General features: G+C 39.0%; 12 protein-coding genes across 16 annotated transcripts in view; 8 read left to right on the top strand and 4 right to left on the bottom strand.

Moving 5' to 3' along the window:
* The window catches only part of LOC133727063 (thioredoxin-like 2, chloroplastic), a 2618-nt gene extending 360 nt beyond the window's left edge, over nucleotides 1–2258 (top strand). The window contains exons 2-4 of the mRNA XM_062154690.1: nucleotides 696–875; nucleotides 1344–1508; nucleotides 1884–2258. Coding sequence (XP_062010674.1) covers nucleotides 696–875; nucleotides 1344–1508; nucleotides 1884–2021 — 483 coding nt within the window. The 3' untranslated portion in view covers nucleotides 2022–2258. The remainder of the gene's footprint in view (nucleotides 1–695; nucleotides 876–1343; nucleotides 1509–1883) is intronic.
* A 671-nt stretch (nucleotides 2259–2929) lies between these two features.
* Nucleotides 2930–5808, top strand: LOC133733009 (sucrose synthase-like). Its single transcript, XM_062160645.1, has 6 exons — nucleotides 2930–3279; nucleotides 3382–3913; nucleotides 4021–4116; nucleotides 4204–4377; nucleotides 4472–5544; nucleotides 5643–5808. The coding sequence occupies exons 1-6, from the start codon at nucleotides 2930–2932 to the stop codon at nucleotides 5806–5808; spliced, it is 2391 nt and encodes a 796-aa protein (XP_062016629.1).
* Nucleotides 5809–10049: 4241 nt separating this feature from the next.
* On the top strand, nucleotides 10050–13584 carry LOC133712985 (uncharacterized protein At4g29660). 4 transcript variants are annotated; one of them, XM_062139105.1, is made up of 5 exons: nucleotides 10050–10265; nucleotides 11054–11154; nucleotides 11287–11351; nucleotides 12296–12579; nucleotides 13300–13584. In XM_062139105.1, exons 4-5 carry the CDS (start codon nucleotides 12397–12399, stop codon nucleotides 13414–13416), a joined length of 300 nt encoding a protein of 99 aa, XP_061995089.1. In that variant the 5' UTR covers nucleotides 10050–10265; nucleotides 11054–11154; nucleotides 11287–11351; nucleotides 12296–12396; the 3' UTR covers nucleotides 13417–13584. The 4 variants fall into 4 exon arrangements, with proteins under 4 accessions (XP_061995089.1, XP_061995097.1, XP_061995106.1 ...); XM_062139113.1 differs by lacking the exon at nucleotides 11054–11154; XM_062139122.1 differs by lacking the exon at nucleotides 11287–11351.
* On the top strand, nucleotides 13410–14535 carry LOC133712978 (PRA1 family protein F3). Its single transcript, XM_062139092.1, has 2 exons — nucleotides 13410–13550; nucleotides 13678–14535. Exon 2 carries the CDS (start codon nucleotides 13788–13790, stop codon nucleotides 14385–14387), a length of 600 nt encoding a protein of 199 aa, XP_061995076.1. The 5' UTR covers nucleotides 13410–13550; nucleotides 13678–13787; the 3' UTR covers nucleotides 14388–14535.
* Nucleotides 14536–16172: 1637 nt separating this feature from the next.
* On the bottom strand, nucleotides 16173–17324 carry LOC133712968 (cytidine deaminase 1-like). Its single transcript, XM_062139084.1, has one exon. The coding sequence runs from the start codon at nucleotides 17214–17216 to the stop codon at nucleotides 16347–16349; it is 870 nt and encodes a 289-aa protein (XP_061995068.1). The 5' UTR covers nucleotides 17217–17324; the 3' UTR covers nucleotides 16173–16346.
* Nucleotides 17325–29087: 11763 nt separating this feature from the next.
* Nucleotides 29088–32317, top strand: LOC133712957 (aspartic proteinase 36-like). The gene is made up of 9 exons (XM_062139077.1): nucleotides 29088–29571; nucleotides 30002–30385; nucleotides 30515–30751; nucleotides 30863–31049; nucleotides 31142–31218; nucleotides 31328–31418; nucleotides 31524–31587; nucleotides 31682–31753; nucleotides 31846–32317. The coding sequence occupies exons 1-9, from the start codon at nucleotides 29327–29329 to the stop codon at nucleotides 32004–32006; spliced, it is 1518 nt and encodes a 505-aa protein (XP_061995061.1). The 5' UTR covers nucleotides 29088–29326; the 3' UTR covers nucleotides 32007–32317.
* Nucleotides 32318–39582: 7265 nt separating this feature from the next.
* Nucleotides 39583–42444, top strand: LOC133712938 (uncharacterized). 2 transcript variants are annotated; one of them, XM_062139051.1, is made up of 8 exons: nucleotides 39588–40072; nucleotides 40397–40464; nucleotides 40563–40710; nucleotides 40806–40886; nucleotides 41271–41357; nucleotides 41487–41572; nucleotides 41772–41892; nucleotides 42042–42444. In XM_062139051.1, the coding sequence occupies exons 1-8, from the start codon at nucleotides 39788–39790 to the stop codon at nucleotides 42117–42119; spliced, it is 954 nt and encodes a 317-aa protein (XP_061995035.1). In that variant the 5' UTR covers nucleotides 39588–39787; the 3' UTR covers nucleotides 42120–42444. The 2 variants fall into 2 exon arrangements, with proteins under 2 accessions (XP_061995043.1, XP_061995035.1); XM_062139059.1 differs by lacking the exon at nucleotides 40806–40886 and having other exon boundaries at nucleotides 39583–40072.
* Nucleotides 42445–42927: 483 nt separating this feature from the next.
* Nucleotides 42928–44980, bottom strand: LOC133712951 (tetraspanin-2). Its single transcript, XM_062139070.1, has 2 exons — nucleotides 44310–44980; nucleotides 42928–43468 (listed from the first exon to the last, which is right to left on the bottom strand). Exons 1-2 carry the CDS (start codon nucleotides 44805–44807, stop codon nucleotides 43157–43159), a joined length of 810 nt encoding a protein of 269 aa, XP_061995054.1. The 5' UTR covers nucleotides 44808–44980; the 3' UTR covers nucleotides 42928–43156.
* Nucleotides 44981–45629: 649 nt separating this feature from the next.
* LOC133712920 (uncharacterized) lies at nucleotides 45630–47572 on the top strand. The gene is made up of 2 exons (XM_062139033.1): nucleotides 45630–46099; nucleotides 46175–47572. The coding sequence occupies exons 1-2, from the start codon at nucleotides 45903–45905 to the stop codon at nucleotides 47454–47456; spliced, it is 1479 nt and encodes a 492-aa protein (XP_061995017.1). The 5' UTR covers nucleotides 45630–45902; the 3' UTR covers nucleotides 47457–47572.
* A 96-nt stretch (nucleotides 47573–47668) lies between these two features.
* Nucleotides 47669–49044, bottom strand: LOC133712928 (1-aminocyclopropane-1-carboxylate oxidase 1). Its single transcript, XM_062139042.1, has 3 exons — nucleotides 48890–49044; nucleotides 48578–48798; nucleotides 47669–48476 (listed from the first exon to the last, which is right to left on the bottom strand). Exons 1-3 carry the CDS (start codon nucleotides 48998–49000, stop codon nucleotides 47882–47884), a joined length of 927 nt encoding a protein of 308 aa, XP_061995026.1. The 5' UTR covers nucleotides 49001–49044; the 3' UTR covers nucleotides 47669–47881.
* A 1975-nt stretch (nucleotides 49045–51019) lies between these two features.
* On the top strand, nucleotides 51020–57408 carry LOC133712913 (K(+) efflux antiporter 4-like). The gene is made up of 20 exons (XM_062139027.1): nucleotides 51020–51575; nucleotides 51840–51883; nucleotides 52058–52116; nucleotides 52246–52324; nucleotides 52518–52579; nucleotides 52672–52747; nucleotides 52938–53012; nucleotides 53465–53536; nucleotides 53633–53716; nucleotides 53940–54008; nucleotides 54310–54387; nucleotides 54517–54605; nucleotides 54784–54880; nucleotides 54962–55015; nucleotides 55293–55388; nucleotides 55806–55994; nucleotides 56086–56163; nucleotides 56301–56345; nucleotides 56578–56667; nucleotides 56793–57408. Exons 1-20 carry the CDS (start codon nucleotides 51359–51361, stop codon nucleotides 56871–56873), a joined length of 1734 nt encoding a protein of 577 aa, XP_061995011.1. The 5' UTR covers nucleotides 51020–51358; the 3' UTR covers nucleotides 56874–57408.
* Nucleotides 57409–64660: 7252 nt separating this feature from the next.
* Nucleotides 64661–67013, bottom strand: LOC133712905 (transcription factor MYBS3). Its single transcript, XM_062139019.1, has 3 exons — nucleotides 66396–67013; nucleotides 66019–66215; nucleotides 64661–65479 (listed from the first exon to the last, which is right to left on the bottom strand). The coding sequence occupies exons 1-3, from the start codon at nucleotides 66748–66750 to the stop codon at nucleotides 64985–64987; spliced, it is 1047 nt and encodes a 348-aa protein (XP_061995003.1). The 5' UTR covers nucleotides 66751–67013; the 3' UTR covers nucleotides 64661–64984.
* Nucleotides 67014–67899: the final 886 nt, after the last annotated feature.

Raw genomic sequence — 67899 nt, 5'->3', positions numbered from 1 at the left:
TGACTTGTTCGTGAAAAGTTCAATACTTTGTTATCTGTTTGATGTTTGCTTCAATTTTATGAGGACCCTTTTGGTTAAATGTTATGTTTTAGCCGTGTATTTGTAGCCTTTTGGGAAAATTGTGGTGAAATGACCATGTTTTCTGCACATTATGAGCATGATAGGGAAACCTATCTGTTGAAGGTGTTTAATTGAATTGAAATTTCAGACCTAGTTGAAATTTGGATTGACACTTATTTGTGGGAGAGAATTAGGCGGAAAAAGATCGAAAATTTGATGATTTTACACTTTGGATTATCTTTGGTTTTGATGACTTCAATGCTGGCTCTTTTGCTTAAATACTATAATGATAGAATTGATTTAATCTTAGATATTGATTTTATATCTGTCTTATGGACCAATTACTGTATTCGAGGGGTTGTATGGGATTACCTTCACTTATATGGTTTGGATGGTACAGTTTTCGTAAAGGTCAAAGAAAAAACACCCCGCTTCGTTGCATTGAGTGATTTAGGTTTCAGTTCTTCTGTACTGTTATATGATTTACATTAATAAAGCTTGGGATGGCAGTTTCACGAGATGAAGAAACCCTTTGGAAATGATATTTTGTTAGTTCTGCTTAACTGTTAAAGTATGCTTATAGTTACCAAATGGTCTTATGGCTTCTGTGTATTTCGTTACATGCTGTACTTCAGGTACAGGCCGCTGTCACTGAAACAGACCAGCCAAAATGGTGGGAAAGAAGTGTTCCGAATATGATTGACATACATTCTACTCAAGAATTCTTGAGTGCTTTAGGTCAAGCTGGAGATAGATTAGTTATTGTAGAATTCTACGGCACTTGGTGTGGTTCTTGCCGTGCATTATTTCCTAAGGTAACAATTGATTAAGTGATCCAGATAGAAATTCATTCTGTCAACATAAGTCTTGCCGTGCATAGAATTTGGTTTTGGTTTTCTATTTAGCTTAACATCTAAAAAGACTTTTCTTTATACAAGGACATTAGTAAAGTAATTGATCAATTATTCTATGGTACCCTTTGGTATAAAACTTATCAACCATCGTTAATGCCGAGCATGACTTGGTAACTTCAATTTTTTGTTGGACATCTAACTATCTAAGTGTTATGTTTTCTGAAGGTATCATTGTTTGTAAAAGCTATTTAGTTATAAAAATAAAGCCTTAAATTGTAACTAATATCTGGAAATGTGATGGCACTCTCTTAACTCTCAGCTTTAAAGAGCAGTGTAATGTGCAAAATAAACGTATAGTTGTGAAAATTTTCCTGCATAGTTAGATATTATCACTATTTCAAATTCACTTTCGTGTAATGCATGTGTCAGCTCTGCAGAACAGCTGAGGATCACCCTGAGATTCTATTCCTGAAAGTGAATTTTGATGAGAATAAGCCAATGTGCAAGAGTATGAACGTGAAGGTCCTTCCCTATTTCCACTTTTACCGTGGATCTGAGGGACAGCTGGAATCCTTTTCATGTTCACTTGCTAAGGTAATTCTAAAGTTTCATTCTTTTATCAATCATGTTACAAAGAGCTTCCTTCTGTCCTAACTTTGTTCGGTTAAGATGGGAAACAAAATGTTGTATCTCTCTTTTCTTTATCCATGATGTAAAACAGTTTCCCGTGAAGTACCCAACTATGAACCATCACTGATTGAAACATACCCTGATTGGTTTGGCTGACTAGGATTGTGCATAATGCTTGCTACAGCGTATCTTGTTGAAACAATCCCCTCCAATATATTATTCGTCTAGACTATATGTCGTGCAGATAATGTGGATGATGAAGTTTTAGTTTTTCTTTTAGGAAGTCTTCACATTCTACCGTATCTGAATTCATCTCATCGTTTTCATAATCTTCTGCAGTTCCAGAAAATAAAGGATGCTATTGAATTACACAACACTGCTCGCTGCAGCATCGGCCCTCCAAAGGGTGTTGGAGATCTTAAACTTGAACCTTCCTTGGTTCAGAAGGACAAATCCTCAGAATCTGCTTCAGCATAGATCTTCTTCAACTCAAGTGATTGTATTAAGGGGCGTCAGTCCATATCATCAACCCCAGCATAGTCAAGACAGCACTCTACTTGTATTCTGTATATTTCCTTCTATGTAAAAGAATCCCATATGTTGCCAGTCAGCCACATTCTTTGCCATTCTTGTTCTGAAAGCCATGTATGTATTTGAAAATTCAGTGTACAAGCAATTCCAGGTTCTTAATATAAAGAGTAATTTATTCTGTCACCAAGATTTGCAACAACTGGTTTTACAGGTCCAGTTTTCCTATCACGCATGTCTAACAGATTTGTTAATAATTTAGTCAGATTATCCAACATTTTTATTTCGGAAAACATAAATAAGAACCCTAAATCCTTAACATATTCTAATTTAAACAAGTGGCAATGTTTGAGTGGATTAATTTATAATTTGATAGAAATCTTAATCCGCATAAAATCCTATCGATTAATTTCTCTTGAAGACCAAGGCCTCTGAAATGGGCAAATCCTTGAAGATCATTAGATATTTTTCCATATATGGCACTATGGCAGTGAATAACATAGGATTGCAATCCCAATTTATACTGGATACTGTGACTCCAATTGGATAACACATTTTGCACATTACTAATCTGCCCTTGACCGCTAATCTCTTTTGGATAGTTTGCATTAGTTATGGAAACATATAAGAAGAGGATTAATGGATAAAAAAGATTTTCGGACTCCCCCATTGAAGTTTCGGATTTTACCTCCTTGTCAAGTCTTTGAACTTACCATTTAGTTTCTTGCTCCAACCATATAAATCACCTCCCAATTCTTCAGAGAAAACCATCGTCTACTTCTTTGTTTCCTTTGCATTTTGCTCACTAGTTTGTTCTTTGCTTAGTTTTCAAGGTTTTCTAGCTAGGTTTTCTAGAAATGGCTGATCCTTCTTCATGTGCTCATTGCAGCATCTATGAGAGGTTGGACTGGACTGAGTCTGTTCACCGTGATGAGATCTTGGCTGTGCTTTCGAGGGTCGAAAGCAACGGCAAAGGGTTTGTCCAACCCCAGCAACTTGTTGCTGAGTTTGAAGCAATCCCTGAAGCATTTGGAGAAGTTTCAAAGAACATTCAGGAAGCTGTTGTTCTATCTCCATACCTAGCCCTCGCTCTTCGTCCAAGGCCCGGTGTTTGGGAACACATCCTAATCAACATGAAGACACTCGAGGTTGAGGAGTTGCCTGTGGCTGAGTACTTGAAGATGAAGGAGGAACTCGTCGATGGAAGGTAGATTTACCTTTGGTTTTACTTCAACTTTTGTTGCTTGTTTATGTTAAATATTAACAATATGATAATGCTTACAATGTTTTTGTGTGTATCAAATTGCAGTGCCAATGGAGGCTTTGTGCTAGAGTTGGACTTTGAGCCATTCAATGCTTCAGTTCCCAAACCAACTCTTTCCAAGTCCATTGGAAATGGCCTTGAGTACCTCAACCGCCACCTCTCTGCAAAGCTATTCACTGAGCGGGAGAGCATGCATCCAGTGTTGCTCGAGTTTCTCCGCCTTCACACCCATGACGGCAAGAACCTGATGCTGAATGACAACATTGAGGATGTGGAAGAACTCCAAGATGTTCTCAAGGAGGTGGAGGAGTATCTCTCTTCACTAGCCCTCGGAACTCCATATGAAGCTTTCGAGCATAAGTTGCAAGATCTGGGCTTGGAGAGAGGTTGGGGAAACAATGCTGAGCTTGTGCTTGAAACGATCCGGCTGCTCTTGGACCTTCTTGAGGCACCAGATGCTTGCAATCTCGAGAAATTCATCAGCAAGATCCCCTTGGTCTTTAATGTTGTGATCATGTCTCCCCATGGTTATTTTGCACAAGACAATGTCTTGGGATATCCTGACACTGGTGGCCAGGTTAGTCGCAATAAATGTTTCATGTATAGGGTTTATAGTTTTAGATTTAGCATCATTTGTTAATTCCGATCATTGAGTTTGATAATTTATTTGGTTGCTTTTGCTAGGTTGTTTATATCTTGGATCAAGTGCGTGCTTTGGAGAATGAGATGCTTAAGCGTATCAAGGAACAAGGGCTTGATATCACCCCTCGCATTCTTATTGTAAGTTCTGTGAATAAGAGCTCCTAGTTCATGTAGTTCATTGATTTTGTACCACAATCTAATGTACACATTGTTTCTTATATCCAGGTTACAAGGCTCCTTCCTGATGCTGTCGGGACTACTTGCGGTCAGCGTCTTGAGAGGGTGTATGGAACTGAATATTCAGATATTATCCGTGTTCCTTTCAGAACAGAGAAGGGAATTGTCCGTAGATGGATCTCAAGATTTGAAGTCTGGCCATATCTAGAGACTTACACTGAGGTGAGGTTTTGAATAATCACAATCACATGTCATCATTTTCGCCTTGTATTTCATTCCAAGACTAACCAGTAGTTTTTTTTCTTCTTGTTATTAGGATGTTGCAACAGAACTTCTCAAGGAGTTCCAGGGCAAGCCTGATCTTATCATCGGAAACTACAGTGATGGAAACATTGTGGCCTCATTGTTGGCACACAAATTTGATGTTACTCAGTGCACCATTGCTCATGCCTTGGAGAAGACAAAGTACCCTGATTCTGACTTGTACTGGAAGAAACTTGAGGACAAGTACCACTTCTCTTGCCAGTTCACAGCTGATCTCATTGCCATGAACCAGACCGATTTCATTATCACAAGTACCTTCCAAGAGATTGCTGGAAGCAAAGACACTGTTGGTCAATATGAGACTCACATTGCCTTCACAATGCCTGGCCTCTACCGCGTTGTCAATGGTATAGATTGCTTTGATCCCAAGTTCAACATTGTTTCCCCAGGAGCTGACATGGACATTTACTTCCCGTACACTGAGAAGGAAAGACGGTTGACATCATTCCACCCCGAAATCGAAGAGCTCATCTACAGCCAAGTTGAGAATAAGGAACACTTGTGTGTCTTGAATGACAGGAACAAGCCTATCATCTTCACAATGGCAAGGCTTGACCGTGTGAAGAACATCACCGGGCTTGTGGAATGGTATGGCAAGAATGCCAAGCTTAGGGAGTTGGTTAACCTTGTGGTTGTGGCTGGGGATCGGCGAAAGGAGTCCAAGGACAACGAGGAGAAGGCTGAGATGAAGAAGATGTACGAGCTCATTGACACCTACAAGTTGAATGGACAGTTCAGATGGATTTCTTCTCAGATGAACCGCGTGAGGAACGGTGAGCTCTACCGCTATATTGCTGACACTAAAGGAGCTTTTGTGCAACCTGCTGTCTATGAAGCCTTTGGCTTGACTGTTGTGGAGGCCATGACTTGTGGATTGCCTACCTTTGCTACTTGCAAAGGCGGCCCGGCTGAGATTATTGTGAATGGAAAATCCGGCTACCACATTGATCCATATCATGGTGACAAAGCTGCTGAGATCCTTGTTGACTTCTTTCAGAAGTGCAAGGTTGATCCTTCTCACTGGGACAAGATCTCCCAAGGAGGCTTGAAGCGTATCGAAGAGAAGTAAGCAATGCCTTCCCTAAACCCTAATTTGCTTTCACTAACTTGTGCTAGAAGTAATTATATATGTACGTGCTTACATGTTTGTCTTGTTTATGTAGGTATACTTGGCAGATTTACTCTGAGAGGCTGCTGACCCTGACCGGAGTTTATGGCTTCTGGAAGCATGTTTCTAACCTTGACGAGAAGCGTCGCTACATAGAAATGTTGTATGCCCTCGGGTATAAGAAATCGGTTGAGTCTGTTCCTCTTGCTGAAGAAGAGTGAAGCAGAGGTGGAAGAGTGAATAAAAGAGCCAGAAGCAAAGCAATTTGGTTGGCTGGCTCAGAGTCATGAAGTTTTGTTAGGAATTTTGTCTAGGAATTTTGACTAGGCAGAATTATTTGTTTTAGTCATTTATTTTTTATTTTCATTTTCCATTTTGGTTGGAATGTTTGAACTTTGGGTTTTTTTACCCATTAATATCAATTGAGTCAAATTCATATCTGTTCTCCAGCTGTTATGGTGTAATTATTTTCCATCTTTCCATATTCTGGTTCCAATGGTTTGAGCTTATCAATTGCAGTCAGCTTTGCTACAGTTAAGGGAAATCACGAGTACTAATTTGATATGTGATCGTTTTTTGAGAATGCAATCTTTTAAAGTAGAATCCAATATTTCCATTATGGTTGGAGATTATGGTTTTCACCACTATCTTGTTTTTTTTTTTTTTTTTTTTTTTTTCAGAAAATATTTGAGCATAAAATCTTAGATTATCTTTGTATAATATCCAATAAGATAATGGTGAAAAATGGCGATTTAAAAATATAACAAATTACATTTAAGTTATTGACAAAATATGACTTTACAAATAAATCATCTAAAGATTGAATTAAACATATAAGGACTAAATCTTACAAATAAGGACAATGTGCTCTCCACTTGCCACATGTCATAAGTTAATTTACTTTTTTATCCTTAACTACTTCTTTTAACTTCTAATCATTTTATAAAGATCAAATCTTACAAATAAGGACAATCTGCTCTCCACTTGCCACATGCCATGAGTTAATTTACTTTTTTACCCTTAACTACTTCTTTTGACTTCTAATTCCCTTATGTTACTTTTTTTTTTTTTTTCTGAGAATAATTCTTTATGTTACTTTTTTTTTCCTTGAGAATAATCCATTTATGTTACTTCACAAAATCTCACTCTCCTACTACTCTCATCTCATCATCTAATCCTGCTACTGTACTCGTCCAATCCTGCTACTGCACTCATACTCGTCCAGTTCTGCTACTGCACTCGTCATCGCCCAATCCTGCTACTGTACTTGTCCAATCCTGCTACTGCACTCATACTCGTCCAGTTCTGCTACTGCACTCGTCATCGCCCAATCCTGCTACTGCACTCGTACTCGTCCAGTTTTGCTACTGCCCTCGCTGCACTCATACTTGTTCAGTTCTACTACTACACTTGTACTCGTGTTCTGCTACTGCACTCGTCATCACCTAATCCTGCTACTGCACTCATACTCGTCCAGTTCTGCTACTGCACTTGTCCAATCCTGCTACTGCCCTCGCTGCACTCATACTCATCCAGTTCTGCTACTACACAGTAGCACATAACAACAATAAACTGCAGAAATAAACTTCAATTAAACACAGTAGCACATAACAACAATAAACTGCAGAAAGAAACTTCAATTAAACACAGTAGCACATAACAATAATAAACTGCATAAAGAAACTTCAAATAAACTGCACACAAATAAACATCAAATAAACTGCACACAGTAGCACATAATAAACTGCACACAGTAGCACATAACAACAATAAACTGCAGAAAGAAACTTCAATTAAACATAGTAGCACATAACAATAATAAACTACACAAATAAACTTCAAATAAACTGCACACAAATAAACATCAAATAAACTGCACACAGTAGCACATAACAATAATAAACTGCAGAACGAAACTTCAAATAAATTGCACACAGTAGCACATAACAATAATAAACTGCACACAGTAGCACATAACAACAATAAACTTAACACAGTAGCACATAACAACAATAAACTGCATAAAGAAACTTCAATTGAACACAGTAGCACATAACAACAATAACATAGTAGCACATAACAAATACAACAATAACACAACAGCACAAATACAAGAATAACACAGTAGCACATAACAACAATAAACTGCAGAAAGAAACTTCAATTGAACACAGTAGCACATAACAACAATAACACAATAGCACAGTAGCACATAACAAATACAACAATAACACAGTAGCACAGTAGCACAAATACAAGAATAACACAGTAGCACATAACAATAGTATGTAAGTTGAACAGTAGCACATAACAATAGTATGTAAGTTGAAAACTGCACACATAGTACTGCTACTGCTACCACCAGTACCCTAGTTCTGTAAAAGAAGTCTGTAATGTGCATAGAGCATAAGAGTTATCACTCGTACAATTTGGCGAAATTATATGTAGCATCCTACCAAACCTCCACATTAAGCATGATACTGCTACCACCATAAATTCAGTGCCTAATCCAAGATAGCATTATCAATACCTTTCTTTCTTTGCTTTTTGACTTCATCTCATTCTAAAAAGCATTCTATACAAAAGAAATGCCAGTTCAGGTACGATTATCATGGCTTCAACTTTTTTTGACCTAGCACATTACGCATGCTACTTCTACGACCAGTACCCTAGTTCTGTAAAAGAAGTCTGTAATGCAGAACCCATATCATAGCCTTTGATAACCATAACAACATCCACAACATTTCATAAGCATGCTACTGCTACCAGTACTTAAACCAACTTAATAACATCCAAATTATTCAAACTACTCTTCCAAAAAAAAAAAAAAATTTATCCAAACCAAAATATATTTAACGAAAATTTTAGTTTATCAAGAGATTGAAAAGAAGTGCCTCATTGAACCTCCACATTAAGCATGCTACTGCTACCACAAGTACCCTAGTTTCGTGATCAATTTCATTGGTACTAATCAAATGAGGAAATAACAGCTAATCAACCACTCGATTCCCAATTAGATCCAACACAAAATGCAACACAAAATTGAAAAAACAGTCGACGCAAGTGAGAAGCATCAATCCAACAGTATCAGAAGTCAAAATCTTCCTCATTCCAGCATTTGATTTTTCCGACAAAATGTGAGAAAGCTATAGCAGAGACTATGGAATTAGAAATGGATGCGAAGCTGAGAGCAAAGACGAACCTCCGAATAAGAAGAAGGATTGAAGGATCGAAGGAGATTGGGGCCTCGGGATCGGCGGAGTTAAGAGGAGGAGGAGGAGGAGTAGCTGGAGGTGGAGAGAACGTGAGATCGACCACCGGCATCGGAGCTGCGGGTTGGACTCGCCGACATCTGACTTGAGATCGACGATCGGCACCGGAGCTGCGGCAGTGTCCTGAGTCGGACGAGGCGACGTTGACGAGTCGAGGTCTTGAGTTGCTAGAGGGAGCTGATGAGAGAAGAGAAAAGTTTGGGTCTGAACGGAGGGAGTTGAGAGAAAAAAATCATAATCTTTTGATAATGGCATTGCAGTAATTTTAATGAAAAATTGTATTGATTCGTAATTACGCATGAAATCTCAGAGATTAGGTCTACTCCATTCTCTTTGGGCTTGGGCTTTGTGTCCTTATTTGTATAAATCTTATACAAGATGGGTTTTCTGTTTTTGTAAATTTGGTCAGTTACTTATATGTAATTTTCTATTAAAAATATTCAGCACGACTCATATCAACATGTAAGATTTAGGGTACATAAGATTGAGGAGGAGTGTTAAAGAAGTTATTCACGCTTCTATCTATTGTTAAGAAGTAATTTTTATCAGTGATTATTGGCTACATCTTTGTTTTTTGTTGCCGTGTTGTCTATGTTATTCAGTACGTAAGATTTAAAATGATGTTTTTTTTTTTTTTTGATCTAATCATCATCCAAACAGAATGAAATTTACAAGCAGGGATGCAATGTAGTACAACCTACTTCTAACTCAAGTCCGATCATCTGATCTGATATGAACATACCTTCCAAATTCTAAAAACAAAAAATGGAGTTAAACACTCCGGAACACCAGTAAGGCTACAAATGACCAAAATCCAGCAAACGGGTCACAGCATGGTTCGAGCCAGCACCGGCATACCAACTGACCCAAGAAAGAAAAGTGAGCACCAGTTATCTTTGCGTGGTCGGCTAGTGAATACACGTGATAGAAACTGTTTTGAGGATCAACATCAATACACGTGATTTAAAATGAATATCAACATGTTGGATGAGTCGTGATATACCAATTAAGAAAGATTTAAACAAACAAATATTTGAGTTTGAGTTTGAACAAGGTCTTCTTTCTTAATATACTAAAGCTGGGTTGGCACTGTACACTGTTCATCTTGGCCTCGAAATGGAGTGACGATTTTGCCCTTGCTGCTTGCCTCAACTACAGTTTTGCCATTGATTTACGGATAAGGCCGATGGAGGCTTCGAGCGAGAAAATAATAGAGGTCTGGGTTTGTTTTGGAAGAGATCCGGTTTCTTGCAGTATAGAGAGATTGAGAGAGAGAAGCACTGAGAGCGAAGTAGAGGTCCATAGCAAGATTTGGATCGGGTTTGTTTCGTTTTGTTTTGTATCCAGAGAGATTGGCGCAGAGGCTTCGCTGCAGAGATAGAGAGATCTTTGCATAATTGAACAAGGTAATGGTTGAGTTTTATTAGTTTGAATTTTGAACGATAAAAGGATGAATTGATTTGGGTTTGTGCGTCTTTTTTTATGGGTTTGGTTTTGAACTGATTGGGGTTTTAATTTTTTAGGAGTTTTGTTTGTGTCAGAGTTTCAGATTTTAGTGACCGATTGGCCTGGTTGATTTTTGGTTAGTTTTTGTGGTAAAGTTATAGTCTTCATTGATTCTGTAGCTCTAAAGAACTTATTGAGGTATTGTTCGGTTTTGATTTGGGGAGGAAGAGAACAATTTATAGAAATGTCAGCTTAATCAAGTGTAGAGCCTTTCAAGGTTTAGGTTTAGGATGTATAAAGTGTATATTTGAATTGTTCTTTCAAGTTTAGTTTTCTTTGTTTTGGAGGGATATAATATGTTAGTGATTTGATTGTAATATTTTAGTGGTAGGTTTTGAGTGTGCCACTAATATTAGAAACATGAAATCGTATAGACATCCTACAAACTAGAGCCATGCCACTGATATACTTATTTTTCATTTGTGGTCTTCTTTTTCTCGGTTTGAAGTAGTAAAGTTCCTCTGTTCTTGAATGTTATCCCTAAACCCTAAACCCATTAGTTTTGAATGTTAGACTGGAAGCATTCTTCTATTCACGTCATAATTCATTACTGTTTTGTTCGCATACTCATAATGACAGTAATTTTGTCTCTAACCAGCTTAGAATACGAGCTTTCATTCTAATAGGTTTTTACCCCCATTTTCATTTTACAATCTTCCATTACAATCTTCCTGCTATGCTATCTCAGCTGAAATACCCACCTAGGGATTTGGAACATCTGCTGCCACAACCACAATTAGCTTCAAATCATAGTCATACTCAACCCGATAAGCATCCATTTTCTATAAGGTGATTATTTGATTTCCAATTTTTGTTTTCCGATTCTATCTTATAATTTTCTTAAGATAAAGTTGGGTTTGATTTTGTAGTTTTTTTATCCCTGCTACAAGGGCCTAACATTGCGAGTTCTTTTCTTTGCAGTGTCGAGGACTAGACTAAACATAATCCTCGCTTGCAACATTCCTAATAATAATCCCATGATTGAGGTTTGTGCCCTTTCTATCTCACACACATTCAGAAACACATTTGAGAATTTTGCATCTATTTGTGTTGTTTGTGTCAATTCCAGGTTTGATATTTTGGAGTTAATGGTTTTACATTGTAATTGATGTCATTAACTTATGTAAATTATTAGAGTACCATTTCTTTTGATATTATTACACAGATATCCATGAGGGGACTTTTTTCATACAAAAAACCTTGCATATTTTTTTCGCAGTTCACTTATACCAGCAACATAGCCTTTTCATATTAAATTCAAGCCTACCAAGTCATATTGCCATGTTGGTTTTAGTTTAATAGTACTTCTTTAGATGAGTTCTCCAATTGCGATAATATGATCTTTAAACCGACTCCAACATGTTTTGTACTTACCATTATCACTTTCCTCTTGCTTAGTGCTATATCTTAGACATGCTGTTCCTTTTGCATGTAACTAGCATTTCACAACTACAATTGGAGCAACCACTTTTTTACACCTACTCCAGTAACAACTTTTGCTATGCTGGCTTAGAAGTAAACCTTTTGTAAAGCTACAACTAAAGCAGCTAAACCTGTTCTACAATAGCATTGCTGAACCAATTCCAGTAGCTAAACCATTTTTTTTCAATCAACTTTGTCAGGTTAACCTTTTTCTATAAAAAAAAAATTTCACTCTTTCAATAAAATGCAATAATTTTTCTTTTGTATTTTATCGTTATTATTTATTTTTATCGTTAGCATTTATTTACAAACACAATTCCGCAGCAAAGCGCGGGTATAATTTCTAGTCCTAAACCATTTGCAACCCCAAAACTCTAAAAGACACCTTTATACTATTTGGCAAAACTGTAAAAGTAAACCAGTAAAACCTTCTAGTATATGTGGATCTCTTCCCTTTCTTCTTCACTCTACCGTTTTGGTCGATTCTGTCTCAAATCCTTGTTCGCAGACAAAACTCAGCAGAAGAAACGAAAACCCTAAATTGCATACCCCTTTCTTCTGCAACTACCCAAATCCCCAATTGGAGCTCAGCGATTAAACCCAGTTGAAATGGCGAGTTATATGTGGAGGAAATACGCAGACTATGTGTACACAAAATGGGAAAGAATGATTCTTTGGAACATGGTGGAGCCCTACACCAGGCCCAAATCGTTTACGCCTCTCGTCACTATCTACGTCGCCGCTTTCTACACTGGAGTCGTCGCCTCTGCCATCACTGAACAGCTCTACAAGGTAATCCCACTTTGTTACTGTGTGTAATTCATACTGTTTTCATTTTTCTGGGTTTATTTGGTTTAGTGTTGAGGAAGAGAAAGTTGGGTTCTTTGCTTTGCCCTTTTTCCAAATTGAACCTGTTTGATTAGGTAAAGTTGGTTATATGAACAAGTAAAGCAAAATCTTACAATCTCTAGTGTGCTGTGAACTTGTTGAATCAGCTTGAAGGTATAAATTGTGAGTAGTGTTGGACCTGTTAGTGTTTCAAACACTTTGTCGATTGGATCAAATAGGTCCAATCCAGTTCATTGTCGATTAGGTTTTGTTGTTTGCATCTGTGCTTTGGTTATAGAGCTGCAATCTGAATAGAAATGAAAATGCTTTGATATCTGAAATTAATCGAGGAGAATTGGGGAGCAGGGTTGGGAGATGTGTTTTATGGTTTTGATCAACCATGGTTGGCGTTTCTTTTAATTTGAATCTATTGAGTGATTGGTGAAGAATTGAAAGTCTCAATTTGGCTATATGTCAGCTTATTGTATGCTGCAAACTTGTAAGCTCATTTATAATGGTCTGCAGTAAGATGTTCATAACCTTGCAAATGTTTTGCCCTTCTCATAGTTTTCATCAAAGCGTAGATTCCAACTCTTATAAGGAAAATTGTACTGTGTAGCTTTGCATATCTTTCTCTTATTCAAATGTCTATGCAGATAAAACATAACTTTTGTTATTCTGCAGGAAAAATACTGGGAAGATCATCCTGGCCATGCAGTCCCACTTATGAAGCCCAAGTTTTATGGAGGACCTTGGAAGGTAGAGAGAGGAGAGGTTCCGGCCGCTCTCCCACCCCCATAGACAAGTTTGAGAAATTGTCCAAGAGTTTCTACTATCATTTGCAATCTTCTGTTATTGAATGTCAAGGGCTTATTGTGCCAAGAAGAAAGAAAATGAGAAAAACAATATGATTGGTGTACTGTTTGGTACTTCTGGTAATTATCCCAACTTGATCTATTTTAAGTCTTTTATCTTTTGAAACTCCAGTCAAAAATAACTTGAAGGAACATTCACCTAACACGTACTGACATATCGTCTCTTCTGTTACAAACCATCTACCAGAAACTGGTGCGACCAAATTACATTTCACAATCCTTCCCCCTAAATTAGAAATCCAAGCTCCATGTTCTGCATGATCATCCTTCTCTCCGTCTCTGTCACCGTTCCAGACGATGACGACCTACGGAACCATCCCGACAGAACGTTTGCCATCCTCGAACCTAGATATCGTTTCACAAGCAAAAGGACAGATTGAATTATGCCTTGGCATACAAAGACCATGGCTGGAGATGATTCAGCTCCAAGATCTCAAACCTCCCTCCTCCTTCAACCAATCAATCCAAAGAATCAGGACAAACGTAGCCTTCTTCCGCATGAACTACGCCATTATCATATTGACCATTCTCTTCATAAGCCTTCTATGGCACCCCATCTCATTGATGATCTTCATCGTCACGATGGCTGCATGGTTGTTTCTATATTATTTACACGACAAACCCTTGGTGGTTGTAGGCTATGAAATCGATCAACGATTCCTAATGGCAGCTTTGTTCTTGGTCACAGCCCTGATACTTTTCCTTACCAATGTGAAATATAACATTATAATGGCACTCTCTATTGGCCTTGCTTTTGTTTTGGTTCATGGAGCCTTAAGGGAGCCAGAGGATGTCTTGACTGTGGATGATGAAGAAGGGCTTGCATCAGGTGGTGGCCCTGTTCTAAAAGTCCCTCTAAAAAATGCTGCCTCTTCTTCTTATTCTCTGTCCCAATAGTGGATTTGTCATGTTTCCAAAATTTCCGTGGTTCTTTTTCTTTTTCTTTACTTTAGACGTTTGTAAATTGATGGTAAATTCTGGGTTTGGTGACGTGTGTAATACAAAGGACGGTGAATGAGTCTCAGATCTGTAAATTTGTATATAATTGATCTAATGCAATTGGAGATGAAGGTGCAAAGAAACTAGCAGAGTGATTAAATATCCTCGGGCAGCTCAACTTTTCTTAGAATACATAAGACAGGGACTAATGAGTTTGATAAGAATGTTCATTTTCGCAGAGAAGTACAAAAAAGATGACAAAGACTAGTGCAAAGAGAAAGACAAGACATAAGCAACATGGCAATATGACTGACTGGTTTTGATAATTAAGTTGCTTCATCAGTTCATCAGCTAGATTGTGTAAATGATTTTAGGACTACTTGTTAGAGTATAGATTGAGCTGTAAATCTTTCAGTCAATATTTCCGATTCTTAAGAAGAAACATAAGCAATATGTCATATATAGTTGTATGATGAGAGTGACTGCAGGTTGCGCTAAATTGCATTTTCAGCTTGATTTGTGCATGATCTTAGGACTAGTTAGATTATAGTTTGAGATGTAAATTTTCGGTTTATGTTTTCAGATTCTTTTCCTGTGGATTCAACATGTACCAACATTTCAACCCATTGCTAGCCTCGGAAGGATCAGATACTAGAATTGGATGCTCAGCTTGCTACACCTTGTAATATTTTGTTAAAAACTCTATCCGCAAGACTGCAACCTGCAATTTTGGCATCTAAACTAATTTGATTCCAAACATGGTTCCAAACTATCCCAAGGGTTTGTCATCATTTTCTAAGCTAAATTTCTAGGTAACAGAAATTAGGGTTATAGACTTGTAGTAGAGCTTGAAAACTCCACTTTGCAGGTTTCAGTCACTATCTCTATACATTGCTGGTTTCAGTCACTATCTCTATACATTGCTGGCAATGTAGAGCAACCCAATCGAAGAAAAGACCAGTTTGTAGTTCACATAATATCCCAAGCATGCATTGAATCAAGATAAGGTGCTAATTTGTAGTGACCAAAACTATACGTCGATTCCATACAGAGCCAACTTGGAAAACTTCGATCTGATCTTTCTTGCTTACACGACTCTTAAAAGCCAAGCTTGCCCTTCTTTGTTAACTCCAAATGGCTAAAATCCACAATTGCTTGCTGATGATTCATTAACTTAATGAAAAGTGACACTTTTTGTATTCAACAATTTATAGGGTATGCTCCCTATGTTGAAAGTCCACCTCAGTACATAAGCCAATCAATTTGCTATTGTTTGTGGGCCAACACAATTGGAATACTGCTATTTATATCTACACCATCCATATATGAGATAGAGGAATGATGCTTTGGTTTTGGCTGACTGTACTAACAGAAAAAAAACAAGCGCTTTCGAAAAAAGTTGGAAGCCACTACATGGCAGCCTCAAGGCCATGACAGCAACATAAAGCAGCAAAAAGGGTCAGATTAGCAAAGCATGGCAAAACTAACCATGAATTGCTAGAGCAGAAGCAAAAGCTAATTTATTTACCACGAATCTGTTATGTCAGAAACTCAAAACCAACCAAATAGGTTTTCCCAGAGAACCAAGTACATCAAATAGATCACATTCTCATCAAGAAACTTGCAATGGATTAGCCGAAATTGCTCCAGGAGCAACCTTGCTGTGTGAACTCTTGTTTTACGGGTTGATTAGAGTAATTTGTACACAGCACAAACAGAGACAACAGAAACAGAGAAAACAAAGAGGATCAAATTGCATGGCACAATGCAGCCAAAGCATGCTTCTTTTCTTATATCATACACATTAATCTGATTAAACTCATAGCATACAGCTACAAATCATCTTCCATTCCATTCATTCATGCATTGGTGTTTTCTCAATAACCACAATCGAATCGAAACACACTACATTTCTCATCACTTGCAATGCAAAACCCGAAATTCGACCTTAGGAGAAATGGTCTGCAACAGCAACCTAGCAGCCTGCTCCTGCTTCACCAAAGCACCCTCCTTTTCCACCAGAACCGCCGCCACTATTTCCTCATACCCGCCGCCGCCGCCGACAATGTAATCCACCAGAGCCGCCTGGACCGGACCCATGCTCGGATTATACGCCGCCGATTCCACATACCACCCTTTGTAAATCTTCCCCTTACCGTCCAGAATCGCCACCCCAGACGGGCACAGGCTGTACGGCGCGTGGGACCTATTCGCCGCCTCGAGCGCGTGGTTCATCAAATCGTCGCTAAAAGTTGGCGATTTGTTGCTGCTAAAAGATAGGCCATTGTTGTGCTTCTCGAGGACTAAAGGCACGTCCTCGTCGAGGAGGTCTTCGGGGCCGAACCGGTGGGGGAGGAGGTGGCGGAGGGGGCTGAATTGGCCGCACGACGTGTCGTCTCCGGCCTCGGCGGAGGTGATGAGGATCTTGATGTCCTGGGCGCGGCGGATTTCCTGAAAGAATTGTCGGCAATGGCCGCAGGGGGCGGCGGAGACGGCGACGTATTCGAGGCGGGGCTCCGACTGGATCGAGAGATTGGTGACGAGGAACTGCTCGGCGTGGACGGAGTAGTGGAGGGGGAGGCCCGGGAACTCGAGGTTGACCCCGTAGAAGACCCGACCCGAGGACCCGTACCCGACGGCTCCGACGGGGAATTTGGAGATGGGGACCCGGGCGAGGGCCTTGGCGGACTCGACGAAGGACGGGAGGAGCTGGACGACGGTGAGGCCGTTCTGCTTGGCCGTTGACTCCGCCTTCGAGGCTTCGATTACGAATCTGGGTCGGTCCATTTTCGAGGAGAGGTTGGTGTTTCGGGTCAACCCGGGTTTTGGGAGTGGGGGATTGGTGTTATTGGGATCAGAGTGAGGATCCGAGAGATGAGGAGGAAGAGCGAAGGGAGGGAATGCGAGCAAAATTTATAGACGTTTGTTTTTAGGCAAATTACTCTCTTACCCCGTGATTTTTTTATCTCACACTTGTATATGTATGAAAAGAAAATTTTGGCATCGAATTGGAAAGAAACATACTCTTTGCTTTGAATTGGAAAGAAACTAAAAGAAACATACTCTTTGCTTTGAATTGGAAAGAAACTAAAAGAAACATCCTTTTAATCTAATTATGGTATTCTCATATTCAAAGGGCGTATGTATACGTATCAATTGATGCTATATATGTTAAGTACATTTAGAATCAGTCCTGATCACCTGGTCAGCAACTGACCAGGGATCATTTGCTCAATCACCGTCCGATTTCAATCGGACGGTTCACAACTCTCTTCTCCTCTCTCATCACTTAGCTGTGAACCGTCCGATTTCAATCAAACGGTGATTGAGCAAAAATTCCATGGTCAGCAGCTTTGAGCAAAAATTCCATGGTCAGCAGCTGACCATTGGAACGGGATCGTTTAGAGAATAGGTATCAAAGAATAAGCACAAATGAAAGCGATCCTTAATACAATAGAAACAATTTTAGAAGGGGTTGGATGACTTTTGTGGTAGAAGTCAGCTTCCTGCATGTGATGAAGTGCAATCCAACCAAATAAGGGTATCGATCATACGCCTTTTCTTGCATAATATTTTACGTCTTCTCACTTTTGTTGGACTGGCATGGAGAATATATACATATTCAATTCAGAAGATAAGATAAGACGGTGTGATTGAATGGTTTTCTTTGCTTTGATGCGAATATATGTCTGATTACAGCAGAAGTTGAGATATATTTCATAGGTTGGATGAATAAAATATTTAAAAAATGAGAAAAAGTGTTTATGATACGATTATTTACTTGTAAAAAAATTCTTAGATCAGAGACAAGTTCAATTGATGAGAAAATATAGTATACGAAAGTCTCATTCTCATATAATTAATAAAACCTAATACTTAACTTTTGCTTGGATATTTAACTTTGATTTATCATTCTTGATTTATATGCGTTTTTGAATTCGATTCTCATATTGATTTTTTTGAATAAAGGATACTTCCATTGATAATAGCGCATGCCAAGAAGGCCATTACATACCCATCCGCTGACACATAACAATGGCCAGACAAGACTTCGTGGAGGAGCCACAGTGATACATAGGATAGACCAACTATATTTGAACTTATCGCTCGCAAGAAAGCGAGCCTATAAGCTATGGAAAAACATAGCAAATAGACAAGCCTAAACAAACACTCGTTTGGGTCCTAAAAAACAGGGAACATAGAGTAATTAGACAAAAGCTAAAAACATAGGGTTGGGCCAAAGGCCTAAACCCTAGCCCAAATTTAGAAGTTATTGGACTAGGGTAGAAACCCGAGCCCAACAAACTGAAGCCCAATATGGTAGTCAGCCAAGAAGATCACCCACAGCCCATCAACCCGGTTTGGGCCCAGTCCTCCATCTGCTCCCATCCCTCAGCATGCGTCACTTTCCGGCCTAGTTTGGTCTGATCCCGGCCGCCAACACGCCTCGTCGCGATCCACACCACCATGGCAGCGATCAAAACCGCCTCGAGCACATCGCCGACCTGCATCATTACCAAACAAACACAGTCCCTGATCCGGTTCCTCATAGCCTCGCACCGCCATGGATCGAAAACCCCGTCGGCGTCGTCGGTCCAAGAAGACCTTCACGGGGATTGGCAACCAGCCTGTAACGACACAGCCCACCGCCGCCGCCTCCAACCCAGCCAAACCAAAACTGACAGAGCCAAGAACAAACCTCTCCGACAGAGTCCCAAGGGCAGTAGCTATCGATCTCCCGTCCGGCAGCACATCCCAAGACGGTAGTGAGGCCAGGAGGCCACCCCGACGCCCGGGCGCCGCCGGACGAGACTGATGTTGCAACAAACGGCGAACCTCGGCCTTAGGGTTAAAGAATATTCAATTATTTTGTTTATTTTACATTCTCATATTGATTTGTGTTGATAAATGTATTATAATCAGAATAATTTCCAATAAAAAATGTACTTTCTGTGAAGCTCTCGAAGGTACTCATGGCAAGTTCCTCAACTTGGCTTTTGTAATTTTGTATTATAATACCACTTGACATGAATCACATGATTAACTCATGAATATATAGAATAAGAAGCTCTTTTCACGCATGAGATAGATGATGAATGTTGGATCATATGCTTTTCCCATCTAATTAAACATGAGATTCATACTCATCACCTTCTTGGAGTTTTCAGCTCCCAGCTAGCAATTGCATTAATTGTTTACAACACATAATATATATTGCTCAAGTACGTACTACACTGTCTAGTCAGAGAGCGCTGTCAATGATTTTAAAGCTTCCTTGTCCTAAACTATATATTAGATGATATAATGATATCCAGCTTTTCTTGTGTCCGCTTCCTTACCTACCAATCTATACCAACACCACATTTTGTCTTCTTCCAAGTTGGAGTAGCTAGATCTAAGTAAATCTTGAGCTCATATCTGTATTCTGTACTTGTTTATAAGGCTTGGTATGTGTACATGCATGCACCTTTTGCAGTCTGGTAGCTCTCATATATAGATTTGGTGCATGCAACTGGACTTCTAGGGATGTAAGAGCTACTTACCTCTGCATTATGCAATTGAGAAATGTGATATGTTACACTGAGAATTGAGAACCATACAGATAGATTATGTATACATATTATGAGATTAATTATGTATGTTTGAGTATACAATGGCTATGAATTTGTGCTTCACTTACGTCTATACTGTATTTCGAGACTGCAGGAGAGCATGCAGGATCAACCTCTTCCACCCCAAATCACTGATCATTTGTCCTTTGAAATTTTTGGACAGATATTATATCTCATTTTCCCTGGAGTCCACAACAATTAGCGACCCTCGCCTCCATTTTAAGTATTTACCATCACCAACTATGTTCTTTGAAGTCTCCATCAACCCATGCAGTTCTTCAGCAACATATATGCACTATTTACTGATGAGCGAGTCTAAACCTTAATTGTCCTTGTGTTCTGTTTATTGGTAGAAATAAACTCAAAGTGCATGAAGTGTAGTACTAGACAGTGAGTGGATCAGTGGATGACATCTTGCAATTTCACTTATGGATCAGTGGATTTATACTAGCACTACTGCACCTCATGCACGCCCCTTTGGCCCTCTTATATATAGAGACGGGATCGAAACTATTCCTAAATCCAAACGGGGGAATAGGAAATGTACGTAGTGGAAATTGTCGTTCCCCAGTAATTACTAATTAACTAACGTACGTGCCAAGAAAAAAGAAACCCAGAGATCCAAACAGGGAATATGAAATGTAGTGGAAATTGTCCTGCTTCAGGGTTTCCCAGTAATTCTGCACGCGCCACACGGCGGTAGGCTTCTGGATTGTCGGGTCACGGGTCAGCGATCAGCCGTGATCAGCAGCTTTAAGGATTGGCCCTGGGCATAGGCTTGGATTTAGGTTTTTCTTTTTTTCGTTCTGTTTTTATGTTTGTGTTTGGAGAAAGGGAGATTCTAGTTGGACCTCCAAATCTGCTTTTTGGACCTCCATCTTTTTTTAGTTTTTCTTTGGCTTTGTCAACTTATATGAAAAGACAAATAAGGACAAATAAATAGAGAAAAAGAAAAAAAAAATTTCTTACTTCCACGTTAAAATCAATGAACCCTAAAATCAATGCCTATCTTCTTTAACGTTAAACTATGAGATAACATTCAAATTCAAAACCCTAAAAAAACATTCTACGTTAAACCCTATGGAAGAAAGTGAAGATGCAGTAGTGGAGAGTCAAATTATCATGACTGAGCCTCAGGAATCATAGGGTTTGGAGGTGAGTATATGATGAATTTTCAAATTATCAACGCCAATACTCTCTTTCACTAACCTATTGAGTATTGATGTTGTCATCAAAGTACCTCAACCCCGTAAGCAATCCGGCAGATATGATATAAATATGAAAAACATAAATACATATATAGCCAAAACGTAAAGTTAATCGGATTTTTGTTTTTTGATCAAAACAAATTATAGATGTAAGAATATACACATAATACATATCAATATGTGTCATTGGAACATGAGAACAACACATGCCAGACTACCACAATCACAATATATAAAAGTTAAATGCACCTGACAAAACATATTGCATTTCAACATATACACTGGAAACCTCTTCTTGCTGTAACATTGTGTATCTTAATGCAGCTCTCATTTCAGAAATTACACAAAATGATATCAATACTTGTGCCCAACCTCTGGTTCCCGACGCAATAGCTAGGCCTTACTTGCAACCTGATTTAATTTATTGGTTTTCTCATATATGGCTCGAATTGTAGGAATTAGGATGCGCTCAGCTCACCATTGAGAGACTGAAATGCAGAGATTCTAACTCTGGATATTGATTGTAACACCAAGATAAAGTTCATTGCATACTCAAGGTACCCAGAACATGTATTCAAAAGAACCCAATCTTAATTGAAATCGATTGCTAAAATTCAAAATTCCAATTCGAAATTCAAAATTGGGAGATAGATGGAAACCTGTATTCCTTGTAGCGATCAAAGGAGTCGCCAACCCAGCCCTGAGTTTTATTAGCGGCCATAACCGAGAACAAAATCAAGCACGGCAACAACTCGATACCCTGAAATCCTAGCGCCGCCGTCTTCACCACAAGGTCCCTCCTTAGGGGCTGCCTTGCCATCCTCCATCTCTCAACCCAAACCTTGGACATCCTACGCTAAACGCGAAGAACCCAAACCCTGGACATCCTACGATAAACGCGAAGATACTATCTGATGTTCAAGGACATTTTGGTAAAAATAAGGAGGTCTACTTAGCTTTTCTAGTATTTTAAAAAGTAGATTGGAGGTGTACTAAGTAGCTGAGGTCCAAGCAAATTTGTTGTTTTTGTTTTCTCAGTAATAAGTTTTTTTTTTTTCTTCTGAAAAGTAAAATTAATTAGATATTAAAGCTTCTGAGACAACCGGAGTTTACATTATCAAATAACAACGCCCTTGAGACATCCAAAGCAACCTATTGGTCCAAGAAATATCGTGAGAGAAATTGTGACCTAATTCGCTACTACATCAGCTACGAAATTTATCTCTCTGAAAACATGTTTAAAGGAGATCGAATGGAAATAAGTAGCAAGATTCTTTACGTCCTTGATGAGTGTGATAAGCCTCCAAGGTGGTGTGATAATTCCTCTAACTGCGTCAATTACAAGCTTTGAGTCTTCCTCCACCTCAATCCTCCTATAGTCTTTTGCTTTTGCATACTCCAGACCATTGCAAAGGGCAACATCTTTAGCAATCGGTATTGTAGTCTTCCCAACTTGTCGAGTGGCTGCAAACAGAGGTCTTCCAAAGGAGTCTCTGATTACAAAGCTTCTTGCAGCAGAATCTTGAAAAATAGAACCATTAAAGTTAATTTTGACAGAATTTTCTTGGTAATAAGTTGTTGCCAATCCTTTGTGATCGTTTTTGTTGTGCTTCAATCTCAAAACACCGCTGATGAGTGATGCCAAAATTTTGCTGAAATTATCACGTGTATTCACTTAGCAGGAGACGGAGTTGATTTGAGCACACATACATCATTAACGCGTTGGTATGCCGACGCTATTCTACCAACGGAGTTGGCACTTTGTCTGTTTTAGAGTCTCCATGGTCGGTGTGACCACTTTTCCAGTCTCATGGCGTACTGTAGAATTCGTAGCTCCCTTATTATCATTTCGGATATCAGAAGATAAGTTTAGGCCCTATGATCTAGTGTTATGTTATCAGTAGGTCTATTAGTGGCTCTTGATTTTATTGTTAAATAATGCGGCTATATAATTAATAGTTATTGCTTAGAATTGTAACCGAGAATTAGACAATACAAACGGAGTTGCTACTTCTCTAAATCACTCTCAATTACTTCTTTTCCTTCCTTACCTTCTGCATTTGCCAACATTAACGGAACATCTAAAATATGTTTACTGTTGTAGAGAAACTAAAATTGAGAGGAATTTTCTGTGTATTCTCATTGATAATAGGGGCCTCTTTATATAGAGGATTACAATGCATAGAATCTCAATCATACAAGGAAAGTAATCGTACATTGAATAGGAATCTAGATCCTTCTATTTTAACCTTATTACTACTAGGTCAAGTAACCTAGAGTTTGGGCCAGACACATAATTAGGATTTCCTTGAACACTCCCCCTTGTGTCGCCCAAACGTGGTGCTTCTCTCGTTGCCTCATTAAAAACCTTGCCGAGTAACAAAAACTCAGTGGGACAAAAATAACCTCGGTCGAAGGGGAAAAAGAGCACAACACACCCTTCACGTTTTGAGACTATACATGTAGACATCTCCCCCTGATGTCTGCATCTCCCCCTGATGACTACGGTCATGGGAGTTCGGGTAACTTCCGCAAATGATGCTACTAACATGTCTCTCGAAAGTGGAATTTAGGCAATGACTTAGTGAGCAAGTCTGTCACACTGTCCGTCTGTCCCCAGATCGAACATAGTTCACTTTGATCTTGAGGAGAGACTGTTGTTGCTGATTATGCTTGGTGTTGTCGCTTTTGATGTAGCCTTGCCTCATTTGTTCAAAACAAGCAGCATTATCCTAAATGCTTGTAGGCTCATCTGTGGTAGACTTCAAACCACAATTGTTCGAACATGCGTAATTATGGATCCAATCCATATACATTCACGAACTACTTCGTGAAGAGCAATGATCTCTGCATTGTTCAAAGATATAGCGACTAAGGTCTATTCTGTAGACCTCCAAGATATCACGGTCTTTTCCCATGGTGAACACTTAACCAAATTGGGAATGACCTTTGTGTAGGTCAGAGAGATACCCAATATCAGCAAACCTTCCAAAACACTTATGTCGTTTTGGGGTGGGGATAGAGAACGCTATTAAAAGTTGAATATATCTGACAGTCTGGAATATTTCAATAGTGGTAACCTGTATCTACTTTTTTTTTTTTTTTTTTTTTAAGATTCCCAATTACATATAAAAAAAAAAATTTAGATAATGTGACAACGAATTGCTGTCAAAGTGGTAAAACTTTATGTATATGTTGTAAATGAGATGCGAGTCCTTACTTGTGTATTAAAGTTCTATATTTTGTAATTTAATACTTTTCTTGTGTAAATCTCATCATCCATGAGATAATTACTCGTTTGACAATGCATTTTACTATAAATTACAACAATTGAGGTATAACGTTGCAATTATGGTTGTTTTTATGATAATTACTTGAAATGTAATTCTATTTACAAAAAAAAAAGGATCATTTTACCACTACTACAACAAATGTTTTGTTTATATGGTAAATAATCATATTAGACCTAAAACTTTTCAAGTCTTTATTCTTGTAATCAAGCTGTTCTTTTTATAACTAGAGTCCTTTCTTTTGTAAATTATATCATCAATGAGACATTTTACAACAAACAACCACATTTGACGTATTTAGTGATAATTATAGTTGTAATCAAAGTAATTACTACATTTACTATCTTCATTACAAGTTTTTGAACGATTTACATATAAAACAATAAATGAGTACTTAGTATGGTAATTTTTTTTTTTTTTAGGGTCCTTGACCCAAAGCACCAAAATTGGTTAAACTTAACCCATTTACCCCAGCAACAAATTTTTATTCTCACTAACCCAATTTAAAGTGAAATGATAATTTTGCCCTTAACCTAATTAATAAACTACTATCATGCCACTCTCCCTATATCTCAATAATCTCATCCCTTCGGCCTCTCTCTCTCTCTCTCTCTCTCTCTCTCTCTCTCTCTCTCTCTCTCTCTTATCCCTCCGATCCGTATGCCGGAGCCTGTTTCGCTCACCGATTTCTCTCTCGTCGGAGCACTGGAGTCCGAGTCGCGGCGGTGGAGACTTCGTTGCAGAAGTCTATGTGGCCCGGTGAGTCGATGAAGGTGACGGAGTGGCCACGGTGGTTGATGGAGGAGCTCTCCATGGTGATGGACCGGCGCTGCTACTCGAGGAGAGAATCCATGAAGCGGAGGCGGGGTGAGGTGAGCTTGGGGTGGATGATGCCGCTGACGGAGCCGGAGATAAGGTGGTCGTAGAGCATTCTCACCATTAATTCGTGGCCTGTGCTGGGTTGTGGCACTTGTGAGATAATGGTCATGATCGATTCAATTTTTGTTTGATAGGATAAAGATAAGGCTATGGTTTCATGGAATGCTATGACTACTGGTTATTCTCAGATTGTTAGATTTGAGAATGCTATTGGTTTATTTGAAAAGATAAGGTTAAATGTTGTCAACTGGAGAATGATGGCTTTGCATGGATGTGTTTTGGTAAATGATGGATTGTGGCTCAGAGCCACATGTTGTTAATAATGACATTTGTTTTAGTCTGCACTAGCTCTGCATTTTTTTTTTTTTTTTATAAGAAGCTCTGCACATCAATCTTAAAATAAAGCTATAGCTTCTTCCAATTCCAATTCCAATTCCAATATTGGGGGGCAATAGACGTCTATTGCGGGGCAATAGATATTTTAAATTAATGTAATCTCCTCTTTTTTTTCTTTAATTAAAGTTATATTTGTGTAATTTTGGAAAAATTAGTTCTCATTTCGGTAATCGAAACGTCTATTGGGGGGCAATAGACGTCTATTGGGAGGCAATAGACATTTTAAAATTGATATAATTTCTTCGTTTTTTTCTTTAATCAAAGTTTTATCTGTTAAATTTTAGGAAGATTAGTTCCTATTTCGGCTACCGAAAGTTCTATTGGGGGGCAATAGACGTCTATTGGGGGACAATACATGGCTGATAGTCGTCTATTGGGGGGCAATAGACGTCTATTAGGGGGCAATAGACTATCGGGGCAATAGACGTCTATTGGAGGGCAATAGGAGGCAATAGAGGTCTATTGGGGGGCAATAGATGTCTATTGGGGGCCAAAAAATCTTTCCGGTGAGATTTTCAACAAATTCCGGTGACCAGAATCCGGCGGCCGGTGACCGGAATCCGGCGAAAGTTGGCCGGAATCCAGCGGCCGGTGACCGGAATCCGGCGACCGGTGACCGGATTCCGGCGACCGGTGACGGGCTCCGGCGAAGTCTCCTATGGTTTCTCTCTCTTCTATTTTCTCTCTCTCTCTCTAAGTAAATAAGGGGTGAGGGGTAAAATGGTATTAAAAAAAATTAAAAACAAAAAAAAAATCTTAATGGGGTATTAGGGAAGACTCCCTTAGAGTGTATTGGGTAAGAGGGAATTAAAAAAAGGGGTTTTGTCCATTTACCCCATTTGTAGGGATTTTTTTCCCCCTTACCCCATTAAGTTTTTTTAATTCCCTCTTACCCAATGCACTCTAAGGGAGTCTTCCCTAATACCCCATTAAGATTTTTTTTTTGTTTTTAATTTTTTTTTAATACCATTTTACCCCTCACCCCTTTGTTACTTAGAGAGAGAGAGAGAAAATGGAAGAGAGAGAAACCATAGGAGACTTCGCCGGAGCCCGTCACCGGCCGCCGGAATCCGGTCATCGGTCGCCGGAATCCGGTTACCGGTCACTGGATTCCGGCCAACTTTCACCGGATTCCGGCCAACTTTCGCAGGATTCCGGCCACCGGAATTTGCTGAAAATCTCACCGGAAAATTTTGTTGCCCCCAATAGACGTCTATTGCCCCCCAATAGACGACTATCAGCCATGTATTGCCCCCCAATAGACGTTTAGATTAACAAAATGGTAATTAATCTTCCTAAAACTACACAAATAAAACTTTGATTAAAGAAAAAAAACGAGGAGATTACATCAATTGAAAACGTCTATTGCCCTCCAATAGACGTATATTGCCCCTCAATAAACGTTTCGGTTACCGAAATGAAAACTAATCTTCCTAAAATTACACAAATAAAACTTTGATTAAAGAAAAAAATCAGAGATTGTATCAATTTAAAGCGTCTATTGCCTCCCAATAGACATGTATTGCCCTCCAATAGACTTTTATCGGACGTCTATTGGGGGGCAATACACGTCTATTGCCCACCAATAAAACTTTTTTTTTCTTTTTTCTTTCCTTCTGGGCCTTTTGCCATCATGAAACTGGCCTCCATCTCATCAACTCTCTTCCCAAGGACCCCTTGTGCAGCTATTTCCACTGTCCCATTACTTAAAAAAAAAAAAAAAAAAAAAAAAAAAAATTTCGGCACCTAGAAACTACTCTGGGCACCCAGTCTTCTTTCTTCTCCCTTCTTCCACAATTGCAGACCGGAATCCTAACTTCTTCCTTCGCATCAAGGCCCGAGTTGGCCTCTGGCGAGGTAGCTAGGACCGGAGCTTCTTTGCCTTCTTCATGGAGTTCAACCAGTGACCTGAACGACGACGACACCGCCGATCTTCCCAATCTCGGCATTCGTCTGCAGGTTGGAATTAGAGGCTTTGAACTGCGATTCGAGGAGTCTCCGATTCGGAATCCGTCTGGGAGCCTCGGACGTGGAGCTGGCTGGAATCCGAATCGAGTTCGCAATCGAGGCGGGGATAGTGACAGTGGTCCACGTCACACAGCAACTGGAGTGAGCTAAGCTTCGGCGATGTCGCGAAAGCCGATCCGGCATAGATTTGGAGCCGCCGGTGGAAGGTTTTGGGCAGACCGAAGATGACCGCGGAGGTGAGATGGTGGCCATGGATTTTCCGGCTTCGTCCACTGTCGACGGCGTGACCAACGATCCGGAATTGTCTTGAGGCGATCTGAGAGAGAGAGAGAGAGAGAGTTTTTCAGATCGGAGGAGAGAGAATGCACGATCTGGACTATTGGAGAGAGGAGTTGTATTTGTGTAATTATTTAATTAGACTGAGGGTAGATTGGTCATTTTCTCCTAAATTGGGTAAGTGGGAATAAAAATCTGTTGCTGGGGTAAGTGAGATAATTTTTGCTCATTTTGGGGCTTTGGGTAAATGACCCTTAAAAAAACTCAATGGGGTTAGTGGGAAAAAAATCCCTAGAAATGGGGTAAATGGACAAAAACCCTTTTTTTTAAGTATACATGTCAAATTATAAGTGGATAACATGTTGACCTGTACAGCAGGTTTCACCAACAAATTTAATTTAATATATATTTATTAAAAAGTTGATGTATGACAAACATCAACACATTTTAATTTACATCTAATTGTATATGTAGTAAATTATCATTATCGATCAACTTCCATCACAGTACAAATGGATCGCCTATGACGTACGTGTTTCTAGTATTTAATAATTTGAAAGCTCAAGTAGTCAAGTTTGAACTATTATGTTTAACTAATTGATATATATATATATATATATAATGGACCTATATGATTTTTGCGAAGTTGCAGCTACTGTGGAGTAGTAACTGTTTCGCCTAGGATGAGAGATAAAATAATAGGGAGAGAGTCTTGCAATCTAGCGTAGTTGCAATCTAGCTTCTAAATAAATTGTGCCTGTGCCTATAAGAAAGTAATTAAGTAGTGTAGATTCCATAGCTGTGAGATGCTTGATGGAGTCATGGAGAGAATTAGCGAGATAGCCAGGAGATTAGGAGCTAGGAAGAAACCGTACAAAATAGAGAAGGCCTTTATTACCAGTCATCATATGTCTGGAGGAGCTTCAGTCCTCGACGATTGATCGCGAAATTCGGCCTGAACAAGGGGAGGGGTCGTTAAGATCTCCTTAATTTAGCATTGAAAAAGCGTAAAGGTCACCTGGCATTGTTCAAAAACCCACATTTCTAATCTCATCCTCTATCAAGATTCGATCACTCTGGTTTTTGTCTGAATTAGAGGAAGAAAAAGAGTAGCTGTTGTTGTTGCTGGGTCGTCGCCGGATATTGGCCGGAGATAGACATATAGCTAGCCAGCTTCAACAACAAACACATGTATATATCGAAACTGTTCTAACCTTGTGCCGGATCGCATAGGTCAATCTCGATTATATTTTGGCTTCTAGTTTGAAATGGAACCAAGAGGCCTAGGGTACAGGTTGGGTGGTTTCGTTACGGTGGTGGTGGTGCTTGTTTCGGCATTGGTCATTAATGTTTCCGGTAACTTGGTTTTCCCGGTGAGCCATAAGTTTAATGGTAGACACGGAGCGTCGTTGAGTGAACTCAAAGCCCATGATCATCGCCGTCATGCTAGATTTCTCGGGGCCACCCAGAATGCTGTGGATATGGTTTTGGGCGGCAGCACTGAGCAAACTGGGTAACTAACTAATGATCATTGATTATCTCATTCAAAATTTCATTTTTTTCATTCACACTCACTTTTTCTTTTCTTCTCAAATTGTTGTACAAAAATGATACTTTCATAACACTACTTTTAACGAAGGCATCAGGTCCTATAAACGTTTGCTCATGTACATAATGAGCATAATCAGGTCCTGCATACTGGACACCTTCAAAGCATGGTTCTAGACTTCTAGTGTAAAAGTATAATTACACGTTATTAAACGTGTTATTTTGCGTAAGATTTTGAAAATGGTATAGAACCGACTTTGGGAGGGCTTGGTACTGTGTGAGGATGATGTAGTTTTGGCTTTGGTGCTGATCGTGCTTAATTAGTTAATGATTAGCTTACATATTTGAATGTTGGATCAATTGGTTTCTATTAGTTAGTGTGTAATTGATTGCAGGCTCTACTTCACTAAACTTGGGATTGGGAATCCTTCACACGACTATTACTTGCAAATTGATACCGGAAGTAATCTATTTTGGGTGAGTTGCGCTGAGTGCGGCAAAGGCTGCCCTGACAGATCTGAACTCACTGGTGTAAAACTCACACTCTACGATCGAAACAGTTCTTCCACTTCAAAGGTGGTGTCTTGTGGTGATAACTTTTGCACTTCCCCATCCGTAAAATCAATCTCTGATTGCAAGCCAGACGAGAAATGCAACTACCATCTTCAATATGTAGGTAAAGATAAAACTTCCGGATACTATGTCAAGGATGATGTGCAATTTCAGAAAGCCAGCGGGAACTTTCAAACATCCTCCACTAGTGGATCTGTAATATTCGGGTACGTAATCAATCACAGACTAGTTGCATGTAATCCCTTGCATATCTTTAGCTTCGATCATATTATCAAAGTAGCTGCTTGTGGTTAGCTCTAAAGCCTTACTCCTGATTGCGGAATGTATACATATAGGTGCGGGACTGAACAATCTGGCTCGATAAATAACCCCAATGGAGCACTTTCCGGGGTAATTGGTTTTGACCAGGACAATATAACCATGCTTTCACAGCTAGCGGCCGCAGGAAGGGTGAGGAATAAATTTGCACACTGCTTGGATAACACGAAACAATTGCAAGGTGGTGGAATCTGGGCTATAGGAGAAGTCGTCGAACCCAAAATGATGCACACATCACCTATCGTACCAAATCAGTACGTACTACTACTATTACGTTACACTACTTTTCTATCCATCAATCATTTAATTATGCTTCATAGCAATTAACACTATAATACATATATATATATATATTGGACGATAAGGACTCGTTACAATATTGTGGTGGAGAAAATTGAGGTTGGAAGTGATGCCATAGAACTTCCTACTAGTGGTGGTGGTGTTTTGGATGAAACATCTGACAGCAATTCAGACCAAATTATTGCATTTTTTGATAGTGGTACAACATTTGCTCATTTACCACCAAAGTTGCGTGAACCAATAGTGAAGAAGGTATCTGTGCTAACTTCATTTAGATTTAAGTTATCGACTTGGGATAATTATGTTACTTCATCAATTAACTCTTACATCCTTATTTTGATCAGATATTCGCTACGGAGCCTGGATTGAAATTCCTAAAAGATAATGACGGCGAGTACTCATGTTTCAAGTATTCCAAAAAGTAAAGAACTTTTATAACAGCACTACTTATTCCTTCCTTTCTTAATTATTGACTAATCGTCCATCCATCTCGACCTTAACGATGTACTTATGTTGTCGGTTGATGCCAGCATTGATGAGAAGTTTCCTATTGTCAAGTTCACTTTCAAGAATTCCGCTTCATTGTGGGTGTATCCTCATGATTATCTGTATGAAACGGAAGTAAGTCTATGATGTTAACAATTCCCTGTAACCAACAAAAGGAACCTTGCATAATGAGTTCTTGATCAACTTACTGACTAATAATGACATATTACATATACATAGGAGGGTGCCTGGTGTCATGGTTGGATGAAAATGATTGGGGAAGACCCCGACATTATTCTGGGAGGTAAAAATCACATAGATAATCTTAAAAATTTTGCTGCAGGATATATAAGATTATTGCCATTCATTGACATGCAATTGTTAATTTCCCTTTGCAGATATGACGCTTTCGAATAAGTTAGTTGTATACGATCTTGAAAACCAGGTCCTTGGGTGGACTGATCACAACTGTAAGTAGCTAGCACTGACTTGTGATTAACTAGGGTTAACTTATGCTGTTGTATCCGTTTGTAATATGGTTTTGGTGTTTAATTAATGTTAGGTTCTTCAAGCATAAAAGTGAAAGATGACAAGTCGGGGTCAGACTACTCTGTTCAGTACCACAATCTTTCTTCTTCAGATGCTTCCAGCCCAAGACTACTGATGTCATTCGTGTTATTAGTAACTGCTGCTGCTGCTATGCTGCAAATGATCTCAATATAAATCCATCACTCTCATCTCACGTAGCTAGCTATTTCCCGGCCAACTAACGAAAATAATAAATAACACAACAGCCTTCATTCATTAGATGCTGGTGCACCATAAGCAAATCCATGATTGAAAAACTGTGCTTCTTGATGAGATTGATTAAAGTGGATGTCTTCTATAATATCCACATGTTCAAGGAAATGAGATTGCAGAGAGAAATTATTGTGCCTCTCATTATAATAGGAGCCCTATATATAAGGTGTACAAGTACATGATCATTGAGTATAAGGAATCCTATTCTTATTAAGACTAGGAATCTAGAACAATCTTCTCATTTTTTCTTTTTCTTTTTTTGGTTGGTGAATTAGAACAATCTTCTCCTATTACAACAATAGAAAATAATCATAGTTTGGTAAGGCTCACATAATAAAATATCTTTCAACACTTCCCCTTGTGCCGTCTAAACAATATGTCACCTTGACACCATGGCGCTTCAAGTGTTGTCTCATTAGAAATCTTCCTCGAGTAATAAAAATCCTATGGGACAAAAACAACCTCGAGGAGGAGAAAAAAAGTACAATACGCCCTTCACTATTCGAGATCAAACATGTAGACATCATGCCTCCCCCTGATGTCGAGATCTCCCTCTAATTGCAACAATGAAGGGAGTTCGGAAAATTTGTGCATTCCGATACTCTTCACATGTTTCTTGAAAGTGGACTTAGGTAATGACTTAGTGGATAAGTCAGCTACATTATCCTCATATTAGATTTGATTCACTTAAATCTTAAGAAGTGCTTATTGTTGCTGATTGTAGAAGAATTTAGACGATACATGCTTGGTGTTGTCACCCTTGATGAAACTTGCTTTATTTTTTCAATGCAAGCAGCATTATCATCATAAATGCATGGAGGTTCTTCTATGGTAGACTTTAAACCACATGTTCTTTGAATATGTGAAATCATGGACCTTAACCATATACATTTACGAACTGCTTCATGAAGAGCAATAATCTCTGCATGATTCGAAGAAGTAGCGATAAGAAACTGTTTCGTAGACCTCGAAGATATCATCGTGCTTCCCATGGTAAAGACATAACTAGTTTAGGAACGACCTTTGTGCTGGTCAAATAGATACATGGCATCAGCAAAATTCATCAAAATATCACCACAAATTTGATGGAGTGATGGAGGACGCTTCCTAGCAGTGGAGGTGGCGGCGACGCTTGCTCTAGCGACACTGTTCCTATAGGTGGCGACAACCCTATGGCCTATGGAGTCTGATTCCATCTTGTCGTCCATTCTTTTCACTTTGTAAGGATAGAACAAAACCATATCTATTGTACCTTTGAAGTATCAAAAGATTGTCTTTACACTGATCCAATGGCGTCACCTTGGCATAGAGATATATCTAGCCAACAAGTCCACAACAGATGAGGTGTCTAGTCTTGTATTATTCTGATTACAATTATGCATATATTGTACTCAAGTAAACACTTAAGAGGGGTCAGTTTGTGGAGACCAAAAACTATTTTTCGTCGACTTTCGCTCTGCTAGGGTTTTTTCCCTAGCCGAAGGACTGATCGAGATTGGTGCAGCAATGGCGGCGGAGGGTGCGGCGACGTCTCTCGCCTTGTCGGAGGAGGCCATAGTGAGCCTGCTGGTTGGGGGCGGGGATGTGATCCATGACCCATTCTTTTACCTGTGTGGGCATTTGCTAACCAAGAAACCGGTGGTTATTCCATCGTTCTCGGCGGCGATGTCCGGAATATGGCGGCTGAATGAGCGGGTTTTGATACGTGAATAAGAGGGTGGGATCTTTGTGTTCCAATTTAAGGAGCAGGAGGTGAAGCATTGTCACACCCCGAATTCTGAATTTAAGTAATTCATATTCGAAGCATGAACCTCAAATACCCTGTTTATAATCTCAGAATTTTTTTCTCAAAATCAACTGCACATTACACCTCTCGATAATTACATAAACCAAATCCTCAAGCTACTTATTACAGTGCACTCTCACCACATCAAATAGTAAAACTCAAATGAGTATAATTCTCCTCACAAAACAAATGCTGTAAATCTAATACTAATACTCTAAACCGCACGATCACTGCCCTGATTCTCCTGACCTGTAAGACTACCCGCTACACAATTTGAATAGTGTACCGGAAGTTGCAACAACACAAAACCCGGTGAGCTTTTGACAGCCCGTATGAGTAAACAAGAAAGAACTGTTGATTTATTCAATTATATTTATTATAACTCAAGTAAACAATCAACACAGTCACACGGTAACTCCAAAAATCACATAAACATAAAAGCAAGTATATTCTCAATACTCTCTTTTAAAACTCAACATTTGACTGATCACAACCAACAACTATTGCAACATTAATATGTGAAATAACATTAAAGCAAAGCATGCTTGATTCTCTTTTCACTAACACCTTCACATATTAACAATATATCACAGATAGATATTTGATCAAAATCATATAAGTACACTTTTCATTTTAGTGAATTTTCGGATTAACTGGTAACAAATCATAAATACAAGTGCTAGGGTCCAACGTACTATACCCAAAGCACGAGTAAGCCAGGTTGACTGGTAACAAATCACAAATCCACGTACTAGGGTCCAACGTACTATACCCAAAGTACGGGAAAGCCGCAGCATACTAGGGTCCAACGTACTATACCCAAGTATGTATACCCAAGGTCGGCTACTTCCTTCCTATGAGTATAATAGTGCACTATCTGTAGGGACTAGGGCCCAAGGCTAACTTCCACATAACACCAAAACACATTTACCAGTAATTCACTTAAGCACGGGGTAGTAGATAACACCCGACTTCACATTTGTACTTCTCAGACATAATCAAAATCACCAAAATACAATCTTTATGATTTATAGATCGTATATATGTATATGTACACCCACATAAAGAGACATTATTTCAAGACAAATCTTTATTTCTTAAAATAATTTCCACATATTCACCATTGGGCATATAAAATAGTTTTCACACCACATGATCAACATTTCATTATTCAACAATTAAATGTGAGTTTAATAACTTGAATAATATCCAATTCATTATCAATCATTTCATCACACCAATCACACGTCAACCAATATATATATTTCACGTAAATATATATATACGTAATCATCCGCTCAGGGATGACCACTAATACCAACTATAGTTCAAGCATAAAAAACCGTGAAATTCATTTGTATAATAAAATCATTTTACTTACCTATGGACCGTAGTTGATCAAGTCCATATGATTTAAAACAAATATTCATTCCACAAATATTTTCACACAATTGCGACAAAAATAAAGTAATTAAATTTATTCGGTTCGTAATATGAACCACGTGAGATTTACTCACCTCTAATCCAGCTGCGTCTTCTTAACAGCTAAAACAACAATTTTCCCGAATTGTCCGCCAAATCAATCCGTCGATAACCTAATCCAATAATGATCTTAACTTAGCCAACAACTCATAAATGTAATTAAACGACGATCCAACGCTCAGATTCAAATTAAATGATGATCCAACGGTCGGATCCTCACGGATCGCCTTTAGGATCATCCTCCAAAATTATCACGAAGATCCAACGGTCAGATCTTCCTGAATCGCCTTTACTAACATCTCCACAAAATTATACGAAAATCCGACGGTCGGATTCTCACGAATCGCCTTCCGAATTACTATTTCTCAATTATACGAAGATCCAACGGTCGGATCTTCGCCCGTGACCTCACAAAGTCACCGGGACAGTCATACGATCAACATATTAAAATTTGAAGTAAAACCGATGGTCTGATCTTCGCAGATCGTAAACCGAAGATAAAACGTAAAAACCGTAAATAGTAACGTAAAAACGTAAATCCACTATTTATCAACTTTTTCTAACATGACCAAGTTATATATCAAAACGCTCGTATGGATGCATAGATCATCGCCTAGATAATGAAAACTCGAAATATGGTCTGATGCGCCGCCACAAGCGGTGGTCAGTGGGCGGTCAACGCGGCGGTCAACTCCGGGTCAACCACCTCCGATGGCAGAGCGACCAACTACAAACTTGTTCAAAATGAAAGGGTGATCGACTTCCATACCTGGAGCTAAGCCTGGTTCGGCCTAGATCGTCCTAGATCAAGCGTTGAAGTTGGATTAATCCGGAGCGTCTGATCTGATTCCAGATTGAATCAGAGCCGTCGAAAAAGTCAAACCTTGATCAAGCGCTCTACACCCAAAATCGTCATGCAAGGCTTATATGGGGATGATCAGGGGGAGGAGGAGATCACGAAAATGGGGAGGATCGGCCCGTGCAACGCCGGCACGGCCAAGATCCGATCGGGTCAAAAGCTAGGCTCGGGGGGGGCTTCGATCCACGTCTGGGGGCAGCGGCGGTGCAAGGGGAGGCCACCAGGCGGCTTGGCGTGGCACGGCGAGTCCGGAGAGGGCCGGGTCGTGGCCGGAGGACGCCGGGAAGTGCCCTTTCCGGTCGGGTCGGGTCGGCGGAAACCCGGCGGGTCTGAGGGTCGAAGGAAGAGAGAGAACGGAGAGAGCTGGGGGACTGTTCAGCAAAAATGAAAATGTTTCGTCCTTAAATGAAATTTCTGATTTTTTTTCGATATTTATAGAAAATTCCCAAATTTCAAAAATTCATAACTTATTCATACGAACTCCGAATATTGCGTTCCACATGTCCACGAACTCGTATCGATGAGCTCTACATCTTTCATGAAGGAAGTTTTCCTAAATTTTGAATGTATAAAAAGTCAACTTTGTTGACCCCCTAAAAAACGTTCGTTTTTGAAAATAAAATCGTTCGAACTAATTCCACAACTTCTCCAAGCTTCGTACTCGCTCCTACTATCGTGAAATCATTTCTAAAAATCCATGGAATTTAATTTGGATTTTCGGGGTATTACAAGCATCATGTTCTTCATGGCGGGCCCTGGTATTACAGTAACTCGATGTTGTTGTTGGCTGATTATAATGGTGTTGGGGCACTGGCAGAGGTTCCTTTGCACTCTTTGGAGGTGTGGGTGGCAGTGATAGGTCTGAGAGTTGCCATACGCAATGAACGGGCTCTCACCCGGCTTGGTAACATGCTGGGAACCTTTGTCAAGGCGGATCATGTGGCGCTGCAACGAAAGGAGGCTATCCAAAGGATCCGGTTGATCCATGATGTGCGCCACCGAGTTTGGGCTCGGCGTACGATCTGTTTCTCGCCGGAGGTTTCTGTGGTCCTTGAATTCAGGTATGAAAAATGTCGCGGAATCTGCAAGGCTTGTGGCTTCTTCACCCATGGCGGAGGGGAGTGCGATCGGAAGCTGGTGAAGGAAGTGGCTGTGAAGGAGCTGGTTCTGACGTTTTGTCGTCTGATTTGCAGAAGGTGGCGGGTCCGCCGTCCAATGCCTCAATGGAAGTCCCTCCGACGTTGATCGTTGTGGGGGAGTCACTGCAGCCTGGGTTGACAGAGTTAGCACCTACGCTGGGCTCTGGTACCGTGCATAAGGTTGATGCTGGGAAGGAAGCGGCGGAGTTGAGGACGGGCTCCATGTTGGCTGCCCCGTGTTTTTCGGCAGGAAACTCTAATTTCAAATTAGGGTTGACCGTTGGACCGGGCTTGAATATGGGCTTGACCAATTTGAGGGCTAATGGGCCGGATTCTGGACCTGTTGGGCTGGCAGGAGATGGGGCTTTAGCTGTTGGTTGTTTTGGACACCCATATAGGGTTTTGGGTGTGAGAAGGCTTCGTGAGGAGGAGTGGCTCGAAGATGGAAAGCGTCTGAAACTCTCTGATAGCTTAGTCGAGGTCCCAGTAACTGATGGAAAGATTCTGAAGAAGAAGGGCAGACCTCGAGGTCGTCGGAATAAGCCCAAGCTTGTGTCTACGCCCACCTCAGTGGGGGGTGCTAGGGAGCCGGCTTTGGAGGAGTTGAATGCCCTACCTCAAGAGGGATAGGGCCGCAGGCCTGCACTATCATTGATGAAGCTTTGGCTATGATGTTTGCAGCGACGTACACCATTGGGTCTTTAGGCGTTAATGCTCCGTTATAGTTGCTTTGTTTCGGATTGTGTAGGTTTGTGATCTTTTTTTTCTTCTGTTTTTGGTTTAGTTTTTGTATTTCATTTCCTAGTCCTATATCTATTTCTTGAATGTTCTCATTCTTGGATGGTGTAGGATTAGGAAGTTTTATTTTCCTTGCAGTTCCTTTAGGTTTTTGAGTCTTTCGTTAGGAGATTTAGGCTGCCTTTCGCAGTCTGTATTGTGCTTAAACTTGTACTATGAGTGGTTTCTTATAACCCTCTAGCTTAACGCAGTGACGTCGTAATATATTTAGAACCTGATTTCATTTCTCTCAAAAAAAAAAAAAAAAGGATCAGTTTCGTCTCAGGGATGACAAAAATTGTACAGCTAGGTGGTGTTTGTTTCACAGGACTGTCATGTCCTGCCTTAATTTCTACTAGAGTCTCGGACTCCTCTGACCTGGCTTATGCTATGTAATACATGAATCATGTTTGGTGCTGTATTGGACTAAGGAACAGCAAGAAAGAACTATTCGAGAAATTCCAGAAATCAGATGACAGAGTATGAGGATTCCACTAACAACCAAGAAATTCCATATAGAGCTACAACAAATCCACGCTTATATATGCACAATCCTCACAATTCACAACACACACAAATCTGAATCTCATAAATGAAGCAAAAGCAAGCAAATCAATAAACCCAAATTCCTGCAAAATCTTCTCACAGACCTGGAACTAAATTAGGTCTTCTCAAACTCTTCAATTCTTGCAGCCAACAACCATATACCGATTGGAATCGTCTCACACATCTGAATTGAATTGGGTCTGTCTCAAACTCTTCAATTCTTGCATCCAACAACCATATACCAATTGGATCTTTCCCAGACCTCACAAAACTCAGAAACGAATTCCTGCAAAACTCTCTTCCAAACCTAGAACTGAATCAGATATGGCTCAAACTGTTTAATTTTCACAACTAACAACCAAATACCAATTGGGTCTTTCCCAAACCTCCCAAAACTCAAGGATTCATCGCAAATGAATCAAAGTTCAGTGCTTTCTTCACTCTGTGTGTACGTTTTGGCTGGCAGCCAATCTTGTATTGAGAGCTTAGAAGGGTTGAAGGGGAGAGTGAAACAATCAAGGCAAGAGGAAGAGCATGAGAAAGGAGAGAAATTGAACCTGCACAAAAGATGGAAGGAGACATGCAGAAGAGTAGAATAACGAGATTTGGCTTCCACAGTCCGATAGTTTTTGGCGTCACTGTGGAAGAAGGTGTTTATAGGTTTTTGGGACTCCAGAGTCTCATTAAGTAGAGTCCATGTTATTTCCAAACACGGGACAATGTAACAGAAGCAATATAAGCAGTCCAATCCCACATAACAAACGCGACCCTAATGTAGTCACTGTTGAACACAAACATCAAAATCGCATGACGTTCTAGATTCATTAATTAAAGTTACAATTCAACCACAAATTAGAGAACAAAATAGACATGATGGTGCCTTTGGATAATAAGTATCTAGTTCTTATGCTTAACATGTGTAATGTCTTAGAACACCATCATCCAATAGCCACGTAAATTGCCAGTCCACCACAAATGTGGCAAAATGTGATCCAATTCCAGATAATCTAAAGTTCTCAACAACTAAAGTCAGAAAACCCTTCTCGGTTTCATCTTCGATCAATTTTGTAACGGTAGCTAGTTGACCCTTTTAACTATCACTTAAAACTCAACAATGCCCAAATGTGTTGGAATTGGACTCGGGCTTCCTCATCGACTTCCATATTTGGCGAGTGTTTATTCTTGTTCTTCTTCTTATTCAACCACTAGTGCAGTTGGGTCTGTCCCTAATCTTGCAAAAGTAGTAAGCAAATGGAACAGTGGAGGTAGAGCACCTCGGCGTCTGGTTTTGGGCCTTGCAGCTTCATTTTGGGCTCAGTTGATGAACATGTCTGGTGCTATTGGCGGCAAGGCTTTCACTGCCTCTGCCAGGTTGAAGAGTGGTCCTTCCTTTGAAGAGGTAGTTTTTCGATCCATGATTGGGGATAAAGTTTTGTTCTTTATCTATTTATATTGATTTGGTTTCTGGGTTTTCTGCAATTTTGGAATCAAAGATAGGTGCTGTATTGAATCTGGGTTTAGATTTTTGATAGGGTTATAAGGTTATGTCTGAAACAGCAAAAGGTTTAGTCTTTAATTTGGGCTTTGTTTCTGAAACCCTTTTCCTGCAAAAGTAGCCGTAAGTTTTCTGAATTCTTAATTTTAACCTATTGGTTGGTGTTCTGAGGTTTTGTAGCACTATTTGCCATGCCTAATTTCCTTATGGTTTTGTGTCTAATTGAAGATATTGAAGAATGTGGATTGGCCGGAGCAGATTCCTTACAAGCCGGAGGATTTCCAGCGCTATGATGAGTAAAGTTTCTAACTTCTGCTTGTACAATGTAGTTTTAATGGGCTGAAAGTTCACCTTAACTTTGATGAGTTCTAAAACTAGAAGTTGATTTCATCAGGTCACCAGATACATTGTTTTATGAGAGTCCGCGCTTTGTGACACATATTGATGATCCAGCCATTGTGGCACTGACTAAGTACTATTCTAAGGTGTTTCCGCCTAGCAACACTCCAGGAGTAAGCATGCTGGACATGTGTAGCAGTTGGGTGAGACTTTTAAGTTAACAAAGTGAGGCCTTGTTTTGTATTTCACATTTTCTATCTTTTAGAAGTAATAATCTAGTGAGTGATATTATATCTAGGTTAGTCACTTTCCACCAGGATACAAGCAAGAGCGAATAGTTGGAATGGGAATGAATGAAGCAGAGCTAAAGGCGAATCCAGTACTTCTCTTTTAAATTATTTTGCTTATTTGAGAATCTATGCATGTTGCACTCGAGCTGTTTTTCACTTTTTCTTGCTTGTCTTGATTGGATGTTCTATTAATTTTCTTATAGTACTGTTGTTGATGCCTAAATGAATGCGTTTATACTGAAGCCAAGTCTTGTAGAGTACCATTTTCTGCTACAAGTAGTATGCCATTTCGTAAATACAAGATATAATATGTAATTATAAACTTCCAGTGCCCAGAGATCTATCTTAAGTTGCAAAAGATGGAGAAACTTGCGTCTTCTTTTTCATTAGCCATGGTAGTTATTGACTATTTATTGGCTTATAGCTGTATGGTGATATGAGAATATCCGTGCTCATTGATTAAACTTTTGTAGGTTTTGACACAGTATGTTCTTCAAGACTTGAATGTCAACCCTAAACTTCCCTTTGAAGATAATTCTTTTGATGTGATAACTAATGTGGTAAGTACATCTACTGCCATCATAGTTGTTGTTTGTCATCTTCTGATAGAATTCATGCAAGCGGTGCATGCTTTTCAAAGATATACTGTTCTTTACTGCTCTCAGAGGTAAATAAATTTCACATTGCAGGTTAGTGTTGATTATATAAACAAGCCTATTGAAGTATTCAAGGAAATGTGCCGGATTCTTAAGCCAGGGGGACTTGCTATAATTAGGTGAAACTGTCTTCTTCTTTCAATTAAAGATGCTGTCATCTCAGTATAGATACAAATTTGAAATCATCCCTTACCCTTAGGATTTCATAAGGGCTTTTATGGAGAGAGTAGTGCTTCAGATTGCCTCTGTTGTTTTTATTAATCTATCTGGTCTCTCTTCTGAACCAATTCTAACTTGATGCCAATGCCTAAAAAACAGCTTTTCCAACCGATGTTTCTGGACTAAAGCAATCTCAATCTGGACATCAACTGGTGATGCTGATCATGGTTTGATTGTTGGGTCATATTTCCACTATGCTGGAGGATTTGAACCTCCTCAGGTAATTAATTCCTTCTTTCTCTATTGCTTTTGTTCCTTTTTTCATCACATAGTTCTCTTCACACATGAATCATTAATTATTCAACTGTCACAGTTCCAAGTAATTTAGTTGTAATGCGTTACCAAAAAAACTGTGCTACTGTTATGCAGGGGGTGGATATTTCTCCCAACCCTGGACGCTCAGACCCCATGTACATTGTATACTCTAGAAAGTTATCTTCTGTATAAATACCAGATGTGAGAAACTTCTTTTTCATCTAATCAGTGGTCTAATTTTCAATAGAAATTGTTACAGTATTAAAGATTGTAAACTCATAGCATTCTTCCCGGAACAAAAAAAGTCCATAGTCAATGTTAGCAAATTGCTCTTGTTTCCCGTCTCCAGCTATAACTTCTGCAATTGGGCAATAGGGGCAGTGTGACAGTGTTTTTGTAGGAAGATATTAGTTGGTGGTACTTTTGTGGAAAGCGCTTATGTTACGCTGAGAACCATTTGTATAGAGTATGTATTCATTCCAGTTTATAAGATTTGGTTAAATATTTCACTACATAATGGCAGCATTATAGACTAGAGTTCTAGGAAGGCCAGATTCTTTCTATATATGAATAGAAACCTTCCTGTCCCTATAGCTTTAAATAGGGCCTGGTTGATCAAATTGCAGGACAACAACAATTCCAGAATGGAAACGAGACTATGAATCTATGATCGGCTGGGAGAATGTGAGATCAGGGGACGTGAACCTCCACGGTAAAGCGTAGTTCTGGGAAAGCACTATAACAAGTCCTATAAGTCTAACATACGCGTCTATATTTCAAAAAGCACCGTCCATAGGCCCTAGAAGTTCAACTATCATATTCAGCACCATTGTTCTATGATCACACCATAAATATAATTATTGGAGACTTGAATACATCCTTGATGTTGTGAAAGTTGGTCTCTATAGTCGGTGCATCAAAAAGTGTGTACATCAGTGCTTGTAAGAATATATAGCTATAATACTAGAAAAGTATTAATCCAAGAAGCCACAAGCACCACTGAAGCAGAAGCATCTAATAGCAGAAAAAAGCTGAGGAATGAGATTCTGTTTTCAGAGTTCCACTTTCTGTCTATATATCCATCCAATTCCTAGATAAAAAATAAATAAAAAACAGGAATATGTACAGAACGCAATTGATAACAGAGACATTACACACCAAAAGGATGAGGCCCTTAGATAGGACCTAGTGACCTCGGACTTGGGCTGTGTCTGGCAACATGGCTGACGTCACACCCATCCCTGCTTGTAACGGCGGAAGAGCTCCTCCGTTTGCGCATTCTTGAAGGCGCTGCAGGCAATGACATAGACCCAGATGAGAATCACCACCGCCACGATGAGGATCACATTGGCTCTTCTCCATTCTTTTCTCAAGTTTCCTAGTAAACCAGCCCTGCAAGAGTTGCAATTGTAGCAAAGTATGTTCTGGTCATTGTTCCACAGCAAACAATCTGGATCTGCTGAAGGGTTTACTGGGTTTATCCACAGATTTGGGTTCACATAGTTGTAGCCACAAGCTGTTGGAGGTTTACAGCATCCTGACTGTGAAACAAGAACAATGTTTATGTTATAATAACAGAAGGAACAAAAAGCGAAAAGGTAAAGGAAAAATAAAAAAACCCACCAAATTTTGTCACTATATGAATCTAATGCTGGCAAGCATAGTTTGTTCTTTTTCATCTTCTTCCATTGTAATTATGGTATTTTGGTTACTTTAATTTGGTCTACCTTCCATGATCTCTATAATAATTCAGAAGCAACTGCCATCCCCAGTAGAGCAAAGTTTGTGTCTATTTTTCCATTTAATTTATGGACCACATTGAAAGGTAGATAGGGGGCATGGAGTATTGGCTCTAGACTAAAACCCAAATGGTGGGTCCTGATCACTCCTAGATTCCTATTCTTACTCCACTGCACTTGAATTACTGGAAATTTCTGGTTCTAACATCTAGTCATCTAGTTCACAATGTGGCATAAAGTCTAAAGACCTGTTTGGATGTACCAAAAGAAGAGCCTTCTATCTTCTATCAACTTCATTTGTGTAGAAAGTGTAAAAAGTTGCAATACTCCCAGTCAATATTATCTTCCCAAAGACATTAATTTTTACCATTCCAAGCAAAGAAACAGAGAGATCAAGAACTTGTTTGGAACTAAAGACCTTATAGAATTATCAACTATGAATTCACGAACTTTAGTTCCTGTTTGGATCCACCAAAAAGAAGATGCCTTTGTCCTCTAACTTTAGCACCACTACGATCCAAGTTATCAGCTTCTTTTGTGAAAAAAAAAAAAGGGTAAAAAGTTGGGTTCTTTTTCATCAAAACAACACTCACAGTCAAAATCATCTTCGAGAATATTAACTAAGAAGAAATTAATAGCTTGCCTGAAGAGGAGAGATGTGAGCCACAAAGAACTGATCAGCAGTGATGTAATTCTGAGTGAGGTTAGGACAAGCATCCGATTCAGCCAAACAGACCCTTATCTTCTGCCAGTTCCCGGAATCAGTAACGTAATCCCTAAGCCACTTAGAAAACCCGTCCAGCCGGTACTCCCGGTAAGCCCTACCCGGAACGCCGTAGCTTCCGTCGGGCCTCGTGACAGTAAAAGCAAATATAAGCACAACAAGTAGGAGGATTATGAGGGCGGCCATACAGAAGAGGTAGAGAGCAAGAAGGCCCTGTTTGTTGAAGTAGGCCCCGATGAAGCCGGCGAGGGAGACTAGGAGGATGAGGACGCCGAGGACGAAAATTGGCCACCGGAAAGAGCGGATGCACTCGTTGTCGGGCTTGTTGGCCAGCCAGATGCCGGCGGCCATTATGGGGATGGAGCAGAGGAGCGCCGTGAAGTTGAGGACTGCCGTGATTTTGTTGCTCACTCCCATGGTGGTGGTTGTGAGGTTGGTGGAGAAGGGGTTTGTGTTTTGCTTTGCTTACTTCTTAGCTTGTTTTGGTGTGAAGGAACCGTGTGGATTGGGTTTATATGCTTTGGAGCTTAGGGTGTTGGGACTTGGGAGTGAACCTATTTTTGTGTGCATTATTGGGAGGGGTTCTTACAGAGAGGTGGTAAATGTTGCGATCTTATTGGCGAGGGCATATATTCTCGTATTTTTTTTTCCAGAAAATATGAAAAGTTTTATTACAGAATAAGAAACTATGATACGGAATCTCATAAAATTGTGATAGGACTTGTAACTTGAGTAGTAAGACAAACTCTATATGGTGAAAGAGTCATCTAGATCGCTAAATCAATGCATTCGTCGTAAAGTTAGTCTCGTTCATGGAGATATAGCATTTCTTGATAATATTTTTAAATAACCTCTTTTTTTTTTTTTAGTGAAATTTTAAATAACTTCTTTAACAGGTGATGATGTGATGTTCAATAATGACATTGTAACGTAAAGTATTCATCATACTTATAACTAATCATAAATTTCAATCGATTTTGTGTTAAATGCTAAAATATCTCTTGACAACACAACAGTTTCATAATCGTTTACATGGGTGGTTATATGATTTGCAATGGTAATAATATTGTATTAGCAAGTGCTCCTCTTTCGGATCAAGCCAAATCATGATGATGATTTGAAATTTGAAATAATATGGAGTACAACCCAAACAACAAAAAGCTTGCGGATAAAGGATAGAACTTGCACAAAAAGCTCGATCCGTATCCATCTCAAATCAAAATTCTTTCATTGAAATTACATGTGAAAAGTTAAACCGGATTTGTCAAAAGGTGATTCTACCCACCGCACGTAAGCGCTTCCGACGCGTCGTGCCACGTGCGTGCCTCGTGTTCAACCCACCACGTGGCCGGGATTTCATTCGTCCTCGGTACTATCAAATCCCATCTCCCACGTTCAGAGTTGGACTCTGTTTGAGTCATCACAAAACGCACCGTTTCGCTTTCCCGCGCGTTATCGAACCCTTTAAACCCTCCCAAAACCCCCAATCCAATTCTACGGATCCTGCGGAAAATGGAGCAATGGGTCCCACTCTTCGACATCTTCCTGAACTCTCCGACGCCAGAATCGGAAGCGTCGACGTGGCTGAAGCAATCTTTCAGTGCCTCGTCGTCAACCGCCGCGCCGATCACCACTGGCTCCTTCCTCTCGTTGCTGATGAAGCCATTGGAGACAATCGATGCTTCTTCCGGAGCTCCGTCCCCGAATAGGTAATGGGCCGAACCCAAGTTCTGATTTTGATGAGTTTTGATCGGAGACTGATAGTGTGGTACTGGGTTTTACAGGGTGATGTTTATACAGACTCTGCCGAATGTGGTTCAGGCGAGGGTTTTGTCGTTTCTGGCTTTGGATCGTGAAAGGTTTAGCGGCAGGGAGTTGTGTAAATTGGCTAGAAATGTTTTGAGTTGTGATCAGGGGGTTGATTTTTGGGTCCAGAAATCTGCACGCCACCTGCTCGACGTAATGTCTGAGTCGAATTACGAGTGGATTTCCTGCTTGGGTTTGGATTCCGGGGAGGAGGAGGAGGAGGATGAGTTTGAGTCGTTGCCGGATTGGCTTAAGGTGTCGGCGGCTGAGAGTGATTCAGTGATGCCATGGCTGCCTATATCGGCTGAGGAGTTGAATTCAAGGACAGTGAGTGGTGATGATGGTGGTTCATTGAGTCAAGCTGGAGGGGATGAAGATGAGGATTTGGATATGGATGATGTTGTCGAGGAAATGAATATTGATTCTCCAAAAAGTGTTGATATTGAACCTGGAGTTAGAGAGAAGGCTATTAGTTTGAAAGAGCGGGTTGTGAGTTTTGAATCAACTTCAAAGACTGTAGGATTAGCGAATGAAATTCGTGAACTTTGCTTGGGCAAAGGAGGAGAATATTTCGCGGTTTTGGGTCTGATTGAACCTTGGTTAGCTGATGATGAGACTGCTTCAGTTCTACTTTCTCATCTGACAAGTGGAGGTGAGGAAGAGCTTACTTGGCCAAGCCAGGTTCTGTGCTCGATTGTCCTGCCCAAGTTGTTGGTTCTTGAGGAACCAGCCTCGCGTGTGCTAGTGACCGCAATAGTAGAGTACTGCAGGCTACATCAAAGGGCTGCTGAGTATGCACTGTTGTTTCCACTGATTCTCCGACAGGAAGGCATCAACAATCCTATATATGATGTGATCACAAGAGTCATCAAGGAAAGCTTGCACCCGGCTCATGTCTCATCTTTCTGTCAGAAGCTGCTGTGTGGAGAAAAAGATGAGAGGAGAGTCATTTGTCTTCCTCGCCACAGATATTTGATAACTGATAAAATGGTATGGACAGAATCATTGTTTAGCCTGCTGCAAAGCATTTTGAATCATAATATTCATTTTACACAGAGTTCTGTTGACCATATTGTTTATCAGGTTCAGCAATTGGCTGAAACATTTTCTAACTCTCTGAAATTTGGGAACTTTTTGTTATGTTTAGTCACCAAATGCTCTCCATTGTTGAAGCCTCACAAGCTTATGTTGACTAAAGTAGTTGAGCAAAACAAAACATTCTTAGCTAAATCTATATTATGTAAAATAGCTGGCTTGTAGCTTTTGTTGATTGTAACTCTTATGGACATGCTTTGTCTATCTTTGAGAATCTGCATTTGGAACATGTTAGAACTCTTTTCAAAGGCCAGTCTTTTATTATATACATATAAGTTAGTTAGGACCATTTGGATTTTCTTTAGTTTTGACCTTACAGAAACTGATTTTTTTTATTTCTTTTGGACTTTGTGTACAACAAATCAGAACCCAATTAATGAAAGAGAGATGAAGGAACATATATACTGCTTCCTCTCGAAAGGAAAAGAAATACTAGTTTTAGAAATAGTGCTTCTCTCCCTGCAAAGCCTTCTTTTCCTTTCAACAGTTTTTTATGTAGATGACATAACAACTTTATGAAAACAAAACCAAAAGTACAAACTTAAATGAAGTGAGATACAGAGATATATGTGATAGGCAGTTCGGCACTTTTAGGTATGGAAACCATTGTTCCCATTGGCCATTTGTTTCATGGATTCGAATCTGGGGCCCTTGTCATTGAACTTTGTGGTGGCATAAAGCTTCAGGTAATCTTGAAAACGGAAGCTATTGGGGTATAAGAGTTTGGGAGCTGGAGAGATAAGGGCATCTCCGGCAGGATTATAGAAGGTAGCAATGGAGAGTCGACTTCCATTCTTGTCTGCCAAGACACGGTGCAAAGTACTTTTGTACCTTCCATTACTCAGCACTTCCAGTTGGTCACCTGTGTTCACAAAGATGGTGTTGTTCTTAGACGGTGGAATTGCAACCCATTTGCCATCTTTGAAGAATTCTAGACCCGGAACTTGGTCGTCTTGGAGCAACAGTATGATCCCACCAGCATCAGTGTGCTCTCGCAATCCTCTCACACGTTCTGGCTGAGAGCACTTGGGATATTTTGCAACTTTTGTCCCAACAGAAGGACCCTTGCTACCTGAAAATGCATCCTTGATATCATCCTTCTCCAAACCAAGATTCTCACACATGAGCTCAGAGAGTTTCTCTGCCAGGTTGATCAGCTGAGCTATATACTCATTCATTGTTTTGCTGCATTTCATGCATAAAACTCAGTATACATGTTTGGACTTGCAGTGTCAGTTTATAGTTCATACGTTATGGTTCTGCTATTCTATTGATAATTGACTTACCAAAGATCCTCTGAGATGTTTGGAATTGCTTCAATGTTAGATGTGGGGCGATGCCAGACGAAAAAGGTGGTTTCCCAGTCTTTGTCAGATGTATCGTCTTTCTCTAAGCTTCTAGCTATCTCTGACTGATAAAAGCTCTCTTTCAAATTTTCCTCGTAGTGTGCATTTACCAATTGCTTCACTTTGTCCATCAGCTTTTTGTCGATTCCATGGTTCTCAATCTGCAAACATTAAGCAATATATTAGATGTGCATAAGACATCGATTTACAATTGAAAAATGAAAAAATAAAATAAAAAATGATCCACTTTACTTGAAAGAAGCCCCATTGCTCGCATGCTTGGTTCAGGAGAGCCATTGTCTTTCTCCTCTCTTCACCATTGATCTCACCAAAGTCTATGACAGGGATCTCCATTTCCTTCATTCTCTCTTGTCCTGATGTAGAAAACAGGTATATGCAATGCAGTATTTATAGGACCAGAAATTACTGTATTCATCAATATTATATTAGATGGGGTAGTTGCATATTAACCTTTTCAAAGGAGAATTGCTTGGGCCGACACATGTGATCAACTCTATGTTTTATATATATATATATATATCTTCTGATCAACAAGTCGATCAAGATACAGTAAACCCTGGTTCTGTTTCTTCACTTTTTTTCTAGAAAAACTTTCCTTGACTAAGACCCCTTTTGATTTGCCATCATCATGTGCATCCCTCACTATCGGTCTCCTTGTGTTCAAATGTGTCTGCCCACCGGTCTTTTATTATTATATGCATATTTTTGTAACAAACTTAGTCTTATCAGCTGTTGATATTTGTCAGTTTAAACAAAACCGGGGGCTGTTTGACTGTGACATACTGATGTTGAATCAATTGCCATACAAACAGGCAAAGAAAAACTGGGGGGAGAAACTTTGCCTGTGGGCGCTTAACATCTTGCATTAGTTGGATCAGAGTCGGACCATTTTCTTTGTTTTCAATACCCAGAAACTCTTTTAGCCCCGCTTCGCGATCCTGCCAAACCCTACAGTGTTTAGGAGACCTAAAACACTAACAATCTAGCTGGGATTAGACAAATAAATCGAGAAATTGTGACATACTGATGTTGAATCAATTGCCATTCGAACAAGCAAAAAAAAACTGGGGGAAGAAACTTTGCAAGTGGGCGGCTTAACATTTTGCATTAGTTGGACCATTTTCTTTGTTTTCGATACTCAAGAACTCTTTTATCCCCGCTTCACGATCCTGCCAAACCCTATAGTGTTTAGCAGACATAAAAACTCTAACATTCTAGCTGGTATTAGACAAATAAATTGGAAAACTGTTTAGTTGGTTGGTCAATCTTAGTGATTGTGCAGCAAGTCATGTGTATTGGTCTGCAGTATGATGTTCGTAGGTATATTATACTTGTATTAATTATGCGAGTAGATGGATTTGGGAAATAGATTAAGCATATTTTGTTATACACATAATTCAATGAAGTTTTGGCAAGGATCTAAGTTTAGTTTCTTGAGGACTTAGAAATCCAGAGACAGATCTGGCAGTTTAAAGAGAATCTACTGAATTGCGCCTTAAAATATATAAGGAAGATCATATCATTCCCAAGAATGCATCAAGGACAGTCCTTGCTTATTCTAAGGTGCTGGAACCCAAGCAGATACAAGTAACTTGGTCTGCTTTGGTTGAAGGGTATGTCTAGGCAAAGAGATTAGAGTACGTTAAATATTTCGTACTTGCATGGCCATATCCCTATTTGGTTCTGCTTAAATTAATACTTTTAAAACGTGAATATCTTGTGTGAATTACATTTCACCATTTTGGTATCCAAATGTTTTGAATGTAGTTGTGTAAATATTACACTCTACAATTTATTATGCAGTAAATCGCATTTTTTAAGTTTTTGTTACGATTTTTTTTCTTTCGATAAAAGCATATGAAATTTTAAAGTTGTGGGCACTCAAACTCTTATCTTCTTTGCCACAACTAAGTCATATCGCAACTTCTACAGCGAACTATTCTAGTTTTCAGTTTTATCCACTGAAGTACGTGGCCGCTTAAGACAGTGGGTTTAGATGACAACCTCACCGTGAGACAAAAATTAAATATTAAAAAATTCTCACTCTTCCACGTGTATGAATTTTGGTCACATGTGAACATAATAGAATGACTTGAATCAAACGCAAAATCTCGGAAAACAACATCATATAGAAACATTGTGACGTTTTTTTTTTTTTTGGTTAAAAACATTGTGACGTTTTGATATTTCTAAATTTTTTTTTAATTATGAGAAAAAAAAAAAAAACGATTATTTCACAAGGATTTTTCATATGTACGCTACAGTGATAGGAGTGACAGAAAACGATGCCGTATCACGAGATTAGCGCATGCAGCACCTGCCCCGGTTGCGCCACAGCGCGCGTAAAAAAGATTCGGAGAACCTGCGACTAATTTGCACCTGCATCGCCCTTCATGCGGCGTCACCACAGATCTCCTCAAGGCGAGGAAAACGCCGCTTAGCTAACCCCACTGCCACGCTCGCTTCGTGCCTCGCGGTGTACCACACGCTCATGCCCTTCGCGCGTGAGCACCTGGAATCCCACACCTTGCTTGCTTCGGAGGACAAGTTTGTCTTTTCACATAAACCGCCTCCTTTCTCCTCCGTGCCCAACTGAAAATTTTTCCCTCTCGTTCGTTCGTTCGTTCGTTCTCTCCACCTAGATAACCAAATCCAAAACGACGACGTATTACTGCGCGCCGGACAGTCTAGGCCTCTGCAATGAGGCTCCGACTCGCTCTGCTGTGTCTCTGCTTCGTCACTATTCCTCGGCTCGAATCCCCAGTCGCGGCCTCGGCCGAGTCGAACTCGGTGCTGGAGGAGGAGATCAATGCCGAGTCGGAAAACTCGTCGCTGGCGAGATCTGGTAACGACAGCTTCGCCAACATGATTGATCGGGCTCTCGAGCGCGAGTTCCCTGAGAACGAGCAAAATCAAGGTCCGAATTCTTCAATTCTTGCTTGTATTGGATTTTGAATTTCCGGCCTTAATTTGGCACTGCATTGCTTTCAATTTCATGCTTAGTTACTAGGTCTGGTTTGATTATGGAAACTTTCGATTCTTATGGTGCTGCTAAGTTTATCTTTGCAGTTTAATTCACATTATAGGTAGATTTAGTTTTCGACGAAGAAATTGGATTGTTATAAAATTTGAAGCTTTTAGTTTGTGTAGATGATTTTCTGAACTGTGTCTTCTTGTGCAGCCGCGGACTCTGGTAGCTTCAATAATAGCGTTAATGAACAGCAGGTAGGTACTCGGCTGAGCTGACATTTGTGATTTTAGAGTAACGTGCTGTTAATGCATGTGCTTGATGATTTCAAAACGAAAAAGGGAAAATGTCGATGTAACTAATGGTGTTTATCTGAGTGCTTTCGCATAATCGTCGGCCTGCATTTTATAAGATGTTGTTTTGTTTGTTAGGCGACTCTGGAGACTGTTGCTAGAGTTAAGTCCAAGAAAAATGACAGCAAGGAGGAGAAGTATGTGCTTCTATCTTGTGAACAGAAAAACAAAATATGTTTGTTGATTTCCATTATTGGAAGTGGCTGGAAATATCAAATAGTTTACATGAAGTGTGTTCGCTGACATGTTTGTGAGCCTTATGTTAGGTCATTTCAATTTCATGATGTTTTCCATCTGGAGAATGAGAATGGAGCAGAAGATATGCCTACACTAATAGATCGGAAGGTATGTCTGCTGCTTGTCATTGATTCATATCATGATTTTATTAGTGTAACGTAGAATAGCAACATAGAAAGTACGTGAATGTAGACGATTTGTATAAAGTGATGATGCCATAATAGTACACAATATTTACAACGTCTTGTGCTTGAAGTGGATACTTTTTTACATGCTTATTTTTTGTCATCCTTTTTATCAGGATAATGTTTTTATTATTTCCAATCTCAAGTCAAAGTATCCTGTGCTGCAAGTGGACTTGAGGTCAGCTTACAATTCTTTTGCCGTTGTTTCAATTGCCACTTCATATATAAGTGGCAGAAAAGGTTTGCTGATATATCCTCTTCATGTTACAGACTGATATCAGATCTGGTAGTTGTCATTGTCTCTGCAACATGTGGTGGCATTGCCTTCGCCTGTGCTGGACAACCTGTATGTCCTCTATCACAGAATTTTGCTTAGACTCTAGTGAATTCTTTTAAAGATTGGGATTTTTATTTTATTTACTTATTTATTTTGAATGGGAGGATAAGTCCTTGGCATTTGTACACAGTTTTTTCTTTGCTTCTAGATCCGCTTCTTGTCCAAAAATTTATCTCCTTTTACTTTCGAATGTTTTCAGGTCATTACTGGATACTTACTAGCAGGATCTGCCATTGGACCTGGAGGCTTGAGTTTTGTCAGTGAAATGGTCCAAGTATGTTGTCTGATTGGCTGATTCTTTTTTTTTTGCGCTTCCCCTATTGACTGCTTCTTCAGGATTATGTTTTCAGTTGTTCCATTAGCAGATTCAAAATCATGAATACTCATGTCATACTAGTTCGGTCTTTTGCCATTCAGTTTAGGTGGATCTATAATTTTCTTTTCATTCTTTGTCATTAATTTTTCAAACACTGCTTGACTTTTCATGCACAACTTCAATGCACTACATTCCAATTAAGTGCACAAATATGCGTAAAAACTGTAATAAGCTTCTTGGTATTTGGTTGATTTTCTTTGTTATCGAAAAAAATGCAAGAAAGGAAAAATATGGGTATACTTCTGTACATACACTTCACTATTAATAGTTGTCATATAATATATTCTTTATTTGCCATTATAAGGCTTCATACGTATTACTTTCATTTTCTTATTAAAACAAGCATGCAGGTTGAGACAGTGGCTCAGTTTGGAGTGATATTTCTTCTTTTTGCATTGGGCCTGGAATTCTCAGCTGCTAAGGTTGGCATGTAACCTTAGTGTTGTGGTATACATTTGCAATCTTGTTTGTCAATTAATTTAGGTCATGATACTACCCTCCCCTCTTCAAGTTTGCAGCTTCGGGTTGTTCGAGCAGTGGCTGTTTTGGGAGGTTTACTGCAGACTTTCCTATTTATGTGCTTGTGTGGAATAACAGCCTCGGTAAGTCTAGCATTTTAATCAACGCTACATATTTGATGCGGAAAGAATGCTTGAAAAAAATTATCAAGTGTGAATTCACTTGTTATCCAATTAGACTGCAAACGATCATACTTTAACCTGGAATATAAAACTAAGCAAAGATGCATTATAATTATTTATACTTCTGTCATTTTTTCCACTTCTCCCAATGTTCTAATGCTGCACAGCTGCATATTATTTCCAGTTATGTGGTGGAAGACCTTCTGAAGGGGTATTTGTTGGTGCATTTCTTTCTATGTCTTCGACAGCAGTGGTAACTATCTTTTGCACTGACATCTGTATATTTTCTTCGGTTATTACCTTTGGGAAAATGTATGATTTAATTACCTGTTCAGTTTGTAATCCTTTCAAACGGGTTGTAGTAGTCTTCCTTTTATGCTTATGGGACATTAAACTGCTTTAAAATAGTTTATATAGGAATGTACGGAGTTTTATTTTTCTTCTTATTGTATAAGAAGGGTGATGCTGATATGTAAATGGTATTTGGTAGTAGGATATATTAGATATTGAAAGGTCGACATTTTCTTGTTAATCTCATCTTTTTGGATCTGCAGGTTTTGAAATTCTTGATGGAAAGAAATAGTATTAATGCTCTTCATGGTCAAGTCACAGTTGGCACTCTTATAATGCAGGTTCATAAATTTTTCAGTTTGCAGCATATCACTAGTTCACTACTAAGCATGTGCTACTTAGTATTATAAAGAAAACTTGTAAGATTCAGACTTATGATTTCTCACTGTTTCAAAACTGTAACGTACTAGGACTGTGCTGTGGGTTTGCTATTTGCTCTGCTTCCAGTTCTTGGTGGCACTTCTGGTATTCTTCAAGGAGTAATATCCATGACCAAATCGTAAGTAAAGATGGATTAAGGCATCCCATTATAAAGGTTTATGCAATTGATGATAAATGCCCCTGTCTAATGCACAAACAACTCAACACCTTTTATCTTGTTTTCATGCATATAAATCTATATGAATTGTGCATAAGTGCCTCATGTCTCATTTCACATACTCCTTTAATTATTACAGGTTGGTGATCTTGCTTACATTTTTGGCCACATTATCAATATTATCACGTTCTTGTGTACCATGGTTCCTTAAGCTTATGATAAGCCTATCTTCTCAGGTATTGACAAGTTTTCATTTTGATCAACCTCGATGCTGTACCTTACAGATTATGTTATGGACATTTTTCTTTTATGTGCAGACTAATGAACTCTATCAATTGGCAGCTGTGGCATTCTGCTTACTTGTCGCTTGGGTTTGTCTTGTTTCCTACTTTTTACATCTACGACCTCATACATATTATTGCAGTTAATATACACAACTTATAGGATCGGACTGTTTTACTATCCTTTCAACGAGTAATTTTTTTTTTTTTTTTGTCTTTTATTTTTGTTGGTGTGTGTGTGTTTTGTGGGGGGTGGGGGGTGTGTGTCATGGTTTGATGCCTGCCCTCAAGTACCTTAGGTCTACAGCATCTATCTAATGCCTCCCTGCAGAGACAATATAATACATGCCTTCTTATCTCATTTCAGTGTAGTGATAAGCTGGGTTTAAGTCTTGAACTGGGTTCCTTTGCGGCAGGAGTGATGATATCAACAACTGATCTTGGTCAACATACACTTGAACAGGTAAGGTATTTTTGTACATATGTACTTGAGAAGTTGTGGGGTGCCTAAGTTTTTTTTTTTTTGTCTTTTTTCATGTTTTCTCCCTCTTTTCCTTTCCTTGTATGCTTCAATTTCTAGTATATGTATCACATAAGACTTTTCCTATCATTGTGATACTCATGTATTAAGACTTTCATGTTAGGAACAAGTGAATGTTTGAGAGAGCGAGAAAAGAATACAAGCTTCCAAATTGTTTCTATTAAATAATTTTTTTCTTTCTCAAAGATGAAACAGGACTAATAAATTCAGCAGCTGTAATCATGCTTGAGTTTCTAAAATATAGTGTTGAATGTACAGAAAATTGACTTTTCCTCACCGATTGTAATTTTTTAATTGAAGAGACTAATCTTGTTGCTCTTCTTTGTTTCTGTCATGCAGGTTGAGCCCATTCGCAATATGTTTGCCGCTCTTTTTCTCGCTAGCATTGGGATGTTAATAGATGTTCATTTCCTTTGGAATCATGTTGATATTTTATTAGCAGCTGTTACATTGGTAATCATCGTAAAAACTGTAGTGGTTGCTACTGTTGTCAAGGGATTTGGATACAACAACAAGACTTCCCTTCTTGTAAGATTTCAAAAACTGCTAAGAGAGCTTTATATTCATTTATTTCATACATTTTATTGACGGAGGGGGCCTTATGTTATCCCATCTGTAGGTTGGAATGTCTTTGGCACAAATCGGAGAATTTGCTTTTGTTTTACTAAGTCGCGCTTCTAATCTTCATCTGGTAGAGGTGGGTGCTTCACCTGTAAATTGCCCTTCTAAGAATTTGTTCAAATTGCAGTTAATTTTCTTACATTTCGCACTTAATCTAGGAATTAAACCTTAGCATGAGCTTACATTCTAACTGAAGTTCTGTGACTACTGCAGGGTAAACTGTATGTGTTACTTCTAGGCACAACAGCTCTTAGTCTGGTATGTTAGCTATTTATGATATATATTAAATTATGATTTGTGGCACAGTTTGCAATCAATCTTCCTTTCGCTGATACTCCTAGGGTCTACCTGTTATTGTAAATTAAACCGTTTCTATCTACTTTTGGAAATAGCCAATTCCTGTCAATTTCTTGGAAATAACCAATTCCTGTCAATTTCTTTTCAATTGCTATTTGTTGGAATTGTTGATTTTTTTATTGTAATAATGCAGGTCACTACACCATTGCTGTTCAAGATGATTCCTGCTGTTGTTCATCTTGGGGTGTTGTTGCGGTGGCTCTCCCCTGATAGCCTAAGTGAGGTAATGATCTGCACTTAAATACGTGATGAATTTTCACCGTGGGGAAATGTCCCTGTTTACAGTTGTGCATAGTTCTTGTTGGAGCAAATATTTTGAGGTATCTTAAATATGGTTTCTCCTCCCAGATTGGCTTCAAAGGAGATAGCTTTCGCTCAGATGGTGCTAAGCGTATTGCTTTCTTGGTCCAAGAATCTCATCATTTATGATGTTAAAAAAAAACAATGACCAGGAAATCGCACTATTCAGCCTTTGGAGTTATACTCTGAAGGACGGTATTTCAGAGTGCAAAGGAGGTCGACTGACTGAAATTGTGTATATAGCAAAGCTCCCCGACTGTTGCCTACTTTCCATTCATCTTACTGAAGGAGCAAGAGTGAATCATATAAATACTAATTGAGACCAAGAAAAAAAAACAGCACGGTAACTTCTCTTGTAAAATAGTGCTCATTTTGTAATGTAAATTATCTGCTTTCCCCCTTCGTCCCTTCCTGAGGTCGAAAATTTTTGTTTTGTTTTCGCTGACCTTTCTTGCTTTTGTTTCCTCTAGTAGATCAGTGTTGTTTCCAATCTATAATGTATCATGGATTCTTCCTTTGCAATAGAACCACAATTTTCTTTTTCTCTGTGTAAGGCTTATGTTTTGTTGTTTCAATAATTTGTTTGGCAAATGTATATACACTGTGATTTCTTAAGGAAACAGAGAGATGACCTCATAGAAATTACAGACATGTTTATATTTCTCTTCTCTGTTTCTCCTGTCATCAGTTCATCTCTGTATCATAGGTCCTTATATCATCAGTCACGCTTGCATTACAGCTTCCACTAGTACTGCTTGTATAATCGATCCATTTTTAATACGAGGAAAACTATTGAGCAATGATAATACAGACATTTGGAAGAACCTTGGGCTTAGAGCAACTCCAACAGTTTCCCCATATTTTGATTTTTCTCTACTTTAGGGAAAAAAGAGTCTCTTTTGCTCCAACAGATTCCCTATAACTTTCCTTATTTTAGAGAAAGTGAGGAAAGAGAAAATCAAATTCCCTATATTTACAGCAATCTCTAAAATTTTAAGGAAGAATATGGAGATTTTAGAGATTGCTGTAAAATAGGGAACCTGTTGGAGTTAGAGAAGAAAAAAATGCTAAAGCTTTAACTTTTGCTTCCCTATTATACAGAAATTATAGGGAAGCTGTTGGAGTTGCTCTAAGAGGAATCACAATAAAAAACTAGGATTTTGCGCTTGGAAAATAATGGGATTGGTTTTCTTGGCATGCCTTCTTCATCACTTGTGCATGAAGGTTTCAAAAAGTTGAAGAAAAAAAAAAAAGGATCTTTTAAGAAAATAAAGTTGGCACAAATCGGGTCAAATTTTAAGCCAAATGAAAAATTAATTTTTGTAAAAAAGTAGAGTTCTGAAGACTCTTATATATAACTTATAAGACATTTGGAAAACAACTCGGATCCATAAATAATGAATATGTAGCAACGTGATTGACGTGACGTGGTGAAGACTATCCTTTGATTAGTGTAATCTTTGATTAACACTACGCAGGTTTTAATTTAGCAGATCGACAAGTTACTATATTCATCTGTCAACAAATGTGAATAATATGAAAAACAGACAGAACTTCAAAGAAAAAGAAACTGTAATCTCACTGATAATTACAGGTAACATAAAGTACTAATAGTTGTAGGTTTCTGTACCTTAAAGAAATCCCATACAAAGTTGACCTACATATGAAAGCAAAAGTTAATTAATTAGCCATGCATAACGCACCATATTAAAGATGATCAGGGACATCGACAAAATTGAAAGAGAAAAAAAAAGCATAATCTATGTCTATTGGGGTAAACCATGTTCATTATTTTAAGTAAAGTGCAAATGACCCATGAGAAAAGATTGAAAAAAAAAATAGAGGTGTAAATGGTATTTTTAAATATATGAAGATCTCCATAAGAATTTATATACGAACGTGTGAATCAACTCGTTTTTAGAAATGAGGTGTTCTATAATTATCGGAGTATTGAAATTTTGAAGTTCAAAATTAGTGACTTAACTCATTGGGTATTGGGGGGGGGGGGGAGGGGTGGCCATACCTCAAACAAGTTACAATCTAATAGTTTTGTGTTTTAGAGTTTCAATATTTCAGAGCACTTTAAAACTTTTATTTTTAGAATTCCATGCCAACAATATTGATCTCCAATATGTATACAAAATTAAGTATAGATTAATTAATCAATTAAGGCAGCGAAAACAGATTAAAAGACTAATTAATGAGAAAAGAAATGTTATCAAAATCGTGAAATAGTGCTCCACAAAACCCGGAATCGCTTTGGTTTAGGGTTGCCACTTTTCTTCTTGTCCGGCGGCGTTGGCTCGCCTCACCTGCTCGACGCGACTGCCGGACGGGAATTTGAAAACTAGTGGTCCGGCAGGTTCTTGGATAGGGATTATGGCTCGAGTCCGGCATTGGATGGTTTTGGCGACGAGCACCGGAAGACATCTTGGGCTTCGTGGGCGGCGAGGCAACAAGGGTCGAGGGTCGATGAGGCACCTCCTGGATCTCCATGATCGGCAGCGTGGTGGAGGGGTTGGACGGTGGCAGCGACGTCCGGAATCAGGCTGCTTTGGACTGGTTTCGACGTGGTTCGGTCCGGCTTTGACCTGGGTTGAGGCAGCGAGGCTGGGACTTGCAGTGCGGCGGCGAGGCTGGAGTCAGTGGCAGTGGCGAGGGCTGGTGCCGATTGCGGTGGCGGGATCTGGTTTCGGGTGGCAGCGGTCGTCCATTGGCGACTGCAGATGGACGATGGGCCTGGGTCAAGCTTTCATTGTTGGGCCTGAGCTGGGGTCTTCTTCTTGGGCTGTTGGGCTGTGATTTTGGGCTGGGTTGTTTTGACCTAGACCCTATTTATTTTGTTTAGTCAATTTTGTTCAATAATTCCCTATTTTCATGGACATCTAGGCACTTGTGTGCATCTAGCTTTAGCTATTGGTTTTGGTCTTGTCGACTTAATTCTCAGTGTCTCTAGTTGTACACCAATTGAGGTCTCTAGGCGACTAGATTTCTGGGTAATAGTTAGGTTGGGAGGGTCGGATCCTTCTAGCGCCTCCGGCGTAGTACCAAAGGGGGCTCCTATTATGTTTCTACGTATGTCATTGTACAAGGAGTAGGCCTATTTCTATGTACCACTGTGGGTACTGCCACTAATTTCTTGTCTGTCTGATGGCAGCGGAATGGTATGTAACAGCTTATTCTGGCTTCTGAATATATTTTCTTGCTCGCGAGCACTTCAAAAAAAAAAAATGAGAAAAGAAATGTTCAAGGGCAATTTCTCCATCAGCAAAACTATAATAGTGGGTAATCCACGTTTAACTGATATAGATTGTTCACTAGCCCTTAATTACTTAGTACGCCATCTTAGTTTATTGGGTGATAATTAATAATTAAGAAGCTGATCGATGATCACCATCACGTATTCAATATACCCACATGACTGCATGAGCTACCTCATTCTTGTAGCTTGGTGTAATGGCTATGCTATAAACGAATCGAAGCTTGCGAGTATAATAATCATAATGTAAGTTTCCTCAAAAAAATAAAAAAAAATAAAAAAAAAATCATAATATAAGATTAAAAATGGGGTTTGTAATTAAGGTTTAGGTTTAGGACTTTAGGGTTTGTTGACATCTCTGGTTTTTCTTTTCATTAATAATTTGATCGGTTTTGAGTTGGATATGTTATCTTAAATTTGATATTTATTTTGACATTATTTAAGTCATTAAATAATAGTAAAGGTTAAGAGACCAATTAGCTTAATTATAATATGAATTAGCTAATTCGTAGTTCTAAAGCGTTATGTAATTACTATAAATTTTATTATCCAATTCACGTTGATGAGATGACATCATACTACATTATGTGCCTTCATGACCTAGCTCATGTCATTAGTTTATGAAATATGGGTTAAAAGAAATTGTGCTTTAGGTTTAAGCCTAAATTGATTCAAACAAGCAATGAATAAACAAGATTACCCAAGAAAGTGAACAAGGTAGCTAGTTGAAATATAGCAAATAAAAATGGTAAACAAGTTGAAGCTACCTGGAGTCATTTTGCAGCTGAACTTCCAATACAATGACATGATCAATATTATGACATATATATATATATATATATATATAGATCTGGAAATAGCTAGGGATCTTAAAGATAAATGAAACTTTGTACTCACCTGCTATAAGAAACAAAGTCCTATCCTCCACAAGATTCATGTGAACATTAATATGTGGGTTTCGATTTGGCTGAAGGTTCCAAATAATTGGACACCACAGAGATAGTTACAGGTATTAAAGAAGTCATAACAGTGTTGGTTGAAATGTCCCTGTAATTTAAAAAGTGATAATAAATATGACAGGCCGTATTTATTTATGCACACAAATAGAGACATACAGACAGAAAAGATTTAGATCTATTCTACAATATAAGTACCAATTTGTAAGCATATATTCATTTCCTTACATAGTATTAAAAAGTATAAGACTAGTTCCTTACGGATTTTCAGTTTTGACCCACTTTTCGATCATATTTTCAAATTTTAACCGTTCAGTTTTTAGGTCTTAATGTATAGATCACCTCTGCAAAATTTCAGCCAAATTGGTGATCGTTAAGGCATCCAAAACTGCAATTTACACGAACGAACCGAATCTGCCGAAATGGAACCGTTCGTGTACATTGTTGTAAATTGCAGTTTTGGATGCCTTAACGATCACAAATTTGGCTGAAATTTTGTAGAGGTGATCTATACATTAGGACTTAAAAACAGAACGGTTAATATATGAAAACATGATCGAAAAGTGGGTCAAAACCTAAAATCCGTACCTAAGAAAAACTGCGGACGTCCGCAGTGGAGAAGCGCTGTATATATATATAGAGCATTTAATAGAGTTTGATTCTCATATTCTTTTTTGAGATCTGTTTATTCTTTGTATTAGAAAAAGACGGATTTGTGAGCTTTTTGTAATTTAATCTCCGATCGAAGTCCCACTTCTACGATGTAACCCCACTTGAACTTCTAGCCAGCCCTTTTGATGGAATTGACACAAAGATACAAAATCTATAAGCTGTTAACTTTAGTAGCTAGACACGATCATGATCGATCGAAACTCCTAGAATGCGATACTGTGTTTTCTTTTGAGCTTGTGGACTAGCTTCATTTCTTCCTTATCCTAAAAGTAATATACATATATAGGTCGATGCATGTGTGAGCTGTGTTGTCACAGAACTAAGCTGATAACACTTTTGTCTTTTTAATTGATTGATCTTACATATACGTATGGATATGGATTTTCTGGAGGTCAATCCAAAACCCTAGACAGAAGAAAATTCTCCAAGATTTTGGTCCCTTGGAGATAAACTAGAACAACTCTAAAACTAAATTGCTGTCATGGAATTGAAATAGTTCATAGACTAGTTTCAGACTGTGAAATATTCAATCTTACAGAGTCTTGGGTCTTGGGAATATTTTCAGGACTTGTTATACGGCCGGCCATTAGTCCATAGTTTAATTTCTGCAATCTGAACTAGTGCAGCTTTTTATATTACATGGTATATTGGACTTAGACTTCAATTTCCTCATTGCATAATATTAATTGACTTCAGAAAGTCAAGAACTACGTTTTGTGATATAATGGACCACCCAAAAAAAATGGACCACCCAGTAAATTATATTGGTGAAGCTACACAGAAATCACTGAATGCATACTTTCTCTGCTCTTAGAACAGGGCCTAAAATACGGGTCTTGATCATTGTCCCAAATTATGATTTTTGGTCCCAATTCAGAGTTTTGTGAATGTATTTTCCATATGGTCATTTGGCATTTTCCAAAAGCCTGTAATGTCTCTATCTGGGTATTTATTCACGTACATGTACCTACCAGCAGCCTGTAACGCCTTTCACTACTGCAAAGTGTTCCCTAGCTATAAACATGAATACATGATGCTGCTTAAAAATGAGAGGTGGAATGCTCCTAAAACCTTGGTCTTCACAAACATTAGCTGGATCTTACTTCTTAATTATTGCATGCACAAACTTGTGCAGGTTGATAATCAATCAATAAAGTCTAAGACTGTATTTATGTCATAATTAAACATTGACTGAACAAATGTTTATGTTAATTCTAGTTGTCACTTGTCAGACCTGTCCATTCTTAGGAGGTGATCGACTGGTTGGTTATCCATGTTGCTTGTCATTTTGAAAAATTGCTATTGCTAGTTAGCCCGTGATTAAAATAAACCTAGTGAACAGAAACTCCAATAATGGTTGGGTATCCGATTTGAGTTTCTCGTACTAGTCATGAGGAAGATGCCATTATCCTTAGACTTTAGGCCGGTTTGGTTAGCAGGAATGTCAAAATTGGAAAATAATTTATTTTCCTTTCTAAATGGATATGGAATGGAATATATTTTGGTATTTCCATGTGGGTGCTTGGAACATTATTGGAAATTAAATTTTGAAATTAATTTTTCATTTCTATTGTAGTGTTTTTTTTTTAGGGAAACGGAGTCAGGCTCCATATAATATTTCAAACGACGTCACTGCGTCAATCTAGAGGGATTCAAAAATCTCTCATAATACAATCGAAGATCAGGTCTGCACAAAGCAGAATACAAACTGCCCAAAGCAGCCAAATTATTACTAGCCAACAAAAGAAAAACCTAAAGGAACTGCAGAAAACAAAAACAAGAGAAAAAAAACCCTAACCCTACCCTATCCCAAAGATGGAACCACTGCCTTAAGCATCTTGACGCCTAAGACCCATATGGTGTACGTCGCAACAAAACAACACAGTCACACGGTAACATCCAAGAGACAAAAATAGGGTTAGAGAAAAACTATCACTCTCCCAAAAGCCTCAAAAAGGCCTGATCCAAACAAAAAAGGAAAGAAGAGAAATGGCTGCCTAGCTAGACCACAATGAGCGGCCCAGGAAGGCGGAGGCCCAACAGTGGCCAAAGCCCAAACTCTTACCCCCCCTCCTTCCCAGATCCGGCCACCCCAAGCTTCGAGAGAGCAGCCGCCAATCACCAATCTGGTGGTCGGCCGTGAACCTCCACCCTGGCCATGGTCAAGCCTAGACCCCAACTCGTACCTCGACCTGGATCAAACAAACACACAAGCCGCCGCCTCCTCGCCGCTAATGAACAAACCCCGGAGCACCCTGTCAAAACGCCGCTCAAAAGCACAAAGCCCTAACGCAACCCCAGCTGCCGAGAAGGATCACTCCGCTCCCTCCGGTCTGCACCCTCAACCGCAGCAGCCTAAACCACCGCCGATCGGAGCCGTCTCAAACTTTCTGTCAAAATACCGATCTGGAAACAACTCCCCCGACGAAGCCAAAGGACAGCAGCGTCGCTCCTTCTTCTTGCCATCATTGTCCCGTCGCCGCCTGGTCTGGGGACCGTGAGATCGCCGCCGCCAGCAAACGAAACCCTAGGTTTCGCAAGCGAGGTCGCTCCGATATCTCCGGAGGCCTCCTCTGTTTCACAAGTGTGCTAGTTAGTTGATTTCTATTGTAGTGTTTGGTAAGTCATAAGAATGAATTATGAAATATAATTTTCAATAACACCCTTTTACTAATTAAAGTACATCAATTTATAAGGAATATTGGTGAGGGAGTATAAATTTTTAGAGGGATAATTAATGTAATTTTGTCTTTGACAATGGGAAATGGAAATAGAATACCACCCCTCACTAGGTAATTCTATTCAGGCTTTATGAGGGAGTTAATTTCCAGTCAGATCTCATTTTTTATTTCATTTCCAATCTCTAATTACAACCAAACGACACATCTGAATGGAAAATGAAATTAATTCTCATTCCATACTATGATTTCCTGCCATCCAAATGGGGCCTTAGAGATATGTTGTCTTCCGTCACTTGCTATTAATTTGATTACTGCAAATAAATTATGTCTAAAATAAAGGATTAAAGATAGAGGTCGCCAATTATTGTAACATTTAATTAACAAAACTAATACATGGTTAGCCCAAGCACCATAAATTAATATAGAGAGCTAACCAGTTAATTACTACTACCATAATGATGTCATGGATACATGATCCGTTTATTCAAGAGAAATAAGATGGATAAAGAAGAAAAAAAAAAAAACTAAGAACGTACTAACTTTATATTATAAGTAAAAGAGCCCGATGAATTAATAACATGTTCCTTGATCCTCTTCAGCTAGAGCTAGCTAGGATTCTTGGGGTAACGTACGTCAAAAATGATCTTCATGATTACTCTAATAATTCTAGGATCAAGTAACACTAATAGGTCCAATATTGAGGAGAGGACCAGATGTCGGGGATGACGACGACGACGATCTATTTTGATCCAAATCCAAAGGCCTAACAACCGGCGCAGCGAGCGTCAGCTCTAGATGATCTGGTACTACTGATGATGGTGATGGTGGTGGTGGTGGAATATTACTAGTGCTGGGTTTTGATGATGAAGCTGCATTTGAATATTTCAGCTGGGAATCGATCAACCCGTAAATCCATCCAGGCATAGCGCGATCAGGAGCACGATCATGATCATGTATACTGCCTAAAGGAGGAGTAGAACTGCTGTAGTCAGCTGGTTTTTGCTGATGAACTGATGGTTTTAGATTTTGGGCTGCTGAGGTAGTAGTAGTACTAAGTTGAAGCTGAATATTACTTTGACTTTGTGGGGTTGTTGGAATATTGTTAACACAATGAGCTTGATCGATACTACTTGGCTGGGATTGTGGATTACGGCTATTGCTCCCAAACTGTCATAAACACAATAATAGCATACAGAAAATCAATTAGTTTCCATTTAAGATTTAGGGCTAAATACTAGTTAGTACCCTGTGGTTTAGGTCCAAAATCAATTCAGTCCCTGGACTTCTAATTTCATCAAAAACACCCCTGCACTTTCAATTTTGATCTAATAGGTCCAATTCGTTAATATTTTGTTATGGGTTCAAGTTATAGTTGGATTATTTGTTGAAAAACTTTTTTTTTTTAATAGTAGGACTCACTCCTAAATTGACTATGCAGACCACCTCGACACCACATCATAAAACATAGGCCATATATGAGCCACATTAACAAGTTAAATAACTCAATTGTCAGAAAACTAACAAATTGGACCTATTAGATCAAAATTGAAAGTGCAGGGGTGTTTTTGATGAAATTAGAAGTTCAATGACTGAATTGATTTTGGACCTAAACCACAGGGTAGTAATTTGTATTTAGCCCTAAGATTTAATTAACTAAATAACTGATGATGCATATATATGAAATATAAAGTTCGTTAAGTACGTACCATATCGAAGAGGCTTGAACGACGCTTCTTCTTGGTGAGGGTTGCTTGCCTGAGAAAATACTTCTGAGCATGACTAGCAACTTGAGTTGGTGTTCTTGTGGTCACATAGTTCCTAGAGATTCCTCTCCAGTCCCCCTTCCCTAACTTCTCAAGCCCCATCAGAAATGTTCTGTGCTCCTCTTCTGTCCACGGAACTCCTAAAATAACCAAATATATTCTTTTGTCAGGTAGTCTAGCATGTTACCGACATGTATAGAAACGGGTTCATGACTACAAGGTTCTTAAATTGTTCAATAACAATGATGAAAATAACCAAAATCCAGCTATGTTACCGAACAAAACTTAAGAAAAAAGAAGATTAAGGAAAAGGTAAGTACCCTTTTTCCTGTCTTGGGCACGACATATGAGGCCATCAGAGACATAACCGATGGAGGCTTTGTGATGATCAGAATTTTCATTATCAATGGATATCCTTGAAGAAGATGGGGATGATGATGAGGCTGAAGATGTGGGCAAGCAATCCATGCTAAAGCTTTTCTTCATCATCATGTCCATGGCATTAAAAGAAGATACTGAAGATGACATATGATCATGATGATGAACTTGAACACCGAAGAGCCTGAATCCATGAGGAGTAGTACCAACAAAACCAGCAGTGGAACTGCCTCTGAAATTTGTACAGGTCCTTGAATTATGGCCCATGTTTCCACAATGTGAGCACTTTCTGCCCATTTCTGAAGAGACAATTAGCACCAATTGCTGCCTCCTTAACTAAATTATCTCAAACTGTTAACAGCCGACACCACCACAATTCCAAACCCAATGAAACTAGAGAGAGAGAGAGAGAGAGAGAGAGAGAGGAGAGAAATGGGAAAAAGTAGAGATTGATAGAGAGGTAGCTGATATGTTTGGTATTATATATGATATGATGATGGGGTGGGGTTTATGAAAATGGATGCACACCAAGAGAAGATGATTGGATGGACTTTGTTTACTGTTTGGATATTTTCCAACTTGGGTTCTAAACAAAATAATAACTAGTACTACTAATAACTACCTCTCTAACTCTCTTGAAAAAAAATCTTATCTTATACAGGAAAGCTTTTGCCAGAGGGAGTTTGTAGCATACTACGTACATTCATGAGTTTGGGACCCTTTAAGATTGTTTAATTTCCTTTTTCATATGAGGCCGCCAATTAATTAGTATTTCTATATATAATTAGTAGATAGGTACTTGTTTCGTATCTAAGTTATTGTACAGTAAAATCTGTAACGTTTCCTATAATGGTATGTACAAGCTGTGTGAGAGAGAGAGCCAATACCTTGGAAAGCAGGTGGGTGAGAAATATTAAAGAAAATGAAGACCATTGAAACTCGATATTGATAAACCAATATTGTACGTCTGTAGGAACTATATTACGATAAATTATTATGCATATCTTATTTTATATAAAATTAGCGGTGTATCTTTTTTAACAAATATTATAATATCATATATAAAGTTACTGGTGTATCTTTTTTTCACAAATGTATTAAAAAAATATATATGACGAGAAAGATTTTGAGTTTAAACATTTATTTATAAAAAAAAATTTAAATAGATGACTATATTTGAGTGAGATATTACACGTACTGTAAATAAATAATGGTATAAATTTAGGGAGAACAAACCTGGATGCTGTAGAGTGCGTCGACAAAGAGTGGAGGATGATGGGATATCACCCAAGAAGCTGAGACTTAGTTTGGTTGTAGGAAAAACTAACTTGGATGCTGTGACTATGGGTTTGTGTGCTATGAAACCGGTACATGCAAGAGGTCTATAAGAAGAGAGGTAATCTGAAGGGAGCAAAAAACAAGGTTAAAGAGCTCAAAGCTGTTCAA

Source organism: Rosa rugosa, chromosome 1 (genome assembly GCF_958449725.1).
Source record: "Rosa rugosa chromosome 1, drRosRugo1.1, whole genome shotgun sequence".
Classification (NCBI taxonomy): domain Eukaryota; kingdom Viridiplantae; phylum Streptophyta; class Magnoliopsida; order Rosales; family Rosaceae; genus Rosa; species Rosa rugosa.
Note: the sequence above shows the minus strand (reverse complement) of the source record. Positions and strands in the feature narration are given on the sequence as shown.

Coding starts and splice junctions, on each gene's coding strand:
- LOC133733009 (XM_062160645.1), top strand. CDS start 2,930: ATGGCTGATCCTTCTTCATGTGCTCATTGCAGCATCTATGAGAGGTTG. Junction 3,280..3,381: donor GAGGAACTCGTCGATGGAAG/GTAGATTTACCT, acceptor ATCAAATTGCAG/TGCCAATGGAGGCTTTGTGC. Junction 3,914..4,020: donor ATCCTGACACTGGTGGCCAG/GTTAGTCGCAAT, acceptor TGCTTTTGCTAG/GTTGTTTATATCTTGGATCA.
- LOC133712985 (XM_062139113.1), top strand. CDS start 12,397: ATGGCGAGTTATATGTGGAGGAAATACGCAGACTATGTGTACACAAAA. Junction 12,580..13,299: donor TCACTGAACAGCTCTACAAG/GTAATCCCACTT, acceptor GTTATTCTGCAG/GAAAAATACTGGGAAGATCA.
- LOC133712978 (XM_062139092.1), top strand. CDS start 13,788: ATGACGACCTACGGAACCATCCCGACAGAACGTTTGCCATCCTCGAAC.
- LOC133712968 (XM_062139084.1), bottom strand. CDS start 17,216: ATGGACCGACCCAGATTCGTAATCGAAGCCTCGAAGGCGGAGTCAACG.
- LOC133712957 (XM_062139077.1), top strand. CDS start 29,327: ATGGAACCAAGAGGCCTAGGGTACAGGTTGGGTGGTTTCGTTACGGTG. Junction 31,050..31,141: donor GTGAACCAATAGTGAAGAAG/GTATCTGTGCTA, acceptor TATTTTGATCAG/ATATTCGCTACGGAGCCTGG. Junction 31,419..31,523: donor ATTATCTGTATGAAACGGAA/GTAAGTCTATGA, acceptor ACATATACATAG/GAGGGTGCCTGGTGTCATGG.
- LOC133712938 (XM_062139051.1), top strand. CDS start 39,788: ATGCCCAAATGTGTTGGAATTGGACTCGGGCTTCCTCATCGACTTCCA. Junction 40,073..40,396: donor GTGGTCCTTCCTTTGAAGAG/GTAGTTTTTCGA, acceptor GTCTAATTGAAG/ATATTGAAGAATGTGGATTG. Junction 40,887..41,270: donor CAGAGCTAAAGGCGAATCCA/GTACTTCTCTTT, acceptor AAACTTTTGTAG/GTTTTGACACAGTATGTTCT.
- LOC133712951 (XM_062139070.1), bottom strand. CDS start 44,807: ATGGGAGTGAGCAACAAAATCACGGCAGTCCTCAACTTCACGGCGCTC. Junction 43,469..44,309: donor CTCACATCTCTCCTCTTCAG/GCAAGCTATTAA, acceptor CTTGTTTCACAG/TCAGGATGCTGTAAACCTCC.
- LOC133712920 (XM_062139033.1), top strand. CDS start 45,903: ATGGAGCAATGGGTCCCACTCTTCGACATCTTCCTGAACTCTCCGACG. Junction 46,100..46,174: donor GGAGCTCCGTCCCCGAATAG/GTAATGGGCCGA, acceptor TGGGTTTTACAG/GGTGATGTTTATACAGACTC.
- LOC133712928 (XM_062139042.1), bottom strand. CDS start 49,000: ATGAAGGAAATGGAGATCCCTGTCATAGACTTTGGTGAGATCAATGGT. Junction 48,799..48,889: donor AGCAATGGGGCTTCTTTCAA/GTAAAGTGGATC, acceptor TAATGTTTGCAG/ATTGAGAACCATGGAATCGA. Junction 48,477..48,577: donor AACATCTCAGAGGATCTTTG/GTAAGTCAATTA, acceptor CATGAAATGCAG/CAAAACAATGAATGAGTATA.
- LOC133712913 (XM_062139027.1), top strand. CDS start 51,359: ATGAGGCTCCGACTCGCTCTGCTGTGTCTCTGCTTCGTCACTATTCCT. Junction 51,576..51,839: donor TGAGAACGAGCAAAATCAAG/GTCCGAATTCTT, acceptor CTTCTTGTGCAG/CCGCGGACTCTGGTAGCTTC. Junction 54,388..54,516: donor TTGGCACTCTTATAATGCAG/GTTCATAAATTT, acceptor GTAACGTACTAG/GACTGTGCTGTGGGTTTGCT.
- LOC133712905 (XM_062139019.1), bottom strand. CDS start 66,750: ATGGGCAGAAAGTGCTCACATTGTGGAAACATGGGCCATAATTCAAGG. Junction 66,216..66,395: donor TGCCCAAGACAGGAAAAAGG/GTACTTACCTTT, acceptor TGGTTATTTTAG/GAGTTCCGTGGACAGAAGAG. Junction 65,480..66,018: donor GTTCAAGCCTCTTCGATATG/GTACGTACTTAA, acceptor TGTTTATGACAG/TTTGGGAGCAATAGCCGTAA.